The sequence below is a fragment of the Martes martes genome (genome assembly GCF_963455335.1).
Source record: "Martes martes genome assembly, chromosome: 8".
Lineage (NCBI taxonomy): Eukaryota > Metazoa > Chordata > Mammalia > Carnivora > Mustelidae > Martes > Martes martes.
Window position 1 is genome coordinate 54,456,544 of NC_137895.1, and position 72,089 is coordinate 54,528,632.

The window sequence follows — 72,089 nt, forward strand, 5'->3', positions numbered from 1 at the left end:
TAATAGACAAATTCTGGATCCAGCCAGACTTGTGAGGATTAAATCAATGGAGGTGGTCTTCCTATTCTTGATCCAGCCCATGCAGTTTACCAATCCAATGAATGCATTCCCTAAAATCCCCATTGAAAACTCTCCAGCTGCTATGAGCATTAAGGTAGTTTCCACTTTATCCGGCATGGTAAAATACAGAAATAACCAATTGGTTTCAAGTTGAACTGATGTAGTTTGATAGGTACACCTACTTCTCGATTTTGCTCTAATTTCCTTTGCCTCTCTTATTGTAGTCTGCCTTGTGGTGGAGACTGGAGTGAAAAATGAAGACTGTAGCTATCATCATTAAATCCTAATTAGTCTTGAGAAGCAAATGTGGTTGGCAATCCCTGGCCTGGACACTGCTTGTATCACCTGTATGTAAAACCGGGATCGGCAGGCCTTACTTTTCCACATATGGTTAATTTAGGCTGAGCTACATTTTAGGATGCAAATTAGACCCATTCCTTTTCATGGTCCTGCATTGTCTGTGTTTTGCAAGGTTATGTTTTGCAAATTTTGGATTCATTAATCTGGGACACATACTAGTAACCTCAATAGGGCTGCTAGATTTAGCAAATAAAAATATAGGACACCCAGTTAAACTTGAATTTCAAAAAAAACAATGAATGATCTTTCACTGAAAAAATAAAATAAAATAAATGATTTTTTTTTTTTTTAGTGTATGTCCCAAATTGCATGAGATTAGTACTTCCAGGAAGTACTAAAATTCAAATTTAATTGGGTGTCCTGTATTTTATCTGGCAAATCTAAACTCCAAGGATTTTCTGGTTATTACAAAACAGGCCAAAATTGAAATTTGTAGAGGAATCTTCATTTTCCTAAATGATAATATTGATTACTGCTAAAAATCCAAAGTTTGGGTTAACATTGAGAACTGTACATTTTCAAGGAATCTAAAAGACTAACACTAAATATAGATTATCTGGGTCTAAAAAATATTTTAGCTCATTTATCTTGGTTGTTCAGATGAAGAGTTACATGCACAAGATCTTTTAAAATTATGCATTGTCTTCTTAGTCAAGTCAATTTTATGGTCATTTAGTTTGTAATGTATTATATAACAAGATGAAGGAGCCCTAATGGAGTATTATCTTTATATTTTCCCTTTACATTTAAAATGTTCTCAAGAGCATGCATATATGAGAGAAGAGATTAAAATCCTGTGTTTTCATCTACTCTACACCCTCCGCCTTGCCAAATTGCATCTGAGAATCTAGATCATTAGCCTTTCTAGACTATAAGGGAAGAGACAGATGATTGTTTACCTCATTCTTACAAGCTACTCCTATTTTGAAGTAGCTTCTCTAATTTAGAGTTGCTGAGAAACACTTTGCTATATAGAATTTCCATAGAATAATTCTGGGGTGATGATACTTTCTTTGGCAACATGGTTTCTTTCCATCCTTCCTTAAAGGACAAACCTTCATTCCTGAGATGCAGCCCTGATTTTTGAGCAAACTGTCTCATTATGTAGCTAGGTTCACAGATGACTGCTTTCCTCTGATCTTAGAAAGGATCCCTGACCCAGGCATATCATTTTCTTCTCCTTAGTACCCTGGTAAATAAAAGGTCTCTGTAACTATGATAATACCTTTACTCAAATAAATTTTAGGATATGTCTTTGTTTTTTGTTTTTTGTTTTTCAGGTAAGTATAGATTTTCTGCATACTTGTGTTGTATAGCATATAAATTATGGTGCAGCTACTATGGAAACAGGATGAAAGTTCCTCGAAAGATTAAAAATACAACTACCACATGATCCAACATCCCCAAATCTGGTTGTTTATCTAAAAGAATTGAAGTCAAGATCTCAAAGTGATATTAGCCCTGTTTATTGCAGTGTCCTGCACAACAACTAAATGTAGAAAGAGCCTAATTGCTCACTGGCATATGAATGAATAAAGAAAATGTGTTATATACAGACAATGGAATATCATTCAGTCTTAAAAAGAAGAAAATTCTGAAATATAGAAAAACCTGGGTGGACTTGGAGGACATTATGCCAAGTTAAATAAGCTAGTTACAGAAGGATAAATATTGCCCAATTCCACTTATATAGGTATCTAGGATAGTCAGGTCATCAAAGCAAAGAATAAAACAGTGGTTGCCAGGGCCTGAGGGGAGATAAGAATGCAGAGTTGTTATTCAACAAGTATCAAGTTTCAGTTACACAAGATAAATTTATTTTAGAGATATGGTTTACAATATTGTGCCTATAGTTAACAACATTATATTGTACACTTAAAAAGGGCAGATCTCATATTAAATATGCTACTACAATTTAAAAAAAAAAAAGTAGAAAAGAAAACAAAAAAAATTTGCAAGAGAATGTTTTGTCACCTTACTACTTTGAACTTACTGCTTTGAACCCTTACTACTTGAACTACTTTGAACTTTGGTGGTCAGTGGAGGTACTTCAAACCTTGAAGATACAGAAAACTAAACATGGAAGGAAGGACTTCACACTAATGGAGGGAAGCCTTCCAGAAGTACAAATCTTACAAAACATTTCTTTCATCTAAACTTGCAGAAGAATATAAAGTTCATTCCAGTGTAGTATCAACAGGTATTTTGTAGAATATACTAATATATTCCATTAGAAGACTATCAATTCTCCTGTCTTGTACAATAAATAGCAACTTAAATGCTAGGATATTACAAATATGGTTGATGAAGTTTATGTACTTAAGACTGTAAATTTCAGGACTTTCCACAGTGAATTTCACATTATCATATGCAGACAAATTGATAATCTTCAGGTAGTTAATATTTTTGTTATAGCAAAACAAAATGAGTAGATTGAAACAGTCCATAATTTGAAATAGCAAAGGGTGGTACCTGAAATGCATAGCCACTATCAGACAGACATAAACTTAGACATGCCAGATCAAGTGTTTCAACACTACTCTTGTGAGTAGTTCACAGTAGAACAACATTTTAGTAGTGACTCTTATTTATCTTTTTTTGTAATTTACTCTGTATGTGTTATGGCATACATTACTCTTTCAGTGATAGCATGTAGTTATCTCATAATGTATGTTAATTTCTTCCCAATTAATTGCCTTTCTAATGTCCTGAGTGAAAAGAACCCCTGCAGGTCTTATTAAGAAAGGAGGCTGAGTAAAACAGTCTGATCAAAACTAATTGTCCCATTCTTTTATCCGGATTGTGAAGAGCACTTAGGATTGGCCATAGAGAGAGATACTGGGATGGAACCTATTCTCATCCTATTGCTGCCTGAGCAGCAAGTTGTTTGTAAGGACATTTAATTTCAAGGAAAATCAATAGGAGGTGCCAGAATAAGGTCAACCGGAAAATACTACCTAGGAGACCACCTAAAGCATCACTCACTTGGAAGGAGACAGATACATAACTGGGACACCGAACCAGAGATGAAACAGGGGAAATCTGAACTCCTAGTTAGTAAGCCAAAGGGGAGTGACTTGACAGAGCCATGAAGTGAGCAAAATTAAGGGCCAGCAATGAAAAAAGTATATGACAGGAAAATAATGAAAAAGCAATTAGTGCAATTCAGTGCTCTTTATCATGGGCCTATGTAAAATCTTAAAGGAACTTAATTAGGCAGTACATGACGAACATCTGCAGTAAGAAGGCAACAAGGGAAGTGTGACCTCTCAAACTCTTGGAGGAAAGGGCGTCTGAGGATGAGAATCTGAAGTTACACAGACAAAGGGATATATGTACTCATGTGCCAACAGGTCTCAAGAACACTTAAAGACGTGTACCCGAAATAAACAGGATAACTGGGAAAAATGAAAATGTATTTTTTATTAGCAAACCCCATTTATAAAGCTAAGATTTTACATCATGCAGAATGTTCTCCCATATCTCAGCATCCTGATAGATGTCTGCCTCAGCTTGTTATTTCTAATAATTAAAATAAGTGAATGACCAGAAGGATAGAGAATGGCTATCATTTCTCCTAACATCACAACTAACTTGCTTTCTTTCATAAGGTAGCTAAAAGTCGCCAAAAGAGAAGCCCCATAGTATACAAAAAGGAGGAAGAGAAATGAAGTCATAGTTTTCATGGCTCCCACATGGGCCTCTGTGCTAGGGTCTCCGCAGCCTGTAACGCTGAGTTTCATTTGTTTGATATGTCTCCATAGGGACATAACTAAAAGGAAAAATGAGATCAATGACACAGTACATGGGACAACTGCCAAGAGGTTAAAGAGAATCAATGAGTGGAAGTACTGACTTTTACTCACATTGAACATTTCAGTGCAGTTTCTTTTAGGATTTACAATTTTATGAAACTCATGATCATAATTTGGTGTCATTGCTAGTATAAGGCTGATCAAAGACGAAATGGCCAAACAACCCAGCAGAATCCAGTGAATCACTCTGTCTATTCTTCGCTTTAGCCAGAGAAAAAGTGGATGGGAGAAATTGGCTATCTTGAGCAAATAGAAGACGTTGAGGCAGGTGGCAAACCACGTACTTAAGTAGTTGGTGAGTGTCCAGAAGATACTAATGAATGCTTGTAGTTTATAATTTTCATAAAAATCTGGGTAGCATACCATTATGATGACATTTAGTATCAATATACAAAGCAAACAGATTCTGGAGATGGCTAGACTGGTGAGGATATAGTCAATTGAGGAAATCTTTTTCTTCTTAATCCAGTCAATCCAGTTTACTAGTCCAATGTATACATTCCCCAACATTCCTATTATGAATTCTCCAGTTATAATGATCACAAAGATGTTGTCTTCCATACTGAGCATGTTGGTAGGGATATCACCAATATCACTGCAGACAGGCATCATCTCATCCATTATTTTGACTTTGATATCATTCCAGAAGTAAGAAACTTTCTTTTGAAATAGAATTGCTTCTCCATTCATGAGGACTAAACCAAATGGTTGCTCCAAACAGTTTGACTAGCTTTGAGCTCAGGCAAATTATAGCCATCACCCTTTAGTGAATGATAAGGGAAATGCTGGGTTGAAACTGCTCTCATACATATTAAAAGAGATTATATTTCATGAATTTGCAAAAAGCTTCTTGCTCTTAAGTTCTGTGTACTTTGTCCTGTCAAATTGAATTTTGAATACAGAGCCACAGAAAGCAAACAAAAACATGTATTCCATAAAATTCACAATGTATAAATGAAAGTACATTTTCTTCACCATATTTATAAATTAATCAAAAGTCAGGTTCCCTAGTGGAAATTAATTTTGATTTTGGAAATGATCCGTACAGTCAGTTGTAGAAAATTAACTTTCAGTCAGAGGATAATAATTTTGTTTTCATATAAGTGGTTAATTAACGAAGGCTCTGATACAAATGGAATTATAAATGACTGTTATTAGACAGGCACATGGCAATATTTACTAAACATTTTTTTCTCAATGGACTTTTTAAAATAAAAGTGAAAGGTTCTAGATAAAGATTTGCTATGTTTAGTTTTATTCAATATGGGAAATGCTGTCCATGACAATTCACTTCCTGAAATGTCATTCTTGGATAAGGAACATTTTCACGTAAAATTAAGAAAACATATTTTAAATTACTCTATTTACAATCAAACCCTTTTATAAGATTTATAATCTCACATTCTACCTTGTAGTCATTTCTCTAGATGGAGCAATCTCTTTTAAGAAAATATTTACTGAATTATATTTCCAGGGAATAGGACTAATTCTACTATTAAATTGATTTATTCTTTCTTGGGAGAACCAACCCACAAAAAATTTAAATCTAGGTAATACAAATCACATAAACTAAGGTTCTTCTAACTATATTTAAGTATTTCTATAATGTAAGAAACATATATACTATTTTTCCTATTTCTTATGCACGCATAGTGTGTAATAAGAAAGCATGAAATTAATAATTTAAGGAAACCTAGTTGTCTTTAAAATGTTACAAGAAACAGAAAAGAAGAGAGAATGATGCTAAAGAAAAAAAAAGACATGTCAAAGATTCTTGAGTAAAAAAAAAAAAGAAAAGAAAAGAAAGAAAACATTCCAAAGAATCTTTGAGAACTGACTCCTAAAACTGACTAGGGTGGTTTCAATATGCATATTTCTGAGTGTACATCCCTTGTCCCCTTGTCCCCTTTCCTGGTCAAACTTTTCTTGAGATCACCCCCGTTTTCAACCATTGTACTTCACCCTAGGGTGGATCTCACCAGAGTGTCCTTTCTCCCTCCATATGAGGATGAACCACTTTGAAATGGAGAAGACAGGGCAGATAAGATAAGTACTGACTTCCAGCACAAAGTAGACAGGTTTTACATGATTGATTTTATAGGAAGGACTAATATATTTTAAAATCTCTTCCCTGCACCCTATTTGCCTAAAATTCTTCTACTTTTTGAGTTCAAGACCTTTACCAGACAGAAAGAAGTAGAATCTCTTTGCATTTAGGCGATGATATGAAATGTTAGCATGGGGTTTGGATTCATTTTTTCTTGCAAAGGCAAAGAAATATACGTGACTCAATAACATTTGATTTAAAGTTAAACAAGACAGAAATGTGAAGGAACACAAAGGAAAATTTAGAATAATTATAGATATAGATATTAATGATTTCTAATAGCATCTATAAAAACTGAATGTAATTAATTGGGAGAAGGGAGAGGATCTTTTGTTGATTTCTTTCTCCTTGTATTCAGGATTCTCTGCAGAACAAAAGGTTTCCTTCCTTTGTGGAAACGCTTCACAACCCTTAGCACTTGGAGAAAAGCCTCCCTCAGTTTGCTGTTCCCCATTATCAGGATGAATGAATGGCTTGATGGGAAAATAACAGCTATCATGCTACCAACCATCACCACTAATTCTCCCTGAGGAATCAGTAAGCTAGAGGTTAGTATAAGAAAGACTGCATAGTACATAAGGAAGAGAAGCAGAAAGATGATCACTGCCTTTATGGCCCTCATGTGGGCCTCTGTGCTGGGGTCTCTGGACCCCGTGGCATAAAGTTTCATTTGCTTGGTGTGTCTAAATAGGGAGAAAAGTAGTAAGAGAAATGAGGTTAGGCAAAGAACAAAGGGAATGATAACGCCCAGGTTCAGAATAAGCAGTTTGAAAGCACTTGGGATTTTACTCACTTTCGGTTCCCAAGTTATGTTTTCCTTATGATTGACTTTGAAGGGATCCCAGAAGTCCTCATTCATTGAAACACTAATGATTATACAGCTAAGGAAGGACATCAGAAAAATCCCCAGGATGACTCTGTTAATCTTTAGTTTCAGCCAGAGGAAAAGCGGGTGGGATATATTGGCTATCTTCAGTAAATAGAAGATGCTGAGGCAAGAAGTAAACCAGACACTTAAATGATTGCTAAGTGTCCAGAAAACATCCACAATGCTTATTAGCTTGCTACCGGCATATGTATCTGGAGAGATGCATATAAGAAAGACATCTAAAGATATCACACACAACAAACAGATTCTGGAGATGGCTAAGCTCACCAAGATGAGGTCATTCATGGAGATATCTCTCCTTTTGATCCAGCCAGTACAGTTAACCAGTACAATAAATCCATTTCCCCAAACTCCTATAGTCAATTCACCAGTGATCAAGATGGTATATATTACCTCCATTGTACTTAGCATGTCAACAGAGAGATCTGATTTGGGATATCACTGAGGATGAATTGGCTTTCAGCTGACCGGTGAAGAAGGGTATATATGTCTGTCACTTAGGTCATGTTGCAGTTGTCTCTTCTGTCCTCTTTGTCGGCTTTGATCCAGGTCAGTGAGATTGCCAGTTCTGCTCCAGTGAGAACTGCCTAAAGACTTCATTGATTGGCCAGTAATGTCTTTCATGTGCAGTGATGCTTGAAAGTCTCCAAGATGCAAATAGGAATGGATCTGATTTCTTGGATTTGCAAATCTTCCTCATTTTATGCTCTGTGTATTTTGGAGTCGTTGAATTTAAGCTTTTGACCAGGAACTTCAAGAAAAAATTAATTACTTGGAAAATATGGATCCTATTTAATTTGGAGATGTGGCAGCATTACCATCTCTGATGACTTACAAAGTACCCCCAAATTATGGTTCATTTGGTGCAAATGCATGCTTTGGAGCTGAAAAAATAATTGTGGATTTAAAATGTAGACAGTTAACGTGACTAATTTCAGCCTTGTAGCAATGTATTCACTTCATTAGTTAGGATAACTCAGGTAGGGAAGCAGTGGTTTTCAATTTTCTTATAAAGACAGTTACTTGACTTTCCAGTTCTTTTGCCCCGTGATAAGGAAGTCTGAGCACTGAAGATATTCCAGTTGTATCTGTTATCACTCAGAATTCGACCTCAGAATCTGTATTTGTATGTAGCTTACATTAGAATCTGAGTGCAATCTTCCTTATAATAATCCCTTATAATGCTTTTATGATAATGGATACCGATTTCAAAGACAAAACATATTGAATCACATTTTTACTATTTGTATACTTTTTTTATTTGTATACTTTTCACGATTTAAAACACATAGCATCTAAATCCATAAAACAATAAACCAAGATATATTAATGTTCTCCCGTACTGAATTTAATAGTTCACTAACTTAACGTGTATGCTAGAGGTTACTAGGCTTTGCTCTGACTGGAGAAGCTGCTCTGTCAGAGGGAAAGGACTTGAGGTGATGATCTCAAGCAAAGGTCCAACATCATTTGCACATGAGTTTTAAGAATATTGGTGACAACAGACAATGGAGTATCAGGACTGCAGATGAAGAATCCAGCCCATTAGGTGAGTTAGGAGTCAAGTATCATTTCATATATTTAAAAGTCATTTGAATTTTTTTTGGTAGACTGTTTATATTTTTGCTCATTTTTCTACCTTTTTATAAATTTCTGTGGTGTTTATATATTAGAGAAATTAGCATATTTGTATCGACAGTATTTCCCCACTTTGTCATTTGTCTTTAGTTTTTTCTTCTATTTTATAAAATGCAAGCAGAAGTTTTCGAATTTCATATAGTTATATTTATCAGTGTTTATGAGTTCTGGATTTTGAGTTATTGTTAGAAAATTTCCCCATTGAACTTTTCTGATATTTTCTGTTACTTTCATGGTTTGCTTTTTTTTCACAATAAAAAATTTTAAAAGTAATTTGGCAATATATACATGGCTATCTTGTCAGCTATGGCTCCAACTTGATTTATGGAATCAAGATGGGTATCCACTTGGTTCAATAATATCGATTTGGTAATCCATCTTGTACCCCTGCTTGAGAGGCCACCTTTACTGAAATAATTTCCCTTATGTATTTGCAAATCAAGTGGCTACTGCTCTTGACTTTTAATGCATGAGCAATGACTAAAAGGATGGTGAGTGGAGTAGTTATTTCTAACTGCATAAGGAGAACTGGTGACAACTTGAGATTTTATATTTTCAACTCATGACAGTCTGAAAACCAGAGATCTATGGTGGCTCTGAAAGAATCATTTCTTTATAGTGGTAAGTCAGCTCTAAAAGTTAATTGTGTACGTAAGAGAATTCCTGTATAAGATATAGTCACAGACTCATCATGTTTCATCAAATGAAATTTAGAGCAATGATGGGAAAAGTGGGAATGAGGAGATCAAGGTACGCTTGGATCAATAAACCTGAGAATCTCAAATTTCCTTTTTGGTGGAAGCAGTCCACCCTCCCATGTCAGAGGAAATCAGCCTTGCTTTGTTTGAAAACCATGTAGTAGCCTCATCTGGGAAAGTTAGCATGCGAAGTGATGCTTATTTTCCTTAAGATCCACCTCAATCACTATTTTTGTCTCTAGACCCAAAACCAAAGTCATATGCAGCATGTTCCAGGCAATGTGGGGAGGAAAAGGAGGAAGGTGATTACAAAGTCTGACAAAAGGGGAAAACATCTCTTACTTGCAGATTAAAGAACTGCAAGATTTCACTCATTTATACTGGCAGACCCTCCAAGAATATGTGTGAGAATGGACTGTATGGATTTTAGACCAAAGAGGATAGATTATAACACTGCATCTGGGTCAGTGTATTGATATAGCTGCCCCTTTGTAGATTCTGGGTTCAACGTATTGGCCTGGGTTATTTCTCTCATCTCTTATTATCAGAAGTGATAAAATACAAACTTACATAGGCAGATGTTTCTTTAAATTTATTTTCATTTCTTTGTTGAAATACTGTTTACCGTTCTTCAGAATATTGCATTTTCTGTTGATATTTTCTCCTTAGTTTCACTACTGATTATTTATGGACAAGTCAGGCAAATGACTATACTTTCCACCTGTATCAAGAACAGAATGCTGGGGCACCTGGGTGGCTCATATTGTTAAGCATCTAACTGCCTTCTGCTCAGGTCATGATCTCCAGGTCCTGGGATACAGCCACACGTCGGGCTCCCTGCTTCTCCCTCTCCCTCTGCCGCTCCCCCTCTATGTCCTCTCTGTCTCTCAAATGAATAAATAAATCTTAAAAAAGAAAAACAACAGAATGCTGCCATACTTGTCCTATTTTCAGACAACTCATAAATTGAATCACTTGCTGATTTCATCTCCCTCCCCACTCTAAATCCTTCACCATGTCCACTGCAATTCATGGTAAATTATCACAAAAACCTGATGTTCTCATCCATTTTTCTGACAGTTCACTTTACCTTCTTTGTTTGAACTCAGGGAATCTTAAACTTTTTTGTACCATGGACTACTTTGGCAGACTAGTGAAGACTATGATGTCCTCAGAAGAATCTTTTTTTAAGTGAATAATATGAAAATACATGGAATTTTAAAGAAATCCAGATAGATTAAAGTGTATATATTTGCCTGTCAACTCAGAGACATTTATCTTCACATTTAAAGCCTACAGTGATTAGTAGCATATGTCTCTAAGCTGACCTTTCTGGATCGGTTTTCTCATATATGTTGTCATTCCAACATATGACTTCAATTCAAGTAATTCATTTTATTTATCTTATTTTTTTCAAATAATTTATTTTTAAAAAGCTTTCTTGAATGTTCTTTTTAAGTATTAGCTCATTTCTTTATTTTGTTTTTTCTCTTCAGAGATCCAATTATTTGTTTATTATGACCTGCTTTATAAAAATTTTTATTTAAGTTCAATTTAATTAACATATACTGTATTGTTCATTGCAGAGATAGAATCCAGTGATTCATCAGTTTCAGACAACACTCAGTGCTCACCACATCAAGTCCCCTCCTTAATGCCCATCACCCAGTTACCCCACCCCCACCTCTATCCTCTCCAGTAACCCTCAGTTTGTTCCCTATAGTTAAGAGTCTCTCATGGTTTTTTTCCCCCCTCTCTTTTTTTTCATCCTATTTTATTTTTCTCTTCCTTCCACTAGGTTCACATGTTTTGTTTCTTAAATTACACATATGAGTGAAATATTTGTCTTTCTTTGACTCATTTTGCTAAGCATAATACCCTCTAGCCAGCGTTTTTCAGAAATATTTAAGGAAATATAAGATATTACAAAAACATTGTAAATTTATATACTGTGGCTAAAAAGAGAACAGATTTAACCAAAGATTAGAACTTGGGGAAAACTAAAATTAAATACAATAGATTTTGATTCATTGAGAAACTCTTATTTATTTATTTATTTATTTGACAGACAGAGATCACAAGTAGACAGGCAGTCAAAGAGGGGGTGCGGGGGGGAGCAGGCTCCCTGCTGAGCAGAGAGCCTAATGCAGGGCTCCATCCCAGGACTCTGGGATCATGACCTGGAGCTGATGGCAGAGGCTCTGACCCACTGAGCCACCCAGGCACCCCAAGAAACTCTTCTATAAAGAAGTTATATGTATGTTCTAAGAACAGAATATAAACAGAACAGAATGGAAAAAATCAAAAGAGTCTCATTTATTTCACCTTTATTCAAAATAATTGGATCAGAATATCATCTATTGCTGTTTCATATTGAAAGGCATTGACCAAAGTTTTTCAAGAATTTATGAACTGAAAGAATATTTAAAGTAAAAAATTTTGTGAATTATTGTCCTTTGCATACTTGTTAAAGTATAGTTATTAGTGTCAAGAAGTAGTTTCTGTAACTAATTTTCTGAGCAAAATAACTCACTAGTACCAATTAGTTAATATCAAAATTTTGATGACATTTGTGTTCAACTCTTTTCACGTGTAAAACATGGCTAAAAATAATATCTACCTCATAGAAGTGTTATGATTAATGAAGTCTTATATTAGATACTATTATTGAATTTCCTGTCAATTCAAAAAAATCATGACACTTTTATCAAATTGTTTTCCTATAGAGTCTTTCTTGACGCATCTTAATTACAATTCCCTATGTTTATACAAATTCCAAGGTTCATGATAGTTATATGAAATCTAATATGGCAATATAATAGTGATGGTTCAGCAATTTATTTATTATTTACTGAAGATGTATAAACTAACAATGGAGTTAGTAAGTTTTTTTCTTTTTTTTTTTTTTTTTTTTTTAGATTTTATTTATTTATTTGTCAGAGAGCGAGAGGGAGAGAGAGTGAGCGAGCACAGGCAGAGGCAGAGGGAGAAGCAGGCTCCCGACCAAGCAAGGAGCCCGATATGGGACTCGATCCCAGGACGCTGGGATCATGACCTGAGCCAAAGGCAGCTTCTCAACCAACTGAGCCACCCAGGTGTCCCAGTAAGTTTTTTTCTTATGCAGTTTTTTGTTCTTTTATTCATTCAGTACTAATGCTAATTACATCTTCTGATGCTGATACAACAGGTTTCTCTTTTGTTTCCTTCACAATGGCATAAATAAAATGAAACTAACAGTACATCCATGTAAACACAAAGGAATGTTTATATCTATTTGATGACTCATTTAAATGTGCAAGTTAAATGAAAATATTCTCAGGTATATAGGTTTCAGAATGTTTACAACACATAGACCTTTTTTCAAAGAAGTTTTTTGGAGGATGCATTAGCAAAAACTGAAGCAGAGTGAGAAGAAACCTATATGACGTATGTGGAGTTAAATTTAGTAAGGAATTTTATAAAGTTTATGATGGAAATCTATGTAAAGTTATGGTGAACATCAATTTACTATGAAAATAAAACTCTAGTTGGAAGGTATACACACAAAATGTGCTGTTTCTATATACCACTACAATAAACAATCTTAAAAGTAAATTTAAAAAATTGTTCTGTTTACAATAACATACAAAAGAATAAAATGCCTAGAAATAAATTTAACCAAGGAAGCAAGAGACTTATATGCTAAAAACTATAAAGTATTGCTGAAAGAAATTAAAGAAGACACAAATAAATAGAAAGATAAGACAGAGATTTATGGATAAGAAGACTTAATATTGTTAAGATGTCAATACTACCCAGGGGCGCCTGAGTGGCTCAGTGGGTTAAGACTCTGCCTTTGGCTCAGATCATGATCTCAGGGTCCTGGGATCGAGTCCCGCATCAGGTTCTCTGCTCAGCAGGGAGCCTGCTTCTCCCTCTTTCTCTGCCTGCCTCTCTACCTACTTGTGATCTTTGTCTGTCAAATAAATAAATAAAATCTTAAAAAAAAAAAAGATGTCAATACTACCCAAAGTGATGTATAGATTCAGTGAAATACCTACCAGAAATTCCCAGAGGCTTTTTTTTCTCAGAAACAGAAAAACTGATCCTCAAGTTCATATGGAATTACAAAGGATACTGAATATCTAAATAATTTTTTAAAAAAAGAACAAAGTTGGAAGACTCAACACTTACTGTTTTTTAAGACTTATTACAAAGCTACAGTAGTCAACTGTATGGTACTGACATAAAGATAGACACATGTACCAACACAATAGAGTTGAGAGTCCTGAAATAAACCCATACACATATGGTAAATTGATTTTTAACAAAGATGTTAAAACAACTTATCAGGAGAAGAATCTTTTTAAGACTGCACAGCATTGGGACCCTGGGTGGCTCAGTGGGTTAAAGCCTCTGCTTTCGGCTCAGGTCATGATCCCAGGGTCCTGGGATAGAGTCCCACATCGGGCTCTCTGCTCAGCAGGGAGCCTGTTTCCTCCTCTCTCTCTGCCTGCCTCTCTGCCTACTTGTGATCTTTGTCTGTCAAATAAATAAATAAGATCTTAAAAAAAAAAAAAGACTGCACAGCATTGTGAGTGTAGTTAACGTGACAGAATTGTACACTTGAAACAGTTAAGAGTGTATATTTTTTGTTGTATATATTTTACCATAATAAAAAGACATTTTAAATAAGAATATAAATTTTAAAACTGGAAACTGCAAACCATAAAAATATGCACATAGGAAAGATGAGAAGTTGATAAGCTAAACTTCCATTTTACTTGAGATGAAGATTTTTTTTTATTTATTTTAATAAACATATAATGTATTTTTATCCCCAGGGGTACAGGTCTGTGAATCACTAGGTTTACACATTTCACAGCACTCATCATAGCACATACCCTCCCCAATGTCCATATCCCTACCACCCTCTCCCGTCCCCCCTCCCCCCAGCAACCCTCAGTCTGTTTTTTGAGATTGAGTCTTTTATGGTTTGTCTCCCTCCCAATCCTATCTTTTCATTTTTTCTTTTCCTACCTCCCCCCAACCCCCCCACATTGCATCTCCACTTCCTCATATCAAAGAGATCATATGATAGTTGTCTTTCTCCGATTGACTTATTTTGCTAAGCATAACACCCTCTAGTTCCATCCACGTCGTCGCAAATGGCAAGATTTCATTTCTTTTGATGACTGCATAGTATTCCATTGTGTATATATACCACATCTTCTTTATCCAGTCATCTGTTGATGGACATCTAGGTTCTTTCCATAGTTTGGCTATTGTGGACATTGCTGCTATAAACATTCGGGTGCATGTGCCCCTTTGGAGTACCACATTTGTATCTTTAGGATATATACCCAGTAGTGCAATTGCTGAGTCATAGGGTAGCTCTATTTTCAGTTTTTTGAGGAACCTCCACACTGTTTTCCAGAGTGGTTGCACCAGCTTGCATTCCCACCAGCAGTGTAGGAGGGTTCCCCTCTCTCCGCATCCTTGCCAGCATCTGTCATTTCTTGACTTGTTAATTTTAGCCATTCTGACTGGTGTGAGGTGGTATCTCATTGTGTTTTTGATTTGTATTTCCCTGATGCCAAGTGATGTGGAGCATTTTTTCATGTGTCTATTGGCCATCTGGATGTCTTATTTGCAGAAATGTCTGTTCATGTCCTCTGCCCATTTCTTGATTGGATTATTTGTTCTTTGGGTGTTGAGTTTGCTAAGCTCTTTATAGATTTTGGATACTAGCCCTTGATCTGATATGTCGTTTGCAAATATCTTCTCCCATTCTGTCAGTTTTCTTTTGGTTTTGTTAACTGTTTCCTTTGCTGTGCAAAAGCCTTGGATCTTGATGAAATCCCAATAGTTCATTTTTGCCCTTGCTTCCCTTGCCTTTGGCGATGTTCCTAGGAAGAAGTTGCTGCGGTTGAGGTCAAAGAGGTTGCTGCCTGTGTTCTCCTCAAGGATTTTGATGGATTCCTTTCTCACATTGAGGTCCTTCATCCATTTTGAATCTATTTTCATGTGTGGTGTAAGGAAATGGTCCAATTTCATTTTTCTGCATGTGGCTGTCCAATTTTCCCAGCACCATTCGTTGAAGAGGCTGTCTTTTTTCCATTGGACATTCCTTCCTGCTTTGTCGAAGATCAGTTGATCATAGAGTTGAGGGTCTATTTCTGGGCTCTCTATTCTGTTCCATTGATCTATATGTCTGTTTTTGTGCCAGTACCACACTGTCTTGATGATGACAGCTTTGTAATAGAGCTTGAAGTCTGGAATTGTGATGTCCCCGACTTTGGCTTTCTTTTTCAGTATTCCTTTGGCTATTCGAAGTCTTTTCTGGTTCCATATAAATTTTAGGATTATTTGTTCTATTTCTTTAAAAAAATGGATGGGATTTTGATAGGGATGAGATGAAGATTTTTATTTGATTTTATTTTTTGAGAGAGAGAGTTCATGAGTGAGTGGGGAGGAGTGGAGGGAGAGGGAGAGAGAGAGAATCTTAAGTGGGGAGCCTGATGCTGGGCTCAATCCCACAACCCTGAGATCATGACCTGAGCTGAAATCAAGAGTCAGATGCTTAACCAACTGACCAGGTGACATGAAGATAAAGATATTTTTAGACCAGCACATGAAACTGTAGTATCAATAGAACATAGGAAAGGAGGGAAAGAAAACTAGAAGAAAGGATGAAAAATTGAAAAAAAAGAGGAATGGGAAGATAAAAAATTAATATAATTGCAGTTATAGTAAATATAAAAGGGTTCACTCGATTACCATAATTTTGAGATTCTAATATTAAACAAAGCACCAAAAATCAGATATTTGTTTCCCACAAGAGTCAATAAAAGAAAAGTGTAGAAATGTTGAAAATACATAGATAGAAAACACGTAATAATCAAATATGAAGTAAAGTAACAAAATTAGTGATTTTTAACATGGACAAAAGAAAAGTTAGAGCAAAAAACTACAAGAGTACCAAGCAGGATTTTTAATATAAGTAAAAATAATAATAAAAGTAATGACCATGAACACAAGCACAATTATTAAAATATTGCTTCAAGTTAAATGCAGCTACAAATAAAAGAATTATCAATCAACCATTCAGTAATTGTGAATGAATGTATATTAACTATCACAAATTAACATATAAAAAACACAGATATAGAGAAGCAATATCATTAATATGGTTCATCTCATGTAAGTAAATTTGACTTTAACACCATCAAACTCCTTTCATTCACCAAAACAGATCATATATTAAGCCAAATAAATCTTATTCTAGGCCAAGTATCATATAAGTATGTTGCCTGACCCCACTTCTATAAAATAAAATAGCAATACAAAACTTCCTTTATAAATCTCTTCTAACTAGAAAATTATTCCCTTAACTCTTAAATTAAATGGAAATTACAAGGAATAGTGGGCAGGTAAAGCGGAGTGGGAACATCGGACTGATATCAGAAGATAAACAAGGAATATTTTAAAACTCTTTGAAGAGCTGATTGAAAAATATGAGAACTATGTGCCAACACTGCAGAATGTATCTAAAAAAATACTTAGGCAAAAAAATATACCTTTGGATGTATTTACAAGAAGAAGACTAAGGAGGAGGAGGAGGAGGAGGGGGAGGAGGAGGAGGAAAAGAAAAATCCAGAAAAAAAAAAAAACCAGAAAAATGCAAAAAACAATTAAAATTAAAAAATTTTTTAAATTAAAAAAAAAAACTTTTGCTTTCAAGAGTATGCCAAACAAGATGTCTAGAGAAATACTTCCAGTTCAAATACACAAAAATAGAGAAAAACAAGTCTTCAGAATTACATTAAGTGTATGACTTAGTTGCTAGGAAAATTTTTTTAAATATCCTCAGTTGCCAAAAATAGTGAGATATTGCAAATTTTGAAAGGAAAAAGAAATGCTGTAAGTAAGGTTTGGGGGGGCATTTTCAACTTCATACATTTTGAAGGACCATGCACAGGCTGGATAATGGGTCTAGCTTGGGCCTCTCCGAGGTTAGAAGTGAGATTGAATGCTATCAATTAACCAGGACTCCTGAAAGGCAATTCCTTAAAAGCGAATGAAAAAATATTGTATGTCCAGCAAAAGGTTAAAATTAGGGGTATTTACCTGTCAAGCATACTGAATGAAGGGAGAATGTAAAAGATTTGTTATTCTGAGATTTTCCAAAAAAACACTTGTACATACGTCTATTTGCAACCAGAATTTGTACTATCTGTGTAGAATGGATGGGACTGGAAGAGATTATGCTGAGTGAAATAAGTCAAGCAGAGAGAGTCAATTATCATATGGTTTCACTTACTTGTGGAGCATAAGAAATAACACAGAGGACATTGGGTGAAGGAGAGGAGAAGTGAGTTGGGGGAAATCAAAGGGGGAGATGAACCATGAGAGACTGTGGACTCTGAAAAACAAACTGAGGGTTTTGGAAAGGAGGGGGTGGGGGTTGGGTGAGCCTGGTGGTGAGTATTAAGGAGGGCACGTATTGCATGGAGCACTGGGTGTGGTGCATAAACAATGAATCTTGGAACACTGAAAAATAAAATAAAATTTAAAAAAATATTAACTGAAATTTTAGTTTAAAGAAGTACAAGCCAGTCAGCCTTGCAAGGAAAGTTAAATCCTTTCTGGCAGAACGCACCGTAAGGACGCAGATAAAGTTCTAATGAAACCAAATTCAAAATAGAATCACAAAATACACAACAACCAAGAGTCATAATCAAGAGTCAGTACACAACACAACAAAGAAAGAAACAGACTCATAAATATGGAGAACCAACTGGAGGTTGCCAAAGGGGAGGGCGATGTGGGTGAAGGGGATTTGGAGGTACAAACTCCCAGTTATAAAATAAATAAATCACTGGAATGTGAAGTACAGTATAGTGAATACAGTCCATAATGCCATAATACACTTTTGGTGGTGAGTATTTTATATTGTATATATAATTGTTGAATCACTGTGTTGTACACCTGAAACTAATTTTATATTATATTTCAACTATACTTCAATTAAAAAATTTTACACCTTTCTAATGAACAAAAGTTAAAAAAAAATAAAAAGATAAACTAAATTATCAGACCTGCCAAGGCAGCAGACATTTGGAGTTAATACTTACAGAGTTTACAAAAACTCTGGGGAATGCTCTTTTCATCATTTCTCAAGGAAAGTTAACTAAACACATTTTATACAGGTACCTTGCTTTTTATTTAGTTATATTTTCCTGATTACAATAATTAATGTTTAAATTATAGAAAATTTAGAAATTTACAGAAGACTATAGTAAGAAAACAAAAATCATCTACAGTCCCACTATTTATATATAAAGGATCTATACATCTAGACTACATATAAATATAATTAAACAGATTTTAAGCAACATACCTATGAATTTATTCCTATTTATTTTGAAATTTAATTTGAGATCTATGTAGAAACACGTTAACAGTAATTAGTTGAGTTTTAAAAATATGCACAATCTTAATTTCTCCTTCATGCCTTTCTGTGTTTTTAATTTTAGATGCAGTAAAACTGTTTCATTTTATAATCAGACAAAAACTGGATTTATGATCAAAGGAATATGTATCAATAAAACCAAACCAAATTTTTGTAAAAATAGCAGTAGAAAATAAGTCATAAAGGGAAACAAGTGGATTTAAGTTCACATAAATTACAAACATTTCCCGAAACACCACAAACTAAGTTTTTTACTAAATACAAATTAAGAAAGATCATAACACATATATGGCATGATGTTAATATATTAAGTGTCAATATTAGTAAGAAACGCCATAAGGCATGAAAAAATGGAAAGAAAACAAATGAATAATTGCCCAAAATTATATCCCATTGGTTAATTAATTCTGTAAAATGCTTAACCTCATTAGTAATCAAATATATGTAAATTGAAAGATGTTTTGTGATCAAAGTAACAACTGTAGGCATAATAATCTTGAATGATTTTGAGATTGAAATTAGGATGGGTTATTTTTTTCACTATCAAAATATTAATTTACACTTGTGGAGCATAAGGAATAACACGGAGGACATTGGGAGATGGACAGGAGAAGGAAGTTGGGGGAAATCAGAGAGGGAGACAAACCATGAGAGACTGTGGACTTAGGAAACAAATTGAAGGTTTTGGAAGGAAGGGGTTTGGGGGGTTGGGTGAGCCTGGTGGTGAGTAGTAAGGAGGGCACACATTGCATGGAGCACTGAGTGAGGTGCATAAACAATGAATTTTGGAACACTGAAAAAAAATAAAATAAAATAAAGTGGAAAAAATATTAATTTACTATTTCTGCAGGGCAACTTCTCAATTCTGCAAGGAAAATATCAAATTCTTCCATATTGGAGTTTTTCTTAAAAAATAATTTCAAATACTGCACTCTATACTAGCCATATTGGACCTTTAGTTCCTGCAATGCCCTCTACTCCTTCTTGCTTCAACTCCTATGCATTTGCATGTTCCCCACCCCAAATCTCTCCTACTCTGCCCACCTTACTCTTGGGCATTATTCAGAGCTCAAACACAAAAACAAAAGCATTTCAACCTCAGTGGCACCTTCTCTTTTCCCAGGACCAAGTCAGATCAATTATTTAGTATCCTTTAGCTTTTCTTTCACAACTCCACAAATAAAATTGTCTAAGTTATTATTTGCTATTTATTTGCTTTTCTACTAGAATATCTTATTCCTTATGCTGGCCTCTTGTTCAGTACTATAGCCTCAGCCCCTAGCAAAGTTAGTGTTCAAAAACTATTTGAATGAATTAAGCACTTATATTTAGAAATCTTCTAGACCTCAGGTCATAGTATAAGATCAAAGCACTTCTGCAAGTGACCAAAATAAGTTACTTGGTTCACACTCTGGGTTGGACATAAATATTCTCTTAATAAAATCAGCATTTGAAATACATCTGTGAGTGTGAGTTTGTGTGTATGAACTTAAATATATGTAAGAGCTTAAAGCAGAACGTCTCCTACTTCATATTGATTCATCCCGGATTCAATCTTGTGTCCCTCAGCATAACTCAGGGACCATGTTGAGTCCTTTGGATCTGTACTTCTAGCAAAAGTTTTGCTCAGCTCCAGTTGGTTCGTGATTCTGCTTCATCTCCAGTCAGTGGGTTTGAAATATAAAGACTCCTTCATCAGGGCTCTGATGCGCGGACCCCCATGTAGGCTGTGTTTCCTAGCTCCTTCTTACCGAGCATCTACTACTATCTCTATCACACCAAACACATCCAATTACACACAAATTAAGATTTAAACAGTGAGAGTAAAAGTGATCTTTTAAAGAATTAAAATTGCACACTCAAAACACACACTTCTGTCTCTGACTCTTACATCCATGTTCTAAATATCAAGGCTGATTACGATTCCCTTTGTCTTGCTTTCTGTCTCTATGGGTCTTCTTGGTGAAAGGCTCTCAGTGGTTCAAGGAAGTCAGGCAAAGCACAGTGCAAACTCTTGTTTTAGGTACTTATTCTCACCATCATAACCCTAACAGTGAAAATAGTCTCCAAGCTGGTTTTCCACCAGGAGGTGTGTGGGAAGAAGACATCACAGGGTCAGGAAGGTGACAAAGCCACCGAATCGTCACTTGAAGAGTAAAATTTCCTAGAATGTAGTCAAGATAATTATGGACGGTTTTAGCGAGGTTCAATAACACGGTTACAGTCAATGCAAGTGCATGTGGTGCAAGTAAAACAGGTCTTCAGGGGCTTCTTCTCTAGATTATTCTCCTAGAACATCCATTTCTCCCCACGCGGGTCTGTGCAGCTGTGAGCCATGTCCCGGCCTCACAGTACTTGCATTGCTGCAGGGCCCTCAAAGAGGCTCGCTTCAGCTTGCTGTTTCCTAGAATTAGGATAAGGGAGTGACCCCAGGGATAGATGGCTGTGGTCGTCACGCCAAAAATAAACAGTAGTCTGTTTTCTGGCATACTGAAACATACTATCTCTATGACGATGCCTATAAAATACAAGATGAAGAGGAAAATAAAAGATATTAAAACTTTCATTGCTTTCACGTGAGCTTCCGTACTGGGGTCTCGGGGTCCAGTGACCTTCATTTGCATGCGCCTGTTGTGTCTCCAGAGGGAAATGATTAACAAGAAACATGTAACCAGGCAGAGTGTAAAGAGAAGAATGACTCCTAGGTTGACCAAAATCTGCTTAGTAAAGAACGTACTTTTTGGCATGTTGAAGTCCCAGGTTGTATTTCCACTGCTCATTCTGTTATCATTAATAATCCTCACAATTTGTGGAAAAGTAAATAACCATGAAATAAACAAGGATCCCATCAGAAGGTGAAGAACCCTATTGATCCTACTCTTCAGCCAGAGAAAAATATGGTGGGAAAAATTTGCTATCTTCAGGAAATAGAAGATACTGAGGCTGGTGGCAAACCAGATACTTGATTGATTGATAATTATCCATGAGTAACTAATAAAATCAATTAGTTTACCAGAGTAATACATATCTGGAGAGAACAGCTTTATAAATCCATCTGTAATTATTAACAATATCAGAAAAATTCTGGAAGTAGCTAAGCCAGTGAGAATAAAGCCAATCATCGAAAACTTTTTGTTCTTCACACAGTCTACACAGTTGACAAGTCCAATAAATCCATTCCCTAGAACTCCCAGTACTGCTTCACTAACTGCTATAAAAATGAGGAGCCCTTCCAGTATGCTTATCATATCTGCCAATTCCTAGTATTGCTTCTGTTACATTTATTTTAGGTTACCTGCTGCAGAATGAGACGAATGTTAGCTGCTTGATGGAAGAATTTTTTTTCTTCTATTTCATTACATAAAGACTTAAAAATGCCCCAAAATGCCTTGTGATGGAATCGGAAATGTCTTCGTGGAGACCACCTCAGTTTCATCTATAACTTAGCGAGTCTGGGGAACATGTGTTCAGACTGAATGCCTACGTACGATTTGTGAAGATGCAAATGAAAGTTTCTGTTTCATGGATTTCACTTATCCTCCTGTGAGACTATTTTGCATCTGTTAACCTGACTTGTGGAGTAGGAGTGCCAAATGTATACCCACAGGAAACAGAACAGAAACAAAAATTTGACTTCGTCCTTTTAAATATCAACTACAACTTCATCATTTGGGTTGTATTTATGACCGTTTAAACATATATAAAGGTAAAACAGTTTACAGAGGTGGCAAATGAATTTAGCCAATGTAGACACTTACTCTGAATAAGTAGAGGCATAAACACATTTTTGTCATTTTCCTGATAATTCAGGCAAAACACATTTTAAGTTTCAATATAAAGAGGACAATAGATTATGACTCAATTATATAGAAACACTGAACAATTGCCACTTTGTGTTGGAAATGGACTGATCCAGCGGACACAAAATCAGTAAGGACATAGCTGGAACTCAATAGGATGTAATTGACATCTATAGACTACTTCATCCAACAACAGCAGATTATACATTTTTCTCAAGCTCACCTGGAATATTCTTGAAAACAGACCGCCTTCTGGCCCACAAGGTACACCTTAACAAGTTTAAAGAGTAGAAATTATACAGCATCTGCTTTCAGACCAGAATGGAATTAATAATCAATAACAGGAAGGAACTGGAAAATCCCCAAATACAGGGAGAACAAACAACACATTTCTAAAGAACATGTGGGTCAAAGAAATAATCCCAAGAGAAATTTAAAATATTTTGAATTAAAGAAAATGAAAACACAACTTATCAAATTTGGGAGATGCAGGGGAAGCAGAGCTTAGAGGGAAAGGTATAGCATTGAATGCATATGCTAGACAAGAAGAAAGATCTGTAATCATCATCTAAGCCTCCACCTTAGGAAACTAGAAAAAGAAGAGCAAATTCAATCCAGTAAGCAGAAGAAAAGAAATAAGAATTTGAGCAGAAAACGACGAAACTGAAAGCAGGAAATCAATGGACAAAATCAATTTTAAAAATCCCACTTCCTTGAAAGGTAAATAAAATTGATAAACTTCTTAGGTTAACAGAGACAAAAAAAGAGAGGAGACAAATTACTAATATCAGAAATGAAAGGGGACATCACCAGTAATGTCATAAAGATTTTTTGTAAAAATCAAAATGAAATCTGAAGAGTAGAGAATTTGTTTTGGGTTAGCATTACTAAAAGTTATGATCTGATTTTTATATGAATCAGAGTACCTGCAGTTAAGATACATCGACTCAAACTCATTATACACACATTCTGCCACAGATAAAGATTTTTTTAATTGACTTTGAGCTGCCAGGAAAATTTCCAAGGCAGTTCATCTTCATTTGACACATCTGATATGAAAACAATTATTCTATTGACAAACATTTATAACTGCTCTGACATTATCAGATGCTATTTGGGGATGCTCTTAGAACTAGGGTGAACTCGTTCTGAGAGCATGTTCAATGTGTGAAGAAAGTTTGTTTCCCATACCACCAACAAGAAACTCTCCAGACATCAAGAGTTCTACAATTCAGTTCAATTCTCACACTATTTACTAGGAGATGTCGTCAGATTCCAGAGGGTCAGGGCTTGGTCCTATACGACTACCTCCCTCTGCCCCTACTTCAGACACCAGTCACTAGCCCAGGCTGTTACCTGGGGCTCTGAACTAACTCTAAATCAGAGAGATTCCCATAACCTCCTCCTTGGATTTTGATTAATTAACTAGAGCAGCCCACAGAACGTGGAAAAACATTTTACTTACTATATTACTGATTTATTTAAAAAGATCTGACTCAGAAACAGCTAGATGGAAGAGATGCATAGGGCAAGGTTTATGGAAAGGGTGCAGGGCTCCTGGGACCTTTCCAAGAGGGCCACTGTCCCTGAACCCCCAGGCGTTTACCAAATGCTGAAACCTATCCTTTGGAACTGGAAAATAGTGATTAACACATAGGAGAGCTTCTTACATTATTTGGAAAGATAAAATTTTTTAATAAACACTTTTTTAAATAGGTAATTAAGAATATTAATAGATTCAAGTGACCTTGATGATGAAACATTTCCTGGAAGGTAAATAAAAATTCCATTCAAACATTATTTTCAATTATCAATATAAGTGCTCTGAAATTTTATTAATATTAATAATAACAAGAATTCTATGGACTATGTCAGAAATACCTGCTTTGATCAGATGCTCAAATTCTTTGATAAAATATGAAATGTATCCTACTACTATGCCTATATATTTTTTCTACTAAGTGTGTGGGAGAAGAGGAGCATATAATTATTTCATTTAGTTTTCTTATTAAAATGTTGGAAAATAAAAATACATTTGATGAGTCTGTATAAGGAAACACTAGATACACAAAACAATTAAAAATAATTATTTCTGGAGTTGGGCTTCAGGGGTTTCAGTTTGGGTTTATTTGAATTTACACTGAAGATGCACTTTCAAAAATACAAAAATACTGTAATATTATAATTTAAAATAAACATATATTTTTGTCTCCCACCCATGGTGCCTGGTTCACAGTTCCCAAAACCCTTGGAATTTCCTAAGTGATAAGAACAGTGGAAGCATCTTACATTATAATATATAGTTTTGTGTCCTCAGTTCCTGAAATGGCTTCAGAGCCATAAAGGTGAAATGAGTGTCCTGTTATTCATAATAAGCCCCTTTCAGCTGCAACCGAGTTTATGTTAAGGAACTGACTTTTGGAAAGCTGGTGAGGTTGGTTGCAGGGAAATCAACCAGAATTAGAGGGTGGAAACTTTCAGTCCCATCCCCTGATTCCTGGGGCAGGGGGATTAGAGATGGAAGTGAAGTCAATCACCAACGACCAATCATTTAATCAATCATGCCTATATAGTGAAGCCTCCATAAAACACCAAAACGGATGGGGCTTGGAGAGCTTCCAGGCTGGTGAATCAGAATGCTTCCAAGTGCCACTGTGCGGGGTCCCACGTTCCACAAGGACAAAAGCTCCTTGCTCAGGACCTCATTCTGCCTATCTCCCCATATGACTTTTTATTTGTATCCTCTAAAGTCTTTTGTAATAAACCAGTAATCTGCTGAGGAAACTGGTTTCCTGAGTTCTGATGAACCATTCTAACAAATTAACAGACCCAGAGAAGGGGTTTGTGGAAACCCCTGATTTATAACCAGTTGGGTCAAAGCACAAGTAACAACATGAGCCTGGGATTAGCATCTGACTTGCAGTCTCTCTGGTGGTACTGAGCCCTTAGCCTGATGCTATCTCTGGATAGAGAGTGACAGAACTGAATGAAGAACTGGGTGGTACAGCTGATATAGAAAACCTCTCTCCCTATTCCCCCACCCCCCAACACACTGGAATTGGGTGTCAGAATCAGTAAACACATATGCACAAGATTTCTCATAGCAGCATTGTGTGTAATTGCAAAATATTGGAAACAAATATAAACCTAAGAACGTTGCTTAATCCATTCCGGTACTATGAAGCCATGAAAAAGAATATGAAATAATTTTATAAATGGATGAAGCAGTCTCTTACATATTACAGAATAAAAAAAGAAAGTGCAAACTATCATTTGTATAAGAAATGGGGGAAAAGGTAATATGTACGTATCTTTTTTTTCTTTAATTTTTTTATTTTAAATAAACTCTATTCTATACATGGGGCTTGAGCTCACAACCGGGAGATCAAGAGTCACATGATCTACAGCCTGAGCCAGTCAGAGGTTCCATATTTGTTTACTTTTTCAAAAACACAAATAGGAGGGGCAGTCCCTACAACCCAGCAGCGACCTGAGGAGGTGTCGCCTGCTGGTAGGGCAGCCCCCTCCCAGCTGCCAGATAACTGTCTGCCAGCACCGCAGGCCTGACTGCGCCCCCCACTCCGCTCATCCCAGACGGCGACCCGCCCTCCTCCTCCCCCACCCCCCCAACCCCCGTCCCCTGTCACTGCAGGACAGCGATACACACATCTCAGAGCCCTGCCCTCCATCCCGGGACCACTTCCATCCATCCGGGCAGACAGCACACACACCTCTGTCCCCCGCTCCTGGCCCTGGCAGAGGTGATGCCCAGGAGAGCCCCCGGGGTTTGCCTGGGGCACGCCTGGGGCAGCCGGCTTGAGGTCACCTCCCTTCCTGTTGATCTTGGGGGCACACTGAAAGCCTGTCCGCCTCCTTAAAGCCGGGTTTCCTGCCCCTTCTCTCCACTACTGAAATCTCCCCCAGGCCCAGTGATTGTGGACCACCTTGGAAAGATCAGGAATTCTCCAAAGTTGGTGCAACATTTAAATCAATTTATGGGGGCACCTGGGTGGCTCAGTGGGTTAAAACCTCTGCTTTCAGCTCAGGTCATGATCCCAGCGTCCTGGGATCGAGCCCCACATCAGGATCTCTGCTCAGCGGGGAGCCTGCTTCGTTTCCCCTCTCTCTGCCTGCCTCTCTGCCTACTTGTGATCTCTGTCTGTCAAATAAATAAATAAAATCTTTAAAAAAAATCAATTTATGACTCAGCAGGGTCATACCTGCCATTCATTGGTGAACCGCTGAACTGAGTGAGGATGAAGGAGCAGAAGTTATTCCTTGATTTTCATGCAGTTTGGGGTTCTGTGCTTTTCCAAAGCATTTTAAGCAGCATAATTAAAATAAACAATGAATTTTGGAACACTGAAAAAAATTAAATTTAATTAAAAAAAAAAAAACTGATACCTTCCTATAAAAAAAAAAAAGAGGGTCGCCTGGGTGGCTCAGTGGGTTGAAGCCTCTGCCTTCCGCTGGGGTCATGATCCCGGCGTCCTGGAATGGAGCCCCGCATCCGGCTCTCTGTTCAGTGGGGAGCCTGCTTCCCTTCCTCTCTCTCTGCCTGCCTCTCTGCTTAATTGTGATCTCTGTCTGTCAAATAAATAAATAAAATTTAAAAAAGAAAGAGTGAGTAAAACAAACAAAATACAAATAGGAAGAAGAAACCAGAAATAAGTGAAATTGATTACCTATAGGGAGTGATTTAAAACGAGATGGAAGTTATGGAAGAGGGATTACACTGTTATCAGTATGACTTTTGTTTAGTTTTGAGTCTTGATGCTAATGTTTTAGATAATAAAACAAGGGCTGGAGAAAAAAACCCAAAGCAAAATGCAATTAAAATACAGCCCTTAACTTTTTCAAATTAATAATCGGAAGAGAACAAAAAGAGAACCAACCAAAACAACTTTTTTCACCGAAATAACCTTTGAATAGATTTTTTACTATATGTCCTCATATAGGCATACATGAACTGTAAAGAAGTATTGAGATATAGTTAGTACTCTTTCTTTCTACAAGTGGTATGTGTTAGCAAATCTGAAACTACTTTCAGTATATTTTATGATTGAACAAATGAGTGTGTAGGCTGAAAAAAAAATGAGATCCATGTTTTTCATTGTGAAAGAGGATATACAACATGGAAAGAATAGTCTGTAATTTTTAATTGTGTTAGAGATACCAGTATATTTTCATCATATACATACATATATATATATAGAAAAATACACACATGGAGAGAATAATGGATGTGTATGTATATGTGCTACCAAATCCTGATTTTTTAAGTACAGTTCTACACTAAAAGAAATCTCCTTGGAGAAATAGTAAATCCAGGGCAAGATTAGAAAAAATACAAAATGAGCCTAAAATATTTTTAGGATATATTAGGATAAGGAAACACTAAAAGCATTATGGAGACATGTCAAAAGGATACAAGAGTCAACTAGAAGTGGTTTTTACTTGACAAATCTAGACCCGTGTAGGCATTAAAATAAACCGTGATAGTAATAGATAATAACCCATTGAATAAAATATGAGCCTGCATTATACAATATGTCAGCTGAATTAAATATGAATCATCCATATATTTTATATAAAAATATATATTTATTCATATAAGCAAATGAATAAATAAATGGGTGACTTTTCTTTGTCAGACAAAAGAAGTGTTCTACTCGTTTATTAAGCATGTGTGACAGGGTACCCGGCTGGCTCAGTCGGCAGAGAACGTGACTCTTGGTATCAGGATCATGAATTCAAAGCCCCACACTGGGTATAGAGCTTACTCTATTTTTTTTAAAGATTTTATTTATTTATTTGACAGAGAGAGAGATCACAAGTAGGCAGAGAGGCAGGCAAAGAGACAGGGGGAAGCAGGCTTCCCGCTGAGGAGAGAGCCCGCTGTGGGGCTGGATCCCAGGACCCTGTGATCATGACCTGAGCCAAAGGCAGAGACTTAACCCACTGAACCACCCAGGTGCCCCTTAGAGCTTACTTTAAACAATAAAATATATGTGGATTTTTTTTTAAGAATATAAGTCAAAAGACTGTTAAATATAATGTCTCCCTTATTCAGGTTAAGAGTATATTTAGAAGACTACTAGTTAACAACTTGATCCTGGTATATTTTAAAGAAACAGAGTCTCGTCTCTTCTCCCTCTCTCTTTTTCATTCTCAAAATCCATAGTAAATACTCGCTTTACACAGCCAGCCCTTTGTTTCCCTCTGTGTGGGAAGCACTTAGTTCTTGAAAGATGTGCAGGCAGTTCCTGGAGAATAAAATCTTCAACATAAAATGAAGATTTCTACTAAGTGCTATCTTCTTGACTCTGAGATTTATAGCACCATCTGAAATTAATCAGAAATCTTACCATTTTGGGGCTCCTGGGTGACTCAGTCTGTTAAGCGTCTGCCTTCTGCTCAGGTCATGATCCCAGAATCCTGGAATTGAGTCCCACGTCGGGCTCCTTGTTCAGTGGTGAGCCCGCTTCTCCCTCTGCCTGCTACTCCCCCTGCTTGTATTCTCGCTCTGTGTCAAATAAAGAAAGAAAATCTTTTAAAAAAGAAAGGAAGAAAGAAATCTTACCTTTTTTCAATTATGTCCTTATCTTTGGAGGATGGCATAAGAAAGTGGCAAAGTCTGCATTTTTGTGTACAATATAGTGGTCTTCTCTGTATTAGCAACATTGTTCTGATTTTTACCAGAGGACTCCTCCTTAAGGATCAACTATCAGGTAGGACTGTGCATTGTAATATATAGATGTGGTTAAAAAAAAATTGAAACACTTTTTCATACTTTTACCTTTCCAGGCATAACTTATAAAACAAATATTTCCAAGAAATTGTTTTATTGGTCTCTTACCATATTTTCCCTCTTTCATATCTGTGTTTTATGCCAGCAAAAGACTAAGATCTAAACAAAGAGCATTTCTCTTCATTTTCTATTTAATTTTTTGTTATGAAAAATTTCAAACATAAACAAAGGCAGAGAGGACGATTCAGTAAGTCCCATGTACTAATCATCTGCTTTCAGCAGTTACCAATATATGGCCACTCTACCCTTACCTATCCCACTCCCTGTGGATTATTTTGATATGCATTCCAAATATGATAGCCCCCCACCCCTCAGGTTGTACAGTACGCTAGTATAATAACATTTCCGGCATTAGTTACTGGATGATAGGAAAGGATTTTAACAACCTCATTGAATTTTAAACTATTTGACTTCTGCAGTTACATCAGTACAGAAATACTCTCAAATACAGTTTATTGCAAAAGATTATCAAAACAGGAATTAAATGGCTAAATCTGGATTATTCCAGAAACCAGGTGTTTATCTAGAGGAATTAAATAGTTTTGGGTAAAAGCACATAATTATGACATTAATATCCCTGAATGACCATTTCTATTTAACTTTGGCCTCCTGACATTTGTGAATGACTCAGTGTTAATGACAGTGATTTTCAGCTGGTCTTGGAATTTTTTCTCCTATTCGACTTTGTCTCTCTGCTGTATCTTAGTATACCCACCTCTTCCATTTTGATTACTTGTGTTTGATTTTTAACAACATCTCTCTTCTCTAGGTCTGTATGAGTGGAAGGTGACTTATACATACACAGAAGTTCTAACAGCTCAGGGAGGTGATAGTTCCTATTTATTTATTTATTTATTTATTATTTTTTCATCTGGTTATTGCTTAGAGGTCTGTCCAGGTCTAGGAAGAATTTAAATGACACTCAGTGAGACAGCACATATACGAAAGGAAGAATCCAGTGAAACAAGGAAGATTACATAGACTTCTCATTGACTTCTCTCATAGACCAATGTATGTAGCCGAAAATGCCTTCCCTTTAAGATTTTACTCATTTGGCATTTTCCAAAAATCACAACTTATGAGTGACCTGAAAGATAGGAAATTCTTATACCACCAAACATCCAAACCAAGCCAGCTTATGCTGTAGCAAAAAATTGTCCCCAAAATGTGAAAAAGGCAAATGGATATAGCACAAAGAACACAAGAAAGAGAAAATTAGTTTTGCCTCTCTGAAATGGGCCTTCATACTGGGGTCTCTAGAATCCCTGACAAGCTCAATGTGTTTCCATGTGTGTTTCCACAAAAAAAAAAAAAAAAAAAAAAAAGGAGGAACAGAAAAAGAAAATCAAGGGGGTACAGGAGTGAGGAACCTGGAGGGGCCAAAGCCAGGCCACTCCCACAATGTACCACTTTGGCATACTGATTATTTTAAATAAAAGTTACTTAAGAGAGGGAGGAGTCAAGATGGCGGAGAAGTAGCAGGCTGAGACGACATCGGGTAGCAGGAGATCAGCTAGATAGCTTATCTAACCATTGTGAACACCTATAAATCCAACGGGAAATCGAAGAGAAGAAGAGCAACAATCCCAGAAACAGAAAATCGATCACTTTCTGAAAGGTAGGACCTGCGGAGAAGTGAATCCAAAGCGACGGGAAGATAGACCCCGGGGGGAGGGGCCGGCACCCGGCAAGCGGCGGAGCGACGGAGCACAAAACCGGGACTTTTAAAAGTCGGCTCCACTGGGAGACATCGCTCCAGAGGCTAAACTGGGGGGAAACCCAGGCGGGGTCAGCATAACCCCAGGACCCGCGGGGTCACAGAAGGACTGGGGGTGTCTGAGTGCCGCAGAGCTCGCAGGTATTAGAGCGGGGAAGCCGGCTATAGCGACAAAGCCGAGGAGTGAGCTCTAAGCCCGGGGTTACCTTGTGCCGGTCGCAGGCTGGGTGGGCTCGGAGCGCGGCCGCAGGCCGCGGAGACAAAAGCGACCCGGCGCTTTTCTCCAGCTCCAACAATTGACTGCTTTCCTCGAGGCGCGACCGCAAGCCAGGGAGGCGGGGCTATTGGGCGCTTTGCTCTGAGAGCGCACTGAGGAGCGGAACCCCAAGCTCTCGGCTCCTCCGGGCCGAGAGATTGGGAGGCCGCCATCTTCATTCCCGTCCTCCGGAACTCTACGGAAAGCGCTCAGGGAACAAAAGCTCCCGAAAGCGAACCCGAGCGGATTACTTAGCCCGGCCCCTGGCAAGGGCGGTGCAATTCCGCCTGCGGCAAAGACACTTGAGAATCACTACAACAGGCCCCTCCCCCAGAAGATCAACAAGAAACCATCCAAAACCAACTTCAGTCACCAAGAACAGCGGAATTCCACAGCAGGAGAAAGCAAATCCTACCTGGACAAAATGACAAGGCGGAAAAACTCACCTCAAAAAAAAGAACAAGAGGCCGTACCGAAGGCTGGAGACCTAATCAATACAGACATAGGTAGCATGACAGATCTAGAGTTCAGAATGACAATTCTCAAGGTTCTAGCCGGGCTCAAAAAAGGCATAGAAGATATTAGAGAAACCCTCTCCGGAGAGATAAAAGCCCTTTCTGGAGAAATAAAAGAACTAAAATCTAACCAAGTTGAAATCAAAAAAGCTATTCATGAGGTGCAATCAAAAATGGAAGCTCTCACTGCCAGGATAAATGAGGCAGAAGAAAGAATTAGTGACATAGAAGACCAAATGACAGAGAATAAAGAAGCTGAGCAAAAGAGAGACAAACAACTACTGGAACACGAGGAGAGGATTCGAGAGATAAGTGACACCATAAGACGACACAACATTAGAATAATTGGGATTCCAGAAGAAGAAGAAAGAGAGAGGGGAGCAGAAGGTATATTGGAGACAATTATTGGAGAGAATTTCCCTAATATGGCAAAGGGAACAAACATCAAAATCCAGGAGATGCTAAGAACGCCCCTCAAAATCAATAAAAATAGGTCCACACCTCGTCACCTGATAGTAAAATTTACAAGTCTTAGCGACAAAGAGAAAATCCTGAAAGCAGCCCGGGAAAAGAAGTCTGTAACATACAAGGGTAAAAACATTAGATTGGCAGCGGACCTATCCACAGAGACCTGGCAGGCCAGAAAGAACTGGCATGATATATTCAGAGCACTAAACGAGAAAAACATGCAGCCAAGAATACTATATCCGGCTAGGCTATCATTGAAAATAGAAGGAGAGATAAAGAGCTTCCAGGACAAACAAAAGCTGAAAGAATTTGCAAACACCAAACCAGCTCTACAGGAAATATTGAAAGGGGTCCTCTAAGCAAAGAGAGACCCTAAAAGTAGTAGATCAGAAAGAAACAGAAACAATATACAGTAACAATCATCTTACAGGCAATACAATGGCACTCAATTCATATCTCTCAATAGTTACCCTGAATGTTAATGGGCTAAATGCCCCAATCAAAAGACACAGGGTATCAGAATGGATAAAAAAACAAAACCCATCCATATGCTGCCTACAAGAAACTCATTTTAGACCCGAAGACACCTCCAGATTTAAAGTGAGGGGGTGGAAAACAATGTACCATGCTAATGGACATCAGAAGAAAGCTGGGGTGGCAATCCTTATATCAAATCAATTAGATTTTAAGCCAAAGACTATAATAAGAGATGAGGAAGGACACTATATCATACTCAAAGGGTCTGTCCAACAAGAAGATCTAACAATCTTAAATATCTATGCCCCTAACATGGGAGCAGCCAACTATATAAACCAATTAATAACAAAATCAAAGAAATACATCGACAGTAATACAATAATAGCAGGGGACTTTAACACTCCCCTCACTGAAATGGACAGATCATCTAAGCAAAAGATCAACAAGGAAATAAAGGCCTTAAATGACACACTGGACCAAATGGACATCACAGATATATTCAGAACATTCCATCCCAAAGCAACAGAATATACATTCTTCTCTAGTGCACATGGAACATTCTCCAGAATAGACCACATCCTGGGTCATAAATCAGGTCTCAATCAGTACCAAAAGATCGAGATCATTCCCTGCATATTTTCAGACCACAATGCTCTGAAGCTCGAACTCAATCACAAGAGGAAATTTGGAAAGAACGCAAATACATGGAGACTAAACAGCATCCTTCTAAAAAATGAATGGGTCAACCAGGAAATTAAAGAAGAATTGAAAAAATTCATGGAAACAAATGATAATGAAAACACAACAGTTCAAAATCTGTGGGACACAACAAAGGCAGTCCTGAGAGGAAAATATATAGCAGTGCAAGCCTTTCTCAAGAAACAAGAAAGGTCTCAAATACACAACCTAACCCTACACCTAAAGGAGCTGGAGAGAGAACAACAAAGAAAGCCCAAACCCAGCAGGAGAAGAGAAATCATAAAGATCAGAGCAGAAATCAATGAAATAGAAACTAAAAAAACAATAGAACAAATCAACAAAACTAGGAGCTGGTTCTTTGAAAGAATTAATAAGATTGATAAGCCCCTGGCCAGACTTATCAAAAAGAAAAGAGAAAGGACGCAAATAAATAAAATCATGAATGAAAGAGGAGAGATCACAACCAACACCAAAGAAATACAAACAATTATAAGAACATACTACGAGCAACTCTATGGCAACAAATTTGACAACCTGGAAGAAATGGATACATTTCTAGAGATGTATAAACTACCACAACTGAACCAGGAAGAAATAGATAACCTGAACAGACCCATAACCAGTAAGGAGATTGAAACAGTCATCAAAAATCTCCAAACAAACAAAAGTCCAGGACCAGACGGCTTCCCAGGGGAATTCTACCAAACATTTAAAGAAGAATTAATTCCTATTCTCCTGAAACTGTTCCAAAAAATAGAAATGGAAGGAAAACTTCCAAACTCATTCTATGAGGCCAGCATCACCTTGATCCCAAAACCAGACAAGGATCCCACCAAAAAAGAGAATTACAGACCAATATCCTTGATGAACACAGATGCGAAAATTCTCACCAAAATACTGGCCAATAGGATCCAACAGTACATTAAAAGGATTATTCACCACGACCAAGTGGGATTTATTCCAGGGCTGCAAGGTTGGTTCAACATCCGCAAATCCATCAATGTGATACAATACATTAATAAAAGAAAGAGTAAGAACCATATGATACTCTCAATAGATGCTGAAAAAGCGTTTGACAAAGTGCAGCATCCCTTCCTGATTAAAACTCTTCAAAGTGTAGGGATAGAAGGCACATACCTCAACATCATCAAAGCCATCTATGAAAAACCCACCGCAAATATCATTCTCAATGGAGAAAAACTGAAAGCTTTTCCGCTAAGGTCAGGAACACGGCAGGGATGTCCGTTATCACCACTGCTGTTCAATATAGTACTAGAAGTCCTAGCCTCAGCAATCAGACAACAAAAAGAAATTAAAGGCATCCAAATCGGCAAAGAAGAAGTCAAACTATCACTCTTTGCAGATGATATGATACTATATGTGGAAAACCCAAAAGGCTCCACTCCAAAACTGCTAGAACTTATACAGGAATTCAGTAAAGTGTCAGGATATAAAGTCAATGCACAGAAATCAGTCGCATTTCTTTACACTAACAACAAGACAGAAGAAAGAGAAATTGAGGAGTCAGTCCCATTTACCATCGTACCCAAAACCATAAGATACCTAGGAATAAATCTAACCAAAGAGGCAAAGAATCTATACTCAGAAAACTATAAAGTACTCATGAAAGAAATTGAGGAAGACACAAAGAAATGGAAAAATATTCCATGCTCATGGATTGGAAGAACAAATATTGTGAAAATGTCTATTTTACCTAAAGCAATCTACACATTTAATGCAATCCCTATCAAAATCCCATCTATTTTTTTTAAAGAAATAGAACAAATAATCCTAAAATTTATATGGAACCAGAAAAGACCTCGAATAGCCAAAGGAATATTGAAAAAGAAAGCCAAAGTCGGTGGTATCACAATTCCAGACTTCAAGCTCTATTACAAAGCTTTCATCATCAAGACAGTATGGTACTGGCACAAAAACAGACATATAGACCAATGGAACAGAATAGAGAGCCCAGAAATAGACCCTCAACTCTATGGTCAACTAATCTTCGACAAAGCAGGAAAGAATATCCAATGGAAAAAAGACAGCCTCTTCAACAAATGGTGCTGGGAAAATTGGACAGCCACATGCAGAAAAATGAAATTGGACTATTTCCTTACACCACACACGAAAATAGACTCAAAGTGGATGAAGGACCTCAATGTGAGAAAGGAATCTATCAAAATCCTTGAGGAGAATGCAGGCAGCAACCTCTTTGACCTCCACCGCAGCAACTTCTTCCTAGGAACATCGCCAAAGGCGACAGAAGCAAGGGCAAAAATGAACTATTGGGATTTCATCAAGATCAAAAGCTTTTGCACAGCAAAGGAAACAGTTAACAAAACCAAAAGACAACTGACAGAATGGGAGAAGATATTTGCAAACGACATATCAGATAAAGGGCTCGTATCCAGAATCTATAAAGAGCTTATCAAACTCAATACCCAAAGAACAAATAATCCAGTCAAGAAATGGGCAGAGGACATGAACAGACATTTCTGCAAGGAAGACATCCAGATGGCCAACAGACACATGAAAAAATGCTCCACATCACTCGGCATCAGGGAAATACAAATCAAAACCACATTGAGATACCACCTCACACCAGTCAGAATGGCTAAAATTAACAAGTCAAGAAATGACAGATGCTGGCGAGGATGCGGAGAGAGGGGAACCCTCCTACACTGTTGGTGGGAATGCAAGCTGGTGCAACCACTCTGGAAAACAGTGTGGAGGTTCCTCAAAAAACTGAAAATAGAGCTACCCTACGACCCAGCAATTGCACTCCTGGGTATATATCCTAAAGATACAAACGTGGTGCTCCGAAGGGGCACGTGCACCCGAATGTTTATAGCAGCAATGTCCACAATAGCCAAACTGTGGAAAGCACCTAGATGTCCATCAACAGATGAATGGATAAAGAAGATGTGGTATATATACACAATGGAATACTATGCAGCCATCAAAAGACATGAAATCTTGCCATTTGCGACGACGTGGATGGAACTAGAGGGTATCATGCTTAGCGAAATAAGTCAATCGGAGAAATATAACTATCATATGATCTCTTTGATATGAGGAAGTGGAGATGCAAGGTGGGGGGGTTTGGGGGGAGGTAGGAAAAGAAAAAATGAAAAGATGGGATTGGGAGGGAGACAAACCATAAAAGACTCAATCTCAAGAAACAGACTGAGGGTTGCGGGGGGGAAGGGGGATGGGAGAGGGTGGTGGGGAAATGGACATTGGGGAGGGTATGTGCTATGATGAGTGCTGTGAAATGTGTAAACCAGACGATTCACAGACCTGTACCCCTGGGGATAAAAATACATTATATGTTTATTAAAATAAAAAAAAAAAAAAAAGTTACTTAAGAAACCAGTGCAAAAACGCTCAGACCCTCCTCCATTCCCCTGAAAGCAGAAATGAATCTCCTAAATAAAAAAATATCCCCTCTGCGCTAAAGTAAAAAAAAATCCTTATCACCGGAGATAAGGACTTTAAAGCTGAGAAAGCTGTAGAAACAAACATTTTTGCTTTTTTTTAACTCCTTTACAACTTCAGCCCAAATTCTGTTTAGAATTACTTACTAATTAAAACTCCCAGACACCTGTTTTCCTTGTCCTGTAAGTTCTTCACAAATTTATTTTCTCTTTGTCTAAAATGTATAAAAAACTGCCTGCCTTGGTCATTTCTTTAGGTCTCAATTTCATTGTTGGGTTTCCATGGGGGGGCGGGGGAGGAAGCTTTGGGTTTTTTTCCTCCTGTTAATCTGTCTCACATAAATCTAATTCTTAGTCCAGCTGGGAGATCTTACAGATAAAGGGAGAATTCTTCCTCCCAACAGGCCCAGTAGTAAAGATAATCATATAATTTAAATTTTTATTTTTATTTGCATTTAATATCCCAGTTATATTTCTCTCCCTCCCTCTTTCACTTCCTCTCTCTTTGTTGTTGTTTTTGGAAATGATATCAGAAACATCAAAACTATATGGCAAAGGAATGCTTATGAACAGGAAGGTCACAGATACCAGCAGAAGATTGAAAACTGCCTCATTAATTCTCCATTTTAGCCAAAGGGAAAGTGAATAGAGAAATTGGCGACCTTCAGGATTAAAAAAAAAAAAAAAGGCAGTGATATAGTTAGCTAACCAAGTGCTCAAGTGGCTGGTCAATATCCAGAAACTAGTTTAGGATATGGTTACTTCCCATAGGAACAGGGATTTTCTGGTATAATAACACTGAAAACAAATCGATGATTGTTAGCCACAATTGACTAATTCTGTCAAAGGCCAAACTAATAAGAATAAAGCCAATCAAGCATAATTTTTGACTTCTAATCCAAGCAATGCAATTTGTGAGTCTAATGAATCCATTCCTTAAAATAGCTATTTTAAATTTCTCACGTGTTACAACCACAAGAACTTTCTCCAATGTATTCGACATGGTTGCAAAGAAAAAAACTCTGATATGCAGTCTGTTGACTCATATCCTGATGATTTGCTGGATTAGGATATAGGTTTTTTTAGTTATGCAATAATATCTACTTTTCTTTTTTATTGTGGCTCTTCTTCTTAGCTATGAATCCCAGTCATCTCCAACAACCATTGAACATTTCCAACCAGCTCTGCTAAGGATTTCCAGTCTTGGTCCAGATGTCAGCTAGAAATTGTAACATCCTATGTAAAGAGATGGTTGAAAAGACTAGATGCTCATTTGCTAACATGTAAATAAAGGCACAGATTAATTTTCATTCTTTTGAATAAAAATTCCTCTCTCCTCTCAAGGAACTGCTTCATTTGATTTACAAATCTCAATTGTGAAATAGGTACCTCTCTTAAATAACAAAAAGTCAACTGAGTAAATTTTAAGACCCCATTGGCTTTATTAATCAATTCATGAATCAAACAACATCCTATGTAGCAAGTAGAGGAGAGCTCCAAAGGGCTACAGAAAAAGAAAAGTTTTTAAAGGTAGAGAGGGAGCAGAAAAAAGGGGATTATTAACAAAGAATCTATTATTTTAGGCAAGGTCACACTCCTAAGGTGACTGAAAGGGGTCTATTGGTAAATTTGCTGGTGCTGGCCAGGAAATTCCCATGTTGATCTCTCTCTCAAATTAATAGCTTAAATCTTTGAAAAATGTGTAACTATATTTAAAATTACCTACTGGGTATATTTCTGCTTAAAATACAAAATGCCTGAGGGATATCTGTTCTGATCATTTAAAATAAATTAGAAAAATATTTTGATTTATTGATGTCTTCAGTGCAGTTGAACCAATAGTAATTAGATGTTACTCTCATCCGTACCTTTCCGACTTGGTCTTTCAAGATAATTAGTAGTGAAAAGATCCAAATAATGACATAACTAGCCCAAGGGAGGAGATCCTGTGAGATAATGTTCTGGAGGCAGATCATATTAAGGTAGTCCTGCAAAGAAACAGCTAGTTAGTTAGCTGGTTTGCTAGTTAGATGATACTTTAGGACTAATTAAACCTTGTCACTTTAACCTCTAAGAACAAACAAATCTACCGTAAAGGAGGGACCACCAACAATCTAGACATGATCCAAGGAGAGTTTGATCATCACGTTTGTTGCTAGCAAAATACATCCAGAGGAGAGATACACAGACCTTAATCACTTCATGCCCTAAGGGCTAGAGATTGTGTAAGAGAATAAGGGATGGATGACACCCCTTTTTGCCCTCCACTTTCCAGTATATCCAAAATAAATCTCTTTCTTTTATATTGTCCAGTGTTGAGTTAATCATTCCATAGACTGGAGAGAATTCACAAAGGCTAGTTCTTAATTTCTCAAACAAATCCAGAAGCTCTAAATCCTTTGTAGGTCATCTATTCACAGAAGCCAGAAATCTATGCCAGCCTGATTTTACTTTTACTCACTACCAAATCCAGTCAATTTTATGATCTTAATAGCTCTCAAACCTATCCCCTTGTCACCAAGTCTATGACTACTGTCTTGATTCAGACCCTCATCATTTGGCACGGGCTGCAAGACCAGTCTCATTACACTTTACTTACAGTCTTATCTTTTGTAGAAATTCTTTCCATTATGTATGTAGAGGTTCTGCTTTGGTGAAAACCCTGTCATTCTTTTCAGGATGAATACATCCCTGTTTTCATGCTTTATTCCTGGCGCTCATCTCCTTTCTGATTCTTGCAGACATTGTTTTGGATACAATTTCTTCTGGAAAAATGTTCCTCATCATCTGAACTTGGATTTGGTGTCCTTTTTTATCATCCTGTGTCTCTCTCTAATTATAGCATTATAATGGTGATCTATTATGACTGCTCTCTGGACTGTAATTTTTTGGAAGGAAGAAAAAATTCTGATGTTTCACTGTCAAAATCCTCTTAGTAAATGCAAAACCTGACAAATAGTAAACATTTCATAAATATTTGCTGGATTGAAAAAAGCAAAATCATAGAGAGTTCTAGGAGTATATAAAAATAGATAAAAATTTCAGGCACCTGGGTGGCTTAGTCGGTTAAGCTTCTGCCTTCACCCAGGTCATGATATCAGGGTCATGGGATCCAGCCGCATACAGGGCTCTCTGCTCAGAGGGGTGTCTGCTTCTCCCTCTGCCTGCTGCTCCCTCTGCTTGTGTGCTCGCTCCCTCTCTCTCTATCAAATAAATAAAATCTTTTTAAAAAATAGATAAAAATTAAAATACCAATAATGTATTAATATTTATACTGATTTTCTTCCAGTATTTTAATATTTAACTATTCCTTACTTATCATTACACATTACACACATAGTTATAATCATACTATTTTTGTAATGTTGAGGTCTAATTTTGATTTACTAGCTTTAGAAGATAAGGCCTTTTGTAAATTTGGTAAACTCTCCACAACAATTATACTGAGAGCTTCATAATATTACATCAAAGGCATATAATATTTTTATTTCAAATAATCCCTTATTGACAGTACTTTTATCTCTTTTTCTACTTTATTTTTTCTATTATACACAATATGACAATGATTACCTAAGTACATGTAATTATTTCTCTACCTAGATGAAACTTCAGTAAGTGAGATTATGAGTTTAAATGTGTAAGTATTTTTGGGTTTTCCAATGCATATTTTTCAACCCAAATTGTTATCAGCCTATGCAAAGCATTACCATTAATTAATAAAAAATATTTAATTGAAAAGTAGAACACAGTGTTTTCCATCATGATATATCTGTTCATATTCATAATTCGCTTATTGGAGGAGCCTTAGTGATTTTCTTACATATTTTTTCCAGTTCTTCTTATACTGGAGTTATAAGCATATTTCCTGTTTTCTGTATCAATCAATCAATCAATCTCAGTTGTTACTTGCTTTTTAAATTTGGAAGCTAAAATAGAAGTTGTTAATTCATCATTTAAAATTTATACCAAATGGAAGATTGAACAACTGTACTCTTCTCCTTCCAGACAAAAAGTCTTTAGTATCTCTTTACTTACAAACTCTTTACCTCCATGATTTCCACTGTTGTAATAAGCTGGAACTTAGTTCCGGGTTATGACTCTTTCAACTTTCTATACAAGTTCATCAAACTGCACAGGCCTTTTAACAACATGTCTCTAAACAAAAGTTTTATTTTTCTCATTTCAAATGTAAGACAAAAAAATATCATATCTAAAATTAGTTGGGAAACTAAAACAGACTTAGGAATAAAGTCAATAGAAAAAAGCATAATACCTAAGGGAAAGAATAATCATGAAATGTTATTAAATAACCTTAAAGAAGGCTTAAGTAAACTAATTTGTAAGTTATATGCTTTAAAGGAAATACATTATATTTTAGAGAAATCTGTAAGTTCACTGAGAGTCCAGTTAAAATCCCAATTTTATGGGATTTGAGAAGTTGATTCTGAAAATCCCCTAGAAGAGTAAATGTTACACAGTAGCTAAGAAATTGAAAAAGACAGTAAGAGGCCACAAACTGGCAGACTGATCTGACAGTGACTGTTTAAAACATAAATTTGAACATAATTATGAGGAACTTGTTCACAGGTTCATCACAATTAGCTCTACTATAAATGTCCTCACACATTTATATACATTCCTTGCCCCTGTGGACGCTAGAGTTTGCTACCACTACATAAAGATATTTTACTTACCCTAAGACCCTGCAATTACACTACTGGGTATTTACTCCAAAGATACAGATGGAGTGAAAAGAAGGGCCATCTGTACCCCAATATTCATACCAGCAAGGGCCACAGTCACCAAACTGTGGAAAGAACCAAGATGCCCTTCAACGGACAAACAGATAAGGAAGATGTAGTCCATATATACTATGGAGTATTATGCCTCCATCAGAAAGGATGAACACCCAACTTTTGTATCAACATGGACGGGATTGGAGAAGATTATGCTGAGTGAAATAAGTCAAACAGAGAGAGTCAATTATATATGGTTTCACTTACTTGTGGAACATAAGGAATAACAGAGGACACTGGGAAATGGAGAGGAGAAGCGAGTTGGGGGAAATCGGAGGCTGAGACAAACCATGAGAGACTGTGGACTCTGAGAAACAAACTGAGGGTTTTGGAGGGGAGTGGGGTGGTGGTTGGGTGAGCCTGGTGGTGGGTACCATGGAGGGCACGTATTGCATGGAGCACTTGGTGTGGTGCATAAACAATGAGTCTTGGAACACTGAAAAAAAGCTAAATTTAATTTAAAAAAAAAAATAATAAAATAAAGGATTTCACTTTAAATAGTTTATTAACCATCTATTCAAATTAGTCAGATTCCCTACCTCACAAAATATACAAAATTAAAAATGAGTTTGATTAAAGATGTAATTGTACCAAAACTTGCATATAAAAAAGCTAACAGAAAACAAAACAAAACAAACAAACAAAAAAAAAGAAATGGGGAAATGTTTCTTAAAAATTGAATATGAAAGTCTTCCTAAGAGTTCAGTTCAAAATTCCAGAAATGGGGAGATGGGTGAGGGATGTGTGAAATAAAGAGAATTAAGAGTACCCTTATTAAGATGAACACTGAGTAATGTACAGAAATATTGAATCATTAAATTGTATACCTGAAACTAATAGAACATTATATATTAATTACACTTCAATTTTAAAAGGGAGGGAAAAAAAGAACAAAATCCAAGAACCATAAAAGAGTTAAAAAATTTTGTACATACAATAGCAAAATAATTCTATAAAAAATAATACCATATGGGGGCACCTGGGTGGCTCAGTTGGTTAAGCGACTGCCTTCGGCTCAGGTCATGATCCTGGAGTCCTGGGATCAAGTCCCGCATCGGGCTCCCTGCTCGGCAGGGAGTCTGCTTCTCCCTCTGACCCTCTCCCCTCTCATGCTCTCTCACTCTCTCTCTCCTCTCTCAAGTAAATAAATAAAAATCTTAAAAAAAAAAAAAAATAATACCATATGTAAAACTTCTAAAAAGAAACAATTTATTGGGAAATATTGCAATATTTGAAACACACAAAGAGATAATATTCATAATTCATAAAGGGATCTGAAGAATAATAAGAAAAAGTCAAATAGCCCTGTTAAAAAAAGGGATAAAGTTCATGACAAGACAAATAACTAAATTAAGAAAAAATAGTGCAGTACCTCAGGTTCTTTCAAGGTGTAAAGGATGCCATATTTCCAAAAACAAGCAGTCCATTTACCTTAAGAAAATTCTGCAGTCATTTCTTCGTGCTTTTGTTTAACATAATTACCAGACCCAGGGTTTCCTAATCATGATGCTCTAGTTTTTAGGCAATTAGTGACTTTCACTTGGACTAAGAAAACTGACTTTTGTTCCCTCTATTTATTAAGGCATATCCTTGAGTAAGGTCATAAAATCAAATTCCTACAAGTGCTGGATGGAAGCCTGAAGGTGTGTTGTACACACAAATGGATATTAAAGATTAATATTGAGGAAAATCAAAACAATGAAAGAGAAATGCTAAATTGAAAAAACAAAAGAACTAACCTTCAAGAAAGTGCAGAAAATGCAGAGGTCATAGAATATTAAATCAATATTAAATAAAGAACAATTGGTGGATCCATAGGATAATATGTCTACATATTATTATTTAAAAATATGGGCGCCTGGGTGGCTCAGTGGGTTAAAGCCTCTGCCTTCGGCTCAGGTCATGATCCCAGGGTCCTGGGATTGAGCATCGCATCAGGCTCTCTGCTCAGCAGGGAGCCTGCTTCCTCCTCTCTCTCTGCCTGCCTCTCTGTGTACTTGTGATCTCTGTCAAATAAATAAATAAAATCTTTAAAAAAAAAAAAAAAGAAGAAGAGAGGGGCACCTGGGTGGCTCAGTGTGTTGGGGCCTCTGCCTTCGGCTCGGGTCATGATCCCAGGATCCTGGGATCAAGCCCCACATCTGGCTCTCTGCTCCGCAGGGAGCCTGCTTTCTCCTCTCTCTCTGCCTGCCTCTTTGCCTACTTGTGATCTCTGTCAAATAAATAAATAAAATATTTTTTAAAAAAAAGAAGAGAAAAGATAAATGACAAGAAATAATCACATAATAGGAAAAAATTCCTAGCCAAATAAAACTCTGGATTGAGAGGGTAGTCCAAGTGCTAAACTGAGGACACTCTTGAGGCTTTAATAGAAGGAGAATACTCATCATTATAATAATAACAAAAATTTTAGAAAGCAAATAAGCAAACTCCACACCTAGATATATCTTGGAGAAATTTATAAATTGGAATAATAAAGATCGATGCTTCAAATTTTCAGAAAGAAGGTCATTAGCTCACTAAAATGCTGTTTAATCCGTATAACACAGGAAAAATTTCAATTCTCATAACCAGAATCCTAATTTAGGTTGCTATGAAAGAGAGCCACAGTCTCTCACCCAGTTTGCAGCTACTTTTCAGACATTATATCTGTATTGGAGTAAATTAACAGAGCACAAGCAATCGTTGATCTGTCCTTTTTTTTTTTCCCCCTGACTGTCACTATAACAGCCCTTCTGAGTTCCCTGAGTATTTTTCTCTGAGTCATCAAACATGAGGGTGGCCTTGGGGATCCCAGACATAGATACCTACAGAAGAATGAATCTGCATTAAAATATCTGATATGATTGACAACTTTCCTTAGCCAAAAGAGAGCTATAGGGGACACTAGCTATCCAACTCTTTTAGAAACCCAAAGCAGCAGGAATACTGGGATGAAGAGCAATACTCAACAATGAAACAACCTTTCCTATGTCAGGTTTTCAAGCTTGAACAGGATCTGAAAAAGGTGAGTGAGAGAAGTTTGATATTCAATGACAGATGTAAGTTTTGGTTTTAGTCTCGATTGGACTTAATGTATGAGTGACTATAGCAGCTGTGGACTCTGCCTAAGGTTTTATACTGGAAAAAGATAATTCAAAAAAAGGGTTGTAGGAGCCATAATAAGAAAGAATAAATTTGCTTTCTGCTTTCATGCTACTAAGTCCAACTTTTTAAAAATAAATTTCATTTAGATCTCACCTAGGCAAAGCCTTTTGTATATTCTACCCCCTTAAAATGTCAATATCCCATATATAAATTGAACTTCCCAAAGAAGGAGCCAAAAGCAAGTGATCACTCATTTTTCTAAGTGAGGTAAATTAGAGAAAGACGAATACTGTATATTACTTATATATGAAATCCAAAACATCTGAATTTGTAAAAAGAGAGAGTAGAACGGTGGTTACCAGAGGTTAGGACTGAGGATTTGGGGGAATTGTTGTGTAAGGGTATAAACTGGCAACTAGTAGATAAATAAATTCGTGAGGTCTAGTGTGCAACATAGTCATTATAGTCAACAACATAACTTATAAACTTCAAAGCTGCTAAGAGACTAGATCTTAATTGTTCTCAACACAAAAAACAAATCATAATCTTGCAACATGGCAGAAGTATTAGCTAATGAATCACAGTGGTAATCATAAGACAATATATAAATGTATCCACCCAACACACTGTACTCACACAATGTTATATGTCAGTTACATCTCAACAACAAAAAATAATTCCACCCCATTTATTTTCCTATGATATATTCTACAGGCCTTTAAAACAATGTATTTCTGAAAAATAAATACTTTTTTTCTCATATACCAATGGAAAGTCAAACAGTAAACCCAAATCCTCTTGCTTAAAAAATAAAACACCAAGAGAGAGAAAAGTGAAATAAATAAAATAGTTTTATTGGGGAATAAACTTTACTGGGGGAAAAAAAAGCAAGTGATCTCTGTCAATACATGAGATTCCTGATAACCCAGCATTAATGAGTAATGTTTAGTACCAAAACTGGTACCATACTTGAGGAATGAGAAAAATGTAAAATTATTTTGCATTGTATTTTCTGTGTTTTTTACCCAACAAAGTAACTTCTACTGTACCTTCTACTTTGAGCTTTGTATCTTTTGGGGGGGGTGGGGAGATACCAAATTACTTTATTTGAAGGAATGGTACAAATGAAAGAAGTTAAAAACATATGGAATACTTCACAAATTTGGGTGTCATCCTTGCACAGGGCAATGCTAGTCTCTGTATCATCCCAATTTTTAGGATATGTGCTGCCATGTGAGCACACCTTGTATTTTCTAAGTCATGTGTTTTCTCTCTTATTCATTTACTTGTTTGAGACCGCCTTTGGTATATATTTAAGAAATAGTAGGGTTCTCATGGGTTCTGTAACTGGACTTCCAGGCGCATATTCTGGATAGTAGCCGAAAATTTGTCATACCAGATCATTCCATGTTCATTCTTTCCCAAATACAATTTTAAGTCATGGTTAGCCATCAGCCACAGGTAATAAGTTGTTAGAATTTTGAAATGTTAATTTCATGATTTCTGGGGTTTTTCTGCCTCTGAGACTTGCTACACTTGATTTTTTACAGTTGTAATCTAGGCACAAGTAAATTACTGTCTTCCCAAAGACTATTTTTGTCTCTCATCAAATCCCCACTGTCTTGGTGATATGTTCTAATTTTACTATTAATTATATCATCATTATTCTGATGGAAACATAGCAAACTCTTTTTTCTTTTAACTTCTTCCGGACAGATATTTCCAGTAAGGTTCAGGGACCTACCACAGAACAGTATAAAAGAAGTTGAGGGAAATGAAAGAAAGGTACATGGAGTTCTATTCACGATCTTCAGTCTTCAGAAAATCAGTCATTTCAGGCATGCTTTATGGGTTTGCAGATTTCCTTACATTCCTGTACCACCTCAGCTTCCTCAGGACACAGAGAGAAGCCTGTTTCAATTTGCTGTTCCATAAAATCAGAAGAAATGGATGGCCAGATGGATAGGAAAATACGAACATATAAGCAAACATTTTTGCCACCAAACTGCTTAGAATGACATAGACCAAATATATTATAATATTGCTCAACCAGTACATAAAGAAGAAGAGTAGGAATGAAATCATAGACTTCATGGCTCGCACATGGGCCTTGGTGATAAGATCCCCAAAACCTGTGCCCTTCATGCGCCTGGTGTGTTTCCATAAGGAATGGATCAAAAGGACAAAGGAAGCCAGAGACACTCCAAAGGGGATGATGAACATTATGTTCAGGACTATATTAGAAGTTAATAAATCATATCTTCTCACCGTAAAGTTCAATGTCTGATTGCTGTCAGTGTTTACCCTGGTTTTGATCAGGTTCTTAAATAGGGTATCCTTAAAAAGCAGGGACAAGCAGAAAGAGAAGACTGCTCCCAGGACAATAATGAGAAGCAGTCTGCGAGTTCTCTGTTTTATCCAGAAGAAAATGGGATTGGAAAAGTTGGCTATCTTGAGAAAATAGAAGACACTGAGACAGGTGGTACAGGTTATGCAGAAATAATTGGATCCTGTCCAGAGGATTTCAAAAGTCATCAGTTGATTGTCGTTGTAGCATATTTCCTCACAAATTATATCTACACCAATGCCTAGCATTATTATACAGAGCAGAAGTATTCTGGAAATAGCTAAGCAGGTAAGAATAAAGTCAATCAAGGAGAACTTCCAGCTCCCAATCCAATCAATACAGTTAACCAATATTATGAACCCATTTCCCAAAAGTCCCATTATGAATTCTCCAGCAAAAATCATCATAAGTACATTCTTGAATGTGCTTGCCATGACTGCTGTTAGGAAATCTCTGTCTTCAGTACTTCACTGATTTGTGAAATAAGTAATTTGCAAATTACAGATTTGTGGATCCAACACTTTAATGTTCAATACATTTCTTTTTCCTGGACCTTCATAACCACTGGCAAAGAAAAGAATGCCTCCAGTACACCCCCAAAGTCTTAGTTATCTTTGGGACAATGTCTCTCAAGTTCCAGGCTAGTGATTTTCAAAGCAGGTAACATATTACCTGCTCCCATGACTCTGATTATAATTTCTATGTAAAACTATTCATTAGGATTTGAATCCTGGTTTGTTAAAACACAAACTAGAGCTAGATTTTTACATATTTTTACAATGTTTTTTTTTCTTTCTTTTTTTTTTTTTAAAGATTTTATTTATTTATTTGACAGAGCTCACAAGTAGACAGAGAGGCAGGCAGAGAGAGGGGAAGGGAAGCAGGTTCCCCGCTGAGCAGAGAGCCTGATGTGTGGCTCGATCCCAGGACCCTGGGATCATGACCTGAGCTGAAAGCAGAGGTTTTAACCCACCGAGTCACCCAGGTGCCCCACAATGTCTTTTTTTTTTTCTTTAAGAGTTAGACATTTTTTGATTCGTTGACCTTTGATTCATTGACCTTTTCTGTAAGAGTTAGACATTTTTTGATTCGTTATAAGCTAGAAACAGTAAGCACCAATCTAGAAAACAGAGTGACTCGGTCTTCTGTTCTGAGAAATAAGCAAATGAGCAGGGGAAAGGCTTGAATGGAAAATCAAGAAGGGAGCAGGAGAGGGCCGAGGGAAATGTTATAAGCTACATGTAAGTCTGAGTCCTATGGAGGGAGAGGGAGGACAAGAAGGTAGGTCTTGGTGGCAGAGCTGTCCTAAGAGAGTTTCAGGAAGTCCGGTGGGACTTTGCAAGCCTACAGAGCCCTTTAGAGGTGTCCCGAGTCTTGTGGGAGTGACCCTGCCATTGACTCTCTGCCCAGTCATTGTCGGGGAGCTGCTCATAGAAGGGTCGCAGAGCATAGGAACATGGGCTGGCCAGCTGTTAAAAGCAAAAAAGCAAAATCTCCTGCCAAACCCAAAAAACCTCTCCAGGAAGGTAGTAGAGAAAGAAAACCGCTTTATTAAACCAGAATCGGATACACCTCATGGCAACTTACAAAAGCAGAAAGAAGTCTCACCCTTTTATAGAGTGCAACAGATACAGTCCGTATGTTCTCAAGGTAAACAACAACTAGTCCTCAAGTAAGGAGACTTGGCAGCATGGTTTAATACAGGCAATTTAGCCTCAATTTACATGGTACTTGGGTTGACCATCTATGTTAGTTAATTGGCTCTCTACATAGGAAAAATTAGTGTTTATATTTACGACAGGAGGTAGTTTTCCACTTGGAGTCAGGCACTCACTGAAGTGAGGCTCCTGCCCTCCCACAGAAACTGGGAGATATTGAAAGCCCTAAGGAGTGATTGTGGAAGCAGCCCACAGGTCAGCAACGTTCCTGTTCTCAGGCTTTGGAACACAGTGAGCCTGGTAGGAGCAGGATCCCACAGTCCCAAGGGGCAGGGCATGAGTTAGGAGCAATGGAAGAATGTGACCCTCAGTCCCCACCCCCTTTCTGCACCTAGGGACTGGAGCCCCAACACCCCGCTCCTCCCTTACCCCATGACTGACGCCCTGCGTGCCTACCCGTAGGGGAGAGGGCAAGCTTGCTTCAGTATACTTGCATCCTTTTGTACTCTTCTCCCATGCTGGGAAGCATCTGTCCTTGCTTTCCTGATTTAAAAAAAAAAAAAAAAAAACATAAAAGCCAAGTGCGGGCTTTAGCGGCTCCTGCTCTCCCTTGCAGAGGCAGCCCTGCTTGGCTGCTCAGATTGGTGTTGGAGAACTTTCTTTCAGGGTGCGATGACAATTAAACCGCTCATTTTAATTTGTATGTGCCCTTACGTAGCCAGTGAGGATCCCTTAGGTCAGAGATTTATGGGCACATTTTCCTCATCACCACAGGCATCAGGCACCTTGTAAGTCAGATTGATTGTTCATTTGTTTTGTATTGTAGATTCTAAGTGAAATCATAAAGTATTTGACTTTCTCTGTCTGACTTATTTCACTTAGCATAATATTCATAAAGTACATTCATATTGTTGTAAATGACAAGATTTCATTCTTTTGTTTAATGGTGAAGCAGTACCACATCTTGTGGTATATATACATGTACATATATATGATGGAATACGACTACATTCATTCACTGATGGACACTTAGACTGCTTCCAGAGGTCAGCTATTCTAAATAAGGCTGCAACGAACATTTGGTGCATACGTCTTTTCAGATTAGTGTTTTCATTTTCTTCAGATAAATACCCGAAAGTGGATTTCCTGGATTGTATGGTAGTTCTATCTATAATTTTTTGAAAAAACCCCCATACTGTTTTCTAAAGTGGCTGTACCACTTCAGATTCCCACCAAAGATGTCTGAGGATTCCCTTTTCTCTACATCCTTGCCAACATTTGTTACTTCTTGTCCTTTTAAATATAACCATTCTGACAGGTGTGAAGTGATATTTCATTGTGGTTTTCACTGGCATTTCCCTGATGTTGAGTGATGCTGAGCCTCTTTTCATGTGCCTGTTTGCCATTGGGATGTCTTCTTTGAAAAAATATCTGGTCATATCCTCTGTCCATTTTTTAATCAGAGCGTTGGGTTGGGTTTTTCTTGTTGTTATTATTATTGAGTTGTATGAGTTCTTTATGTATTTTGAATATTAACCCCTTATTGGAGACTTGTTTTGCAAATAACTTCTCCCGATTCGGTAGCATGGGTACTGTAGGTCGCCTTTATATTTTGTTGATGGTTTCCTTCATTGTACAGAAGCTTTTTAGTTTGATGTAGTTCCATTTGTTTATTTTTGGTTTTATCATTCCTTTTGGAGTCAAATCCAAAAAGAAAATATCATTGAGAGCAATGTCAAGGAGCTCACTACCCATATTTCCTTCTAGGAGTTTTATGCTTTCTGGTCTTAGATGCAAGTCTTTGATCCATTTTGGATTAATTTTTCTATACAGTGTAAGATAGTGGTCCAGTTTCATTCTTTTGGAAGTGACTGTCCAGTTTGCTTACCACCATTTATTAAAAGATGTTCCTTTCGATAAACGAGAGACAAGATGGCGGGGAAGTAGGAGGAGGCGCCTTTTCAACCTGCACCCTAAAGTGAGCTGATTGCCTACCAAAGAACTCCGATCACCCATGAAATCAGCCTGAGATCAGAATTATACACGTCTGGATCTCTACGGGGGCCAGAAGATGCCAGTGGGCAGGTAAAGTGGAGTGGGAAAGTCGGACTGATATCGGAAGATAAACAAAAGGGGGAGGGAGCCACCAGAGGCGACCGACTGGAAAATAATACCCCAATACGAGAGTGCCCGGCATCTGGGGACCAGCATTAACTTGGAGTCTTGTTGAAAGCACTCAAAAGAGCAAAGACTCGCGCGGGGAAATTGTGGGAATCGGGGCGGATAGGGATAGGGGCTTAAGTCCCCAGACCCAGGGCAGCCTCCCCTGGCGCTGAGCCAGAGAGTGCGGCGGAGAAACCTGGTCTTTGTCCCGGAGCCGCCAGTGCGCCCGAGAACGGGTGGAGTCCGGCTCCTGTGAGGGGCTGGGAGCCACACCAGACGGCAGAACGCGCACCTTACTGGAGATGCGCGCGTGCCTCAACCTCCCCTGAGAGAGGTGCACGAACACCCAGCCTGGTGTTCTCGGACCCACGCGGCGATAGACCCACGCGGCGATAGAGCCTATAGAGCTGGAGGCGCCGCGCCCCAAACCATCCCCTGGGAGAGGTGCGCGCAAGCCCTGCGCTCTTAGCCCCAGCCAGCGGGAAAATCTCAGTGTGCGATCGATCGCTGCTTGGAACCTCTCTGGCGGTCTGGAGCTGCCCAGACAGCCACAGCTGCCTTGGTTTTGCGTACAAGCAGGAGATCCTGCGTCCCCAGGGACCGTGACTCAGAACCTGCTCTGCCAGCGGCCCAGCGGCTGCAGCACCTGCAGGGGAGCAGACTGAGGCTTCTCTCTGAGAGGGAGGTTGGGGTGCAGTTTTCTTTCCTCTAAACCTCCAAAAACCATCAAAAGCTGTCAAGGCGAGAGAAAAGAAGTGAACAAACATAAAAACCTCCAGAGAACAAAAACCTGAAAAAAACGTTTTTCTCAGAGCCCACCCCCTTGAGGGGGTCGGGAGGACTTAACTCAGGGAACATCATTGACTGAAAACCCACGTGGCAGCCCCCTCCCCCAGAAAACAAATCAGGAAAAAAAAAAAAAAAAGACTACAAGAGAACAACCACCACTACTTCATAGATACAACTTTTATTTTTAATTCTTTCCCACTATTCTGGTTCATTTTTTTTCTTTTTTTATATAGGTAATTTTTTAACCTATTTACCATCACAGTGAGATGTCCAGTACATCAAATTCCATGATAAACTTCTAACCTGAATTTTTTGATACATACACATGTGTTTTTCTTTTGCTTTTCTATTTTCTTAATTTTTAAAAAAATTTTTAATTTAGTTTAGTCCAGTTTATTCCTTTTTTATTTTTATTTTCTAATATTCATATAGAGTTAAACTTCAAGGTAACCCCCTTTCTCCAAGCAATGCTACCCCTATAGGTGAACCAATTTTTAATCCCCCTTTTTCTTAGGAAAGTTGAGTCCTTTAACAAAGATATCAAGATACATCCAGGAAGAATCAAAATAACCTTCCTCGCCCACACCGAGAATCTATAACCATGCTCCCATCTTTTTCTTCTGCCAGTGTCTCTGTGTATTTATGTTTGTCCGGATAGTATATAAATCTTATACTTGGGGTTCTTCTTGACGAGGCTCCTCCTTTTTTTTGCTTATATATATATATATTTTCTCTCGTCATATACTTTTATCAGTCTTTTTGTTTGTCTGTTTTTGTTTGTATACGTCATAAACCTTACCCTGGGGCCCATTTGGGCTGAACCTTCAATTTTATCTTCCCTTTTTTTCCTGTCTCTCTCTCTCCCTCTTTTTTCTTTTTCTTTTCTTTTTTCTCTCATTTGGGTGGGGAATCCTGAGTGCTCAGAAGCGTTCCAGGGTGCACCTTGACTGCACCACGGTCAATACATCCAGCTACATCTGTCCAGTCATCTCTCACCAAAATGACTAGGAGGAGGAATCCCCAACAGAAGAAAAATACAGAGGATGGGCCTTCTGCAACAGAGCTAACGGCTATCAACATAGACAATATGTCAGAAAGAGAATTCAGGCTAACAATTATCCAGGCAATAGCTAGGTTGGAGAAAGCCATGGATGACCAAACGGAATTGATTAGGGCAGAATTGAAAGCGACCAGAGAGGAGGTTCATAATGTTAGGGCAGAGCTGAAGGCCACCAGGGATGAGGTTCACAACGCTCTCAATGAGTTCCAATCTAATCTAAATTCTCTAAAAGCTAGGGTAACTGAGACAGAAGATAGAATTAGTGATCTGGAGGACAAACAAATAGAGAGAAAGGATCAGGAGGAAGCCTGGAACAAACAGCTTAGAAGCCACGAAAACAGAATCAGGGAAATAAATGATGCCATGAAACGTTCCAACGTCAGAATTATTGGAATCCCTGAAGGGGAGGAGAAAGAAAGAAGTCTAGAAGATATAGTGGAACAAGTTTTTCATGAAAATTTTCCCAATCTTGCGAATGGAACAAGTGTTCATGTACTAGAAGTAGAAAGGTCCCCCCCCAAGATTATAAATTCAAAAAAAACATCCAGGCACCTCATAGTAAAATTGAGGAATCATAATTGTAGATACAATCTCTTGAAAGCCGCTAGGACAAAGAAGCTCCTTACATACAGAGGAAAGCCCATCAGAATAACGTCAGACCTGTCCACAGAGACCTGGCAAGCCAGAAAGGGCTGGCAAGATATATTCAGGGCACTAAATGAGAAGAACATGCAGCCAAGAATACTTTATCCAGCAAGACTGACATTCAAAATGGATGGAGAGATAAAGAGTTTCCAAGACCGGCAAGGCTTGAAAGACTATGCAACCACCAAGCCGACACTGCAGGAAATATTAAGGGGGGTTCTATAAAAGAGGAAAAATCCTAAGAATAGCATTGAACAGAAATATAGAGACAATCGACAGAAAGAAAGACTTCAAAGATAACACAATGTCAATAAAAACGTATCTCTCAATAATCACTCTCAATGTGAATGGCCTAAATGCACCCATAAAACGACACAGGGTTGCAGATTGGATAAAACGACAGGACCCATCCATATGTTGCCTACAAGAGACCCATTTTGAACCTAAAGATACACCCAGACTGAAAGTGAAGGGATGGAGAAGCATCTTTCACACCAATGGGCCTCAAAAGAAGGCCGGGGTAGCGATTCTCATATCAGATAAATTAGATTTTAAACTAAAGATGGTAGTCAGGGATACAGAAGGACACTACATCATTCTTAAAGGGACTATCCACCAAGATGATCTAACAATTGTAAATATCTATGCCCCCAATATGGGAGCAGCCAATTACATAAGAAAACTATTAATCAAGATAAAGAGTCATATTGATATGAATACATTAATAGTAGGAGATCTTAACACGCCTCTCTCAGAAATAGACAGATCATCGAAGCAGAAAATCAATAAAGAAATAAGAGCATTGAATGACACATTGGACCAGATGGACCTCATAGATATATACAGAACATTCCACCCTAAAACAACAGAATACTCATTCTTCTCAAGTGCACATGGAACCTTCTCCAGAATAGACCACATACTGGGTCACAAATCAGGGCTCAACCGATACCAAAAGACTGAGATTATTCCCTGCATATTCTCAGATCACAATGCTTTGAAACTGGAGCTCAATCACAAGGAAAAGTTCAGAAGGAACTCAAATACCTGGAAGCTAAAGACCACCTTGCTTAAGAATGCTTGGATCAACCAGGAGATCAAAGAAGAACTTAAACAATTTATGGAAACCAATGAGAACGAAGACACTTCACTCCAAAACCTATGGGATACAGCAAAGGCGGTCCTAAGGGGGAAATTCATAGCCATCCAAGCCTCCCTCAAAAAAATTGAAAAATCCAGAATACACCAGCTGTCTCTACACCTTAAAGAACTGGAGAATCAACAACAAATCAAACCAACTCCCCACGTAAGAAGGTAAATAATCAAGATTAGAGCAGAGATCAACGAGGTAGAAACCAGAGATACAGTAGAACGTATCAACGAAACTAGAAGCTGGTTTTTTGAAAGAATCAATAAGATCGATAAACCATTGGCCACACTAATCCAAAAGAAAAGAGAGAAAGCCCAAATTGATAAAATTATGAATGAAAAGGGAGAGATCACAACTAACACCAAGGAAGTAGAAACAATCATCAGAAGCTATTATCAACAGTTATATGCCAATAAGCTAAGCGACCTAGATGAAATGGATGCATTCCTGGAAAACTATAAACTCCCAAAATTGAACCAGGAAGAAATTGACAACCTGAATAGACCGATATCTAGTAACGAGATTGAAGCAGTGATCAAAAACCTCCCAAAAAACAAGAGCCCAGGACCTGACGGATTCCCTGGGGAATTCTATCAAACTTTCAAAGAAGAAATAATACCTATTCTCCTGAAGCTGTTTCAAAAAATTGAAGCAGAAGGAAAACTTCCAGACTCTTTTTATGAAGCCAGCATCACCCTGATCCCCAAACCAGGCAAAGACCCTACCAAAAAGGAGAATTTCAGACCGATATCACTGATGAATATGGATGCTAAGATTCTCAACAAGATCCTAGCAAACAGGATCCAACAGCACATTAAAAAGATTATCCACCATGACCAGGTAGGATTCATCCCTGGGTTACAAGGATGGTTCAACATTCGCAAATCAATCAATGTGATAGAACAAATCAATAAGAGAAGAGAGAAGAACCACATGATCCTCTCCATTGATGCAGAAAAAGCTTTTGACAAAATCCAGCATCCGTTCCTGATTAAAACGCTTCAAAGTATAGGGATAGAGGGAACATTCCTGAACTTCATCAAATCTATCTATGAAAAACCCACAGCAAATATCATCCTCAATGGGAAAAAGCTTGCACCCTTCCCATTGAGATCAGGAACACGACAAGGATGCCCACTCTCACCACTCTTGTTCAACATAGTATTAGAAGTCCTAGCAACAGCAATCAGACAACAAAGAGAAATAAAAGGTATCCAAATTGGCAAGGAAGAAGTCAAACTCTCTCTCTTCGCAGATGACATGATTCTTTATATGGAAAACCCGAAAGACTCCACCTCCAAACTACTAGAACTCATACAGCAATTCAGTAATGTAGCAGGATACAAAGTCAATGTCCAGAAATCAGTGGCTTTCTTATACACTAACAATGAAAATACAGAAAGGCAAATTGGAGAATCGATTCCATTTACTATAGCACCAAAAACCATAAGATACCTCGGAATAAACCTAACCAAAGAGGTTAAAGATCTGTACTCGAGGAACTACAGAACACTCCTAAAAGAAATTGAAGAAGACACAAAAAGATGGAAGACCATTCCATGCTCTTGGATGGGAAGAATAAACATCGTTAAAATGTCTATACTGCCCAGAGCAATCTATACTTTTAATGCCATTCCAATCAAAATTCCACCAGTATTTTTCAAAGAGCTGGAGCAAATAATACTAAAATTTGTATGGAATCAGAAGAGACCCCGAATTGCTAAGGAAATGTTGAAAAACAAAAATAAAACTGGTGGCATCACGTTACCTGATTTCAAGCTTTACTACAAAGCTGTGATCACCAAGACAGCATGGTACTGGCATAAAAACAGACACATGGACCAGTGGAACAGAGTAGAGAGCCCAGATATGGACCCTCAACTCTATGGTCAAATAATCTTTGACAAAACAGGAAAAAATATCCAGTGGAAAAAAGACAGTCTCTTCAATAAATGGTGCTGGGAAAACTGGACAGCTATATGTAGAAGAATGAAACTTGACCATTCTCTTACACCGTACACAAAGATAAACTCGAAATGGATAAAAGACCTCAACGGGAGACAGGAATCCATCAGAATCCTCGAGGAGAACATAGGCAGTAACCTCTTTGATATCAGCCACAGCAACTTCTTTCAAGATATGTCTCCAAAGGCGAAGGAAACAAAGGCAAAGATGAACTTCTGGGACTTCATCAAGATAAAAAGCTTCTGCACAGCAAAAGAAACAGTCATCAAAACAAAGAGGCAACCCACGGAATGGGAGAAGATATTTGCAAATGACAGTACAGATAAAAGGTTGATATCCAGGATCTATAAAGAACTCCTCAAACTCAACACACACAAAACAGATAATCATATTAAAAAATGGGCAGAAGATATGAACAGACACTTCTCCAATGAAGACATACAAATGGCTACCAGACACATGAAAAAATGTTCATCATCACTAGCCATCAGGGAGATTCAAATCAAAACCACATTGAGATACCACCTTACACCAGTTAGAATGGCCAAAATTAGCAAGACAGGAAACAACGTGTGTTGGAGAGGATGTGGAGAAAGGGGAACCCTCTTACACTGTTGGTGGGAATGCAAACTGGTGCAGCCACTTTGGAGAACAGTGTGGAGATTCCTCAGGAAATTAAAAATAGATCTTCCCTATGACCCTGCAATTGCACTGCTGGGTATTTACCCCAAAGATACAGATGTAGTGAAAAGAAGGGCCATCTGTACCCCAATGTTTATAGCAGCAATGGCCACGGTCGCCAAACTGTGGAAAGAACCAAGATGCCCTTCAACGGATGAATGGATAAGGAAGATGTGGTCCATTTACACTATGGAGTATTATGCCTCCATCAGAAAGGACGAATACCCAACTTTTGTAGCAACATGGACAGGACTGGAAGAGATTATGCTGAGTGAAATAAGTCAAACAGAGAAAGTCAAGTATCATATGGTTTCACTTATTGGTGGAGCATAACAAATAATATAGAGGACAAGGGTAGATGGAGAGGAGAAGGGAGTTGAGGGAAATTGGAAGGGGAGGTGAACCATGAGAGACTATGGACTCTGAAAAACAACCTGAGGGTTTTGAAGGGGCGGGGTGGGAGGGTGGGGGAACCAGGTGGTGGGTATTAGGGAGGGCACAGATTGCATGGAGCACTGGGTGTGGTGAAAAAACAATGAATACTGTTACGCTGAAAATAAATAAAAAATTAAAAAAAAAAAAAGATGTTCCTTTCCCTATTATATAATCTTGCCTTCTTGCTCATAAATTAATTGACCATATGGGCCTGGGTTTATTTCTGCACTCTCTATTCTGTTCCGCTAATTTATATGTACATTTTTATGCCAATGCTATACCATTTTGAATACTATACCCTTGATATAATGTGAAATCAGGGAGCATGAGGCCTTCAGCTTTGGTGTTTCTCAAGATTTTTTGAGTCTTTGGGATCTTTTGCAGCTACGTATAAATTTGGGGATTTTTTATTTCTGTAAAAAATGCCATTGGAATTTTGATAAGGATTACCTTGAGTCTGTAGATTGTTCTGGGTAATATGAACATTTTAACAATATAAATTCTTCCAATCATGAGCATAGAATACGTGTATTCTGCCGCTTTGGGATGAAGTGTTTTGTATGTATCTATAAGTCCATCTGCTCTTTTATGGTAAGTCTGTTGGCAGCAAGTTCTCTTAGTTTTCTTCCATAGGAGGACTTGATTTCCTCTTCAATACTGAAGAATATTTTCACTGGATACAGCATCCTGGATTGATAGTTCTTTGCTTTTAATACTTTAAAAGTACTCTGCCCCCCCCCCCCCCCGTCTTCATGGTTCCTAATGGTACTTCCACTGATATTCAGGTTGTTTTCCCCTTTAAGTAATATATTATTTCTCCCCCACTGCTTTCAAAAACTTTTCTTCTTCTTTAATTATGAGAAATTTGACAATGACATTTCCCAGTGTACATTCCCTTATATATATATATCCTGGTTGGGGTTTGCTCAGCTTTATTAACCTGTAGGTGTATGCCTTTTGCCAAATTTGAAAAGTTTTCAGCCATTATTTCTTTGAATAGATTTTCAGATCCACTTTCTTTCTCCTCTTCTTCTGGGACTCAGATGACAAAAACATTAAGTCATTTGTTATGGTCCTTCATGTCCTTGAAATTCTACTTGTTTTCTTTTCAATTATTGTACCCTGTGTTCTTCAGGTTATATGATTTCCATCGAGTCATACTCAAGAGCACGGACTCTTGTCTCTGTCACTTCCTTTCTGCGATTGATTAAATCTGTCATTTTTAAATTTCAGATTTACGTTTTTCAGTTCTAAAATTTATATTTCATTCTTTGTATAGGTTCTGTTTCTCCACTGAGAAAATATTTTCTTTCCATGTATTTGGAAAGTGTCTAGTTTTACCCCATAGAGGATAGTTGTAACAACTGTTCCTTCCTCTCTGTCTGATCATTTCCATATCTAAATTATTTGTGTTAGCATTATTTGATGGTTTTATTTCTTTAAAATTGCTCTTTTGGGGCGCCTGGGTGGCTCAGAGGGTTAAGCCTCTGCCTTCGGCTCAGGTCATGATCTCATGGTCTTGGGATCGAGCCCCACATCAGGCTCTCTGCTCAGCAGGGAGCTTGCTTCTCCCCGTCTCTCTGCCTGCCTCTCTGCCTACTTGTGATCTCTCTCTGTGTGTCAAATAAATAAATAAAATCTTAAAAAATAAAAAATAAAAAATAAATAAAATTGCTCTTTTTTTTTAATATTCAAGGATTTGCTCTCTTCCTGACAGCCAAAAAGTTTTATAAGGAAAATTTTGGACATCGGAGAATAAAGGCACTCACACTAAATCTTGTTCTACCCACTGGCAGCAAATGGGAGGGGAGTTTGTCCCCCTGACACAATTTCTTTCTTGCAGTTTTCCTCTGGATGATTCTCTCTGGCACTTATGAGACAAAAGTACACGTACTTAACATCGTACTATGCATACAGATGAAAAATAACAAAAAAATAAGCACACTGAGTGGTCCCAAAAGGTCCAATTTTTTTTTAATGCAAAGTTTGTTCAAAACTTACCGGTTGAACACAGTCAGCTCTTTTTTTCTTTTTCCTTATAAGAACAGCAGAGTTAAAATATCTGCTTGTTCAGGGCTATGATAGGAGGTCCTAATATCTTCTGGCTCCAGAGTAGTGGAATGCAGGAGAATGAGTGTAGGTTGAGAAGAATGGCTAGAGCAACCAGGGAGGCTCTTTTTCCTCTTGTCCTAATGTCTGCCTCCTTTTCAGTGCATCTCCCAGTGTCTGTAGAGTCTGCAGGCTCAGGGTTCCTCTTTTTCTGTCCCTTCACACACCACTGTGGCTCCAGCCTCTATTCCCCAGCTCCGGTGTTTACTCCTGTGCCTGGCACTTTTCCTTCCAGTCCCCCAGAACCGAGTGGAATGGTGACTGGAGCTCCTGTACTCAACAGCACCATGAAAATTTGCATTCTTACCCTTCTTGGTATTTTGAAACATATTTGGATGGGTTCATAAGGTCTTTGGAGCAGAGAAATCTCAACCTCAACCCAAATTCTTTAAGAAACAGAGGTCAGAGCTGAGGGGAAGAACGGATCAGAGATATCCAGATTAAATATCTCTGTGCCAGTAACAAAACACATTTACTTTTGAATTCAAACACTTCAGTGACTGCTCATGGCTCAACTGAATAAATATCCAACACTTTAGGTCTACCCAAAGGTCTGTACCAGATCTGGGGAATCCTTAATCCTCTATCTATAGCAGAGAGCAAAAACTAAAAGTGCCATTTGGGTGGGAGGCTTGTTTCAATACTACCAGCTCGCTCAACTATTAACCACTTCTCAATCCTACTCATTAATAAGCAACACAATGGAAGATACTTTATTGACTAAATGGCTATGCAGTTTGGTTAATATGCCAGCTAATGATTCCTATGGACTTCCTCAAATACTATTAGTCTGCAGAGCCCTTGAACTTCTCTCTGGAAGGCCATGTCTTTGCCACTGCCCTAACCTTATTGTCCAAATTATTGTAAGCTAATAAATTAGACTGCCATTTGTAGTACAGACATTAGACTATTTATTACTCAGAGAAGCATTAGCCAGAGGAACATCATGGCACTGGATTCCCTAGCTTCAATCCTCTTAGGGAGGTGAGATGACAGCCAAATATCACATGTGTGTGCAGCGAGGGGCAATACCGGAGGAATCCTGAAATCAGGAAATTCTGATCTTATAAATTCTGACCACTGTGGATGATCTGTCTTCCCTTCTGGGGGAAAGAAAGAGACCTCATCCTCACACTGGAATGTAAGCAAATTTCTCTAGGGAGAGAAGGAAACTCTATCTTTAAACAACCTGCCCTTTGACCAAGAGAGACACACCATTTTAAAATTCTAAGACTTTAGGCCAGCACCAGGTCTAGAGGGAGGCGAGAGAGGCACCTAGGGGATAAAATTTAAGGAGGTATTTAATCAAGTGCTGAGCATACACTTGAGGGACCGTGAGACCAAGCAGCTTGTTAATCTTTGCCCCCTAGTTGCCTTGCATACCTCCCTCTAGTCCTGACTTTGGTCTTGCTGTTTGCTAATCAAGCATGCTCTTTCAGAAAGGAAGACCAAGGTCATGCAGAAATGCAATAAATTCAGGGAGGTTTTTTTTCCAATGCCTGTCACCAAGATCAAGTTTACATAAGGTGCTCAAGATTGTGGACTCTACTGAATCACAGCATCTATCATGGTCTGTGACAATGACATCAAATTACCTATCCTCTGATCATCATACAGTCAATCTAGGGTTGCCTATACCCATAATATTTCTAGTGCTAAGGAAGGAATATTAAATTTGTTACTTGGAGAGGAGTGAGGCAGTTACCCTTTCAGGATAATCCTGCTTAACTTCTGCCTCCTACATTGCATTGTTAGTCATTATTCAATCTGGAAGAGACTGCTCACAAAACGTACAACTATTGAAGACATTGGGCAACAGCTGTCAACTGAGTCTTTCCACGTATTATCTAGAGTTAGAGATTATTTATTCTGAACATCCTTGCTAGCAAGTATTTGTCAAGATTCTACTGGTTTCCTGGGGCAAATAATACATTATGTGTTAATAAAAATAGTTAATAAAGTATTTAAAAAAGATTCTACTGGTTTTTCCATGAAGTGTCACAGCTTTGTCCTCTAGATTTCAAGGTCACTCGACCACTGCTAGGATCTACCTGTATGATCCTTTGAGCGATTCCTTGTGATGAGTGAGTTACCTTGAAGGTCAACATAAAATACTCCCAGGTATTTTATGAAATACTCCAAGGAAGCATAGGAAGACTTCCAGTAGCTGGAGTAAGTTCTTTCTCTTCCAATATTCTGATTTCTTCCTTTACATGTCCAGCTTTCAACAGGACTGCTAATTACAGGTAGGGAATATTATTTTCAGCTAACTTTCCTTCTTCTTGGCATCATCTTCCATCTAGTTATCCAAGATCCCAAGTTTAAATCTACTTCCTCCCAAACTTGTTGTTAAGAGTACTGTAAATCGTTAGCTACTTACAGCACAGATGTTGATGTTTTCATCCCCGTATAAATTCTTATATTTGTGTCATTATTCTCTCTCTCACTCTTTTTTTTTTTTTTTTTTTTTTGCCAGGAAGTAGCTTGTGATTATGATTTGTGGGTCTGAAAGGCAATCTGGCTGCTACCATCAATCTATGTTAACATACAGGATTAAAATATCAAAGCAGACTCATGCAAATCAAATAAGTATCTCACCCCATGCCAACATTTACTAGTGACTGAAAGAAGCCAGCCAAGCGGCACCTGGGTGGCTCAGTTGGTTAAGCACCCAACTCTTGATTTCAGCGGAGGTCATGAGCTCAGAGTCCCGGGATTGAGCCCTATGTCAGGCCCTGTGTCAGGATTCACTGTGCTGAGCATGGACCCTGTTTTAGATTCTCCCTCTCCCTCTGCTCCTCCCTGTTCTTGCTCTCTCCCTCTCAAAGAAGAAGAAGAAAAAGAACGAGAACAAGGAGAACAAGAAGAAGAAGAAGACAGGCAAACACAGATGTAGCATTTCTTGCTGGAGGACCCTAATCTATCGAAAGTAGCTTTTAAAAAGTCTCTTTCTCTCACGTTAAGACGTGTTTTAGTTTGGATTGAGAGATGAATTCAAAGTGGAAAGTGGGGACAGGAGGAGAAGGTCTGTAATGAAGTTAACAGTCAGTTACCCAACTCAGCCACTCAGGTGCCCAAATTTTTAAAGATTTTATTCATTTATTTGAAACAGAATGAACAAGAGAGAGAGCATGAGTGGGATGGAGGAGCAGAGGGAAAATGAGAAGCAATCTTCTCGCTGAGCAGGGAGACTGACAGTGGGCCTCGATCCCAGGACTCTGGGATCATGACCCTCGCTGAAGACAGCCACTTAACCAACTGAGCTATCTAGGTGCTGCCAGGGGAAACTGATTTTAAATAAACATATTCTAAAATGAACTGCTGGAAAGTCTCAGACTCTGGGCTCTATACATAATGCTAACCCCAAAGACCCCTCCATGCACTTGGCCTGAAGTACATTAAAAATATGGGAGAAAATATGTGAATCTCACTTTAAGACTTTGTCAATATGTAATTTTTTAAATACCAAGCAAAATAATTTTTAAGGTGTTGTCACTATTGAAAGAGAAATATATAAACTAATAAAAGGAAACAACAGTACACAAGAGATAATGATTAGGGGTATGAGCGCTTTTAAAAATGTAGTACCAAGTTGACCGAATCCAATTTTTTAAAATGAACAAAATGTTGGCTCACATTTCAATAGTGATGACTTTCACCTTAAAATATTATTTCGTTGATATCAGTGTGGCTCTACCAACTTTTGTTTGTTTGGTATATTGGTTCAGAACTCAGCTTCATATTATAAAGCTAAATAAATGAGTAAAATCATATTAGTGACTTATCTAGAAGTTTATCAACTACAAAACCCAAAGTTTTTGGTTTTAACATTTTGGTAAAAAGTAAAAGTAAAAATTATTTTGGTTAAAAAAAAATAGTTTGCACACCAAGATGCACAACATAATATTAGCGGTTTGTCATTAACCAAAAAGGAAAGAATAAATAGTGGAAAGCATCTAGCAGTCCTTTGACCATTTGCATTCTTATATCTTTATCCATGCATTTTCAACCATTTTTCATTTATTTCTTTTAGGTTTAACTCTTGCATAGAATAAAATATAAAAAATTTATAAACATACAAAATATTTAAGATACCACATATACATACACCTAACATGTTTGTTAATCTAAAATGTGGGTGTTTCATCACACAAGCCAACACCAAAAATAATAATTATTATAAATAATCCAAAAAAGAAGTAAAATAATCATCACATGCAAATGACATCACTTTCTATCTGCAAAAGTCAAGAGAATGAGCCTTAAAAGAGCACATGTGACAACTTAGTATGGCAACGGGCTTCTAACTCAACAAACAAGCAAATAAATACAATGACCTTTTTGTAGACACATTAACCAGGTACTAAATATCACAGATAAAATTAAGAACTATTAAGATAAGCACCAGATTTACATATTTTTATATGCTTTTCCCGCTAGATACCAGAAGTGGCTATAAGCAGCCTGTTCCTGTTGATATTTTGACTGAGTTTGGGGAGGAGCCGCACTCTACTTGGGATCACGCTAGCTCTGTGCTTGCATCCTTATGCACCACGAGGCAAGTCCTGAAATATCTCAGGAAGTCAGTTTCTTCACATGAAAAACAGTATTATGCACGTGTGAAGTATTAACAAGTAATGAAGTATACAGGTTAACTGACACGTAAATATCATAACTTCCTCTTTTTAGCAGCTACCTGTTACATATGCTCACTGTTTTATTTTGTAGCTCGTGTTTTTTATTAAAATGTCTCCAAAATGCACATAGAAAAGATGTCTGACATATGTATATTCAATGAATAGATGAATGAATGAATGGTCCTCATCAGAAGGACAAGAAAATCTATGTCAAATACAAAGGCTTTACTTTGAAGAGATTTCTTTGTGAATGTAAGCCATGGGTCAAGAATTTTTCATTGGTGGGGCACCTGGGTGGCTCAGTGCCGATTCCATTCGGCGAAGAATGAGGCACAAACAAGTCAGCTGCAGGAGATTCAGAGCAGGGGACAACAGTCAAAAAGACTGCTGCCCCGAGCAACTCCTCAGTCTCACTTTTATTAGATAGAAACAATAACCAACAGAAGAGCCAATGAAGGTCAAACATTAGTCACATGTCTTGTAGATAAACAAGAAGGAGGGCAAAGTTTATAGTTAAACGAGCACATTCAAAGGACTCATCTAACTAGCCACAGGCGCTTTGGGGAGGAGAAAGGGGAGACAATGGAAAAATGAAGCAGGCGGTGGTCCGCCCTGAGGGGGCCAGGCGTTCCCAGCTGCTCAGCTTCAAGGCCGCATATCGTCCTCTCCCCCAAAGGCCTGTTGCCAGTATGTGTTTTTCTTAAAGCTATACCTAAATGTGCTTGGTAACTAGTAAAATCTCCCAGGGGTTATATTTTAATACATTTTTTCTGAGGGGCAGTTGCAGCTCAGTCATTAAGCGTCTGCCTTTGGCTCAGGTCATGATCCTATGGTTCTGGGTTCGAGCCCTGCATTGGGTTCCCTGCTCGGCGGGAAACTTGCTTTCCTCTCTCCCATTCCCTCTGCTTTTGTTCCCTCTCTTGCTGTGTTTCTTACTGTCAAATAAATAAAATCTTTTTTTTTAAAAAAGAATTTTTCATTTGTAAAAATAAACAGACCCTGTCATACTCAAGATTTCACAATATTGAACACAGGGCACCTGACCATGTTTGTCTCTTTTTACTCTGCCCCTTGAACTTAATTTATTCTAAATTTTTCACCTATGTAGCTTTCATTGCTGTCATACAACCAATATTAATAACATATAAACAGATTCAAAGTTCATACTAATCATTTGTTACTCAGGAGTTACTCTAAATTTCTCTACTGTAATCTGTTGTTTTCCATTCACCAGTAAAATAGAGGCACTTGCTAAAATATAACAAAAATACCAATCTCCCAGAAAGTTATACACAATTAAAAGACTATCATCAGGGACACCTGGGTGGCTCAGTCGGTTAAATGCCTGCCTTTAGGTCATGATCCCAGGGCCCTGGGATTGAGTCCTACATCAGAATCCTTGCTCAGCAGGAAGCCTGCTTCTCCATCTGCCTGCTGCTCCCCCTGCTTGTGCTCTCTGGTGCACTCTCTCTCTCTGACAAATAAATAAATAAAATCTTTAAAAAAAAAAAAAAAAGACTACCATTAGCCAATCAGCCAAGGTTTGGTAATCTTACACATTAAAATTAAAATGTACTGTGTTACATATTTAAAAGCTATGTTGGCAAATACAATTTGTTTCCAAATATAAATTATATATTCTTAATAATGGTAAATGCAATTCAAGAATTCTTGCCTGTGAAACTAATAATATAGAAAGGATAATTAGAATTAAGCAGATTCATGATTATGAGAAATTTCTTAAAATTTTTTATTAATTCATCTGCTTGAAAAACAAAATGACAAGAGCACAACGTTAAACCAAGCATGAAGCCCCTCTAATGAGAAGCCCTGTGCCACTGCACAAGGTGTACATTCAAAAAGCCACCATGACTTGAGGGCGTGAGTAGATGTGAGTAACACAAGGGTGGACTGCATGGGACACAAACCTGGGTGCTTTCTCAGATTCCCTTCACGGCCTCCTCTTCTTTTGGTCAGCAATATGCTGGAGCCAGATTATCCTTCCATTTTTGGATTTAAAAGCAATACTACACTGTGGGCTATGAAAAATGGCTTTCAAAATGACCACCAAGGGGCAAGATGAGCAGAGGTGTTAATCCCACTTTGGTAAACCCTGGCCCATGGGAAATAGAAGACAGGAATAAGCTGATTAGTTACATTTCCCCCATCTCCTCTCTCTTCCATGGACTAATGTTACATGTGGTTCCTCCTTGGAACCTCTTGGAAAAACTGTGTGCCACGTGCGTACATAGGCAGACTACTATATTGTCTCTTGACACATTGTAAGAGGCTAGCTGCCAGAGTGACACAACACAGCACAACCTTCTACATTTTCTCTTGTCTCATTTCCATATGTTTTCCCTATTGCTGTCCCAGACTCAACCTTCCCAAATAAATGTCATCATTTTGAGCCCTGACTTTGATTGGATTTTAGAGGCCACAGGATAAGATAGTCAATGAGTTATACAATCATTATTTACTTACTTTATGTGAGTTTATAACAATAAAAATTGTATTTGAAAAGGTTATAGAAAATATTATATCAAAAATAACATTTTACTAAGGCAGCTGAGTTAGTAAAACAGCTACTAACTCAGTTTTAATAAATCAAATACGATTTTTTGTGTATCCAATACCCAGCTAGAAAAAAATCATGTAAAAAGATAACATTTGAAATAGAGAAAATACAAATGTACAAAATCTTTTATATGCTTTTTAAAAATTATTGTGATAGATGTCTAACTGATGTTCCACCTTGTTTCCACTTCACACATATGGAATAGTCATGCCAAGGCAGTATTCTAGTGATATTTTCCCTAGGAAATACAGGATAGCCAGTCTTCTGCTCTAAGAAATGCAGATGTGAAACCAGAGCTGAGAATGTGTGGCATCTGAAGGTTTTATGACACATTTTATTTTCATTGGTTTCCCAGTTTTCAAAAAGTTCACACATTCATTCATTTACTTGTTCGTTTAAAAAAAAATCATTTTTTAAAGATTTATTTATTTATCTATTTTTGAGAGAAAGGGAGACAGCCAGGAGCAGGGGGGAGGAGTAGAGGAAGAGGGAGGAGCAGGCTCCCAGTGGAGCAAGGAGCCCCACGATGCCGGGCCCCATCCCAGGACCCCAAGATCATGACGTGAGCGGAAGGCAGATGCTTAACTCAGTGAGCCACCAAGGCATCCCTAAAAAATCATTTTTGATCAACACTTTTATGGCTGGCTTGTAGGTTTTAAGAGTCAGCAATAGATAAGATCCTCACTTCTTCGAAGTGTATGTAACACTAGGAGAGACAGATAATAAATAAACAGATACAACAGATGTGGAGATGATTTATCTTAAGATGTAGAAAATTGTTACAATTCCTAACACCAAGAAATATCAGTCATGCAGAATTCGGTTGTTGAGCAACTTTACATATTTCTTTCCTACAATAGAACTCACTATCACTGAATATGCCAACACACAATCTCTCATTTCATCGTTTTCAAAGATTATAATATAACATCTCTTCAAGAAGCCTCCTTTAATTTTTACATGGACTTAACAGGTGCCACTTAATGTATGCAAAAAGGTATATTGAATTATAGTCCATAATTTCTTTACTATTCTTATAGTAAGTATGTTTTTGATGGGGAATATTTAAGTCTTTACTGAAGTTTTAAAAGAATCTTAAAAACAGAAGGTGTTTGAGTTGTTTGGCGATTTGAGACCCAGAGGTGGTTTAAGAGAAAACTGAAATATTTGAAATCAGATCTCAACTTCAAATATGGTCTGTCTTCATTCAAAAACTAGAAGAAATGACTTTTCTCACTGCATATGGAAACTCATAACTGCATTAAAAAGAGGTCATGAGCAAGATACAACATCCATTCCTGATTAAAACGCTTCAAAGTATAGGTGGATAGAGAGAACATTCCTCAATTTCATAAAATCTATCTATGAAAAACCCACAGCGAATATCATCCCTAATGGGGAAAAGCCTGCAGCCTTCCCTTTGAGATCAGGAACACGACAAGATGCCCACTCTCACCACTCTGGTTCAACACAGTATTAGAAGTCCTAGCAACAGCAATCAGACAACAAAGAGAAATAAAAGGTATTCAAATTGGCAGTGAAGAAGCCAAACTTTCTCTCTTCACAGATGACATGATACTTTATATGGAAAACTGAAAAGACTCCACCCCAAACTACTAGAACTCATAGAGCAATTCAGTAATGTGGCAGGATACAAAATAAATGTACAGAAATCAGTTGCTTTCTTATACACTAACAATGAAAATACAGAAGGGGAAATTAGAGAATCAATTCCATTTAGTATAGCACCAAGAAACATAAGATACCTAGGAATAAACCTAACCAAAGAGGTAAAGGATCTGTATTCAAGGAACTACAGAACACTCATGAAAGAAATTGAAAAAGACACAAAAAGATGGAAGACAATTTCATGCTCATGGATCAGAAGAATAAACATTGTTAAAATGTCTATACTGCCTAGAGCAATCTCTACTTTTAATGCCATTCTGATCAAAATTCCACCGGCATTTTTCAAAGAGCTGGAGCAAACAATCCTAAAATTTGTATGGAATCAGAAAAGGCCCTGAATTGCTAAGGAAATGTTGAAAAAGAAAAACAAAACTGAGGGCATCATGTTGCCTGATTTCAAGCTTTACTACAAAGCTCTGATCACCAAGACAGCATGGTACTGGCACAAAAACAGACACATAGACCAGTGGAACAGAGTAGAGAGCCCAGATATGGACCCTCAACTTTATGGTCAAATAGTCTTCAACAAACTAGGAAAAAATATCCAGTGGAAAAAAGACAGTCTCTTCAATAAATGGTGCTGGGAAAATTGGACAGCTAGATGTAGAAGAATGAAACTCGACCATTCTCTTACACCGTACACAAAGATAAACTCGAAATGGATAAAAGACCTCAACATGAGGCAGGAATCCATCAGAATCCTAGAGGAGAACATAGGCAGTAACCTCTTCAACATTGGCCACAGCAACTTCTTTCAAGATATGTCTCCAAAGGCAAAGGAAACAAAAGTGAAAATGAACTTTTGGGACTTCATCAAGATCAAATGCTTCTGCACAGCAAAGGAAACAGTCAACAAAACAAAGAGGCAACTCACAGAATGGGAGAAGATATTTGCAAATCACACTACAGACAAAGGGCTGATATCCAAGATCTATAAAGAACTCCTCAAACTCAACACACACAAACAGGTAATCATGTCAAAAAACGGGCAGGAGACATGAGCAGATACTTTTCCAAAGAAGACATACAAATGGCTAACAAACACATGAAAAATGTTCATCATCATTAGCCATCAGGGAGATTCAAATCAAAACCACATTGAGATACCACCTTACACCAGTTAGAATGGCCACAATTAACAAGACAGTAAACAACATGAGTTGGAGAGGATGTGGAGAAAGGGGAACCCTCCTACACTGTTGGTGGGAATGCAAGTTGATGCAGCCACTTTGGAAAACAGTGCGGAGATTCCTTAAGAAATTAAAAATAGAGTTTCTCTATCACCCTGCAATTGCACTACTGGGTATTTACCCCAAGGATACAGATGGAGTGAAAAGAAGGGCCATCTCTACCCCAATATTCATACCAGCAATGACCACAATCATCAAACTGTGGAAAGAACCAAGATGCCCTTCAATGGATGACTGAATAAAGAAGATGTGGTCCATATATACCACGGAATATAATGCCTCCATCAGAGAGGATGAATACCCAACTTTTGTATCAACATGGACAGGACTGGAAGAGATTATGCTGAGTGAAATAAGTCAAGAAGAGAGAGTCAATTATCATATGGTTTCACTTATTTATGGAGCATAAGGAATAACACGAAGGACTTGGGGAGATGGAGAGGAGAAGGAAGTTGGGGGGAATTGGAGGGGGAGACGAACCATGAGAGAGTGTGGAATCTGAGAAACAGACTGAGGGTTTTGGAGGGGAGGGTGGGTGGGAAGTTGGGTGAGCCTGGTGGTGGGTATTATGGAGTATTATTGCATGGAGCACTGGGTGTGGTGTACAAACAATGAATTCTGGAACACTAAAAAGAAATTTAAAAAATAAATTTTTTTTAAAAAGATGTCATGAGCATGTTTCTTTCATATTATCCCTGTTGTAGAACTCAGTTCTTTCTAAGCTTTTCACATTTTTCTTTAAGTATTCTTCAGTAAAGTTTATTGTACACATATATAAAATTTACTTGTAATATGTTTACTTGCAATATTTGTACACCTTTCTTTTTTATTTATTTATTTATTTATTTATTTATTTATTTTTTAATAAACATATAATGTATTTTTATCCCCAGGGGTACAGGTCTGTGAATCGTCTGGTTTACACATTTCACAGCACTCATCATATCCCATACCCTCCCCAATGTCCATTTCCCCACCACCCTCTCCCGTCCCCCCCCCCCCCCCGCAACCCTCAGTCTGTTTCTTGAGATTGAGTCTTTTATGGTTTGTCTCCCTCCCAATCCCATCTTTTCATTTTTTCTTTTCCTACCTCCTCCCAAACCCCCCCACCTTGCATCTCCACTTCCTCATATCAAAGAGATCATATGATAGTTGTATTTCTCCGATTGACTTATTTCGCTAAGCATGATACCCTCTAGTTCCATCCACGTCGTCGCAAATGGCAAGATTTCATGTCTTTTGATGGCTGCATAGTATTCCATTGTTGTACACCTTTCTTAATCACAGCCCTAACTTCTCTTTATTAACCATGAAATAAGAATTTATGGTGGAATAATATCAACCCCAAACATTCATCCTCACTGCATGATTTAGAATTGAATATCCTTACCATGCAAAAGACTGGATATTCAAACAATGAAATCTAAACACACAGTGATAGAAATTACAATGAAAAAGAGCAAAGACATCCCAAGATAATTTGTCAGTTCTGAAAAATGCATAATTTTCATTCATTTCATCATACATTTGTGAATGTATTTGAAATACACATGGCTTCATAATTCTCTGGAATTTCTTATAATAATATGCATAATTAGATGGTTTACCTGAAAAAAATCGGCAAAGGTATATTATTTCCAATCTTTCTTACATTTTTCATGCATACACATATATACTTTTATGTGATAAGCTTAAGTAAGACTTTTCTAAGTAAAACTCTGAAAATTACTCAATTACATACACTATGGGTAAACCAGTAGGAGGTATAAAGTGCTAACAACCTTCAGAATATACACAATGCCACCTCTAACTGGTCTACGGAGTTGAGAGTTTCTGTTCTTTCAGCCAGTACTTCCCCTGATACAAAACAGACAGAAAGGCCTGTTTTAGCTTCTTGTTTCCCCAG

At 37.7% G+C, this 72,089-nt stretch overlaps 6 protein-coding genes across 6 annotated transcripts in view; all 6 read right to left on the bottom strand.

The window, feature by feature from the left end:
* TAS2R7 (taste 2 receptor member 7) overlaps window positions 1–177 on the bottom strand; it is a gene marked incomplete at both ends in the record, with an annotated part of 939 nt that extends 762 nt beyond the window's left edge. Inside the window, one exon of the mRNA XM_080810144.1 lies at window positions 1–177. This exon is cut by the window's left edge and continues 762 nt beyond it. Within this exon, the coding sequence (XP_080666270.1) occupies window positions 1–177 (177 nt within the window).
* A 3,698-nt stretch (window positions 178–3,875) lies between these two features.
* TAS2R8 (taste 2 receptor member 8) lies at window positions 3,876–4,805 on the bottom strand (the record flags this gene model as incomplete). The annotated part of the gene is made up of 1 exon (XM_080810145.1): window positions 3,876–4,805. One exon carries the CDS (start codon window positions 4,803–4,805, stop codon window positions 3,876–3,878), a length of 930 nt encoding a protein of 309 aa, XP_080666271.1.
* A 1,841-nt stretch (window positions 4,806–6,646) lies between these two features.
* TAS2R9 (taste 2 receptor member 9) lies at window positions 6,647–7,642 on the bottom strand (the record flags this gene model as incomplete). Its single annotated transcript, XM_080810225.1, has 1 exon — window positions 6,647–7,642. One exon carries the CDS (start codon window positions 7,640–7,642, stop codon window positions 6,647–6,649), a length of 996 nt encoding a protein of 331 aa, XP_080666351.1.
* Window positions 7,643–21,297: 13,655 nt separating this feature from the next.
* On the bottom strand, window positions 21,298–22,269 carry TAS2R10 (taste 2 receptor member 10; the record flags this gene model as incomplete). The annotated part of the gene is made up of 1 exon (XM_080812000.1): window positions 21,298–22,269. The coding sequence occupies one exon, from the start codon at window positions 22,267–22,269 to the stop codon at window positions 21,298–21,300; it is 972 nt and encodes a 323-aa protein (XP_080668126.1).
* Window positions 22,270–46,932: 24,663 nt separating this feature from the next.
* LOC308347063 (taste receptor type 2 member 7-like) lies at window positions 46,933–47,868 on the bottom strand (the record flags this gene model as incomplete). The annotated part of the gene is made up of 1 exon (XM_080810226.1): window positions 46,933–47,868. The coding sequence occupies one exon, from the start codon at window positions 47,866–47,868 to the stop codon at window positions 46,933–46,935; it is 936 nt and encodes a 311-aa protein (XP_080666352.1).
* A 24,130-nt stretch (window positions 47,869–71,998) lies between these two features.
* LOC308347064 (taste receptor type 2 member 46-like) overlaps window positions 71,999–72,089 on the bottom strand; it is a gene marked incomplete at both ends in the record, with an annotated part of 930 nt that continues 839 nt past the window's right edge. The window contains one exon of the mRNA XM_080810227.1: window positions 71,999–72,089. This exon is cut by the window's right edge and continues 839 nt beyond it. Within this exon, the coding sequence (XP_080666353.1) occupies window positions 71,999–72,089 (91 nt within the window).